Source organism: Capsicum annuum, chromosome 12, assembly GCF_002878395.1.
Source record: "Capsicum annuum cultivar UCD-10X-F1 chromosome 12, UCD10Xv1.1, whole genome shotgun sequence".
In the NCBI taxonomy this organism is placed as follows: Eukaryota; Viridiplantae; Streptophyta; class Magnoliopsida; order Solanales; family Solanaceae; genus Capsicum; species Capsicum annuum.
The window spans coordinates 195807049-195875706 of record NC_061122.1 but is presented as its reverse complement, the minus strand read 5'-3'; the positions used below and the strand labels follow the sequence as shown (position 1 = coordinate 195875706).

The window sequence follows — 68658 nt, the reverse complement described above, 5'->3', positions numbered from 1 at the left end:
GTAGAAAACTAAAAATATCAAGATATTTTAAGTGTATTTTTGATCCTTCACTTTATTCATAAGGCATTATAATAATTGCTATGTTGTTTGTCGATAGAGAAAAACGTAAAAATAATTTGTCATATGAGATTTTATGATTTATTTTAGACGATCATTTAGATGTATAAATCTCTTGTATTTGTATGAATACTTCTAGAGTATTTGTTCATTGATCTTACTTCTTGCCCTGTTATGCCTATAGAATGCAAATCCTGAGACACATGTTAGTGTCAATTTGGTTTCTGAAGCTTGTGTTGAGGTTATTGCCAATGTTGTTGTGAAGGCACTGATGTCTTTAGATGGACTGACATTCAGAGTGTCGAGCTTTCATAAGCATCAAATTTGAATGACAAATGACCTTCGTGGTCAAATAGGTAGAAATTAAAAAAATTGAGATATTTTAGGTGTATTTTTATCCTTCACTTAATTCATCAGTCATCATAAAATTTCAAGTTATATGTTGATAGAGAAAAATCATGAAAGAGTGAGTAGTAGTATGAATTTTTTGTTACATTACCATTTATATGTTTAGAGTGTCTGGTAAAATTCAAGTATAAAGCTAAAAAGGTCAAAATACTTTGGGTATTTTTTCGATCCTTCACTTTATTCATAAATCATCATAGAAAATTTTCAAACTGTTTGTCGATAGAAAAAAAAAAAGAGAAAATACTTTATTACCACCTTAAACTAGACGCGAAAAGGTGAGACACACCCGAACTTTAGGAGGTCCTATTGCCCCCTGGACTAATTAAAATTATATTTTTGACAACCTTAGTGCCTACGTGAAACATACGTGTTCTAATAGAGTATTTTCTAAAACAAATAATGATTTGTAGTATGAATCCCACAAACTTAGATTACAACTATTTAACTTTTTCTTATAAAATTAGTAATATTTTTAGGATACTAAATTTCACGAGTTTATGATTCTACTATAAAGTTCTTGACAATCAGAATAATAACAAATAAAAATAATAGAGTAGAAGAAAATATAATAATAGAAATCTGGAGAGAATGAATAAATTAGACAAAAAATAGAAATAGACTTTTAATCTTATCTAGGAACATAGTAGATTGTCTTTCTTTAAATTTAATTTTTTACAATGTTATTTCGTTTTAGATTTAGATTTTAGCATCGTAACATTTTATTTAATTTTAGTTTTTTGGTTTTAATATAGAGAGTCTTATACCTAGAGGAACTAAAGGTGGTTTCAAATAGAAAATCAAAAAAATCAAGATACTTTAGGTGTGTTTTTGATCCTTCACTTTTATTCATTAAGCATCATGTTCACGTCAATTCTTTGTTGTTGCTCTATATGAAATCATACCCTAATTTTAAAATGAATGTATAAATTCATTTTAAAAACACTATTTGCACCAAAAATTATTATGTTTATTTTTTAGTATATAGTCTTTTGTATTGACGTGAGATACACGTGCAATGCACGTACACTAAACTAATTATATTAAAAGTGTGAAGACCCTTATAATTTGTGTTTTCCCTTTTTACCCTTCATTAAAAGTCTTTCTTTAAACAAAATCATCTTTTTCCTTTTTATGATATTAAATATTAATTTAAATTGTAAAATCCTATATTACATAGTTATTTACATTACAAAGTTTTATTCTGTTTCAAGTGGGCAACTATGACGTCCAAAAATATCATAAATTATAAAGTTTTTTGCAAAGTCCTATGCTAAATATTATACATGGCGCAAAATCCTATCCCATCCAATCCTATTCATATCTATAATATATTATAGTGTGAAGAGTATTAGAAATATCATTTGAACTTTTGTCTGCTTGCCTTTGGTATTTCGGAGAAGCAAAAGTCTTTGCTTTAGACAAAAATGTCTTTTCAATATATTTTTTTTAATATTTAAGAGTTGAAAATTAATTAAATATATTTATGATAGAACATTTTTTTATTAGAAGTCATCAGAATTAATGACAACTAATATTTTTTTATTAGTTTAAAATTCTAATCAACTAAATTTAATTTTAAAAAGATTTAAAAAGTCTATAAATCTACATCTACATCTACAGTATATTACAATAAAATAGATATTTTAAATTTTTTACACTTCGTTAAAAAAATAGTTTAAATAATTAAAATATATACGTGCGAGGCACGTGCGGCTAAACTAGTAAGAATAAATGTACAAGTATTATATATTAATTTTTTATTTATTTTGAAAAGAAAAAAAAGGAGAGACTATAAGGTGGGAAATTAAATTTTACTGATACAGTGAAAGGTTGGGAGTATGCTTACCAAAAACAGAAAGTTTGGGAGTAGTCAATCAAGTGAGACACTAATGGCTCATTTCACCAAGCTTATTTTTATCCAAAAATGAATAAGTGCTCTTGGGGAGTAGACAGTAGCAAGAACCAGTTTTTTATAGGTTAAAAAAGTAACCTCTACCAACATGGGTTGTGATGCAACGGATAGGGCTGCTCCATTCTTAACTAGAGGTCGAGAGTTCGATCCTGGACATGGAGAAACTCTATTGGGAGCGCTACCTCCCGAGTGGGACCCTACCCAGCGCGAATCCGGATTAATCGGGCTCCAATGCGGGTACCAAACACTGGATGACAAAAAAAAGTAACTTCTCCCCAAATTCACTTTGAAGAAAAAAATACACTTAAAAGAACTTTTCAAAGCTTAGTCAAACTCTAATTGCTGCTCAAAAGTGCTTATTTAAATTTATTGGTCAAACACAAACTGTTTCTCACCATAATTACTTTTTTGATAAACCCTTATCAAAATAAATATTTTATAATCTTGATCAAACAGGCTATAAGATTCTCCTAGTATTATATAGAGTTAATACATAAAAATGACCCTAAACTTGACACCAAATTATAACTTTGACTTTAAACTTTGACAGTGCACAAATATGACCTTTAACTATTCAAAACTGCACAAATATGACCTCCAATCCTACATGGCAAAACGCGTGTTCAACACGCAAAACTGAGCGCATTTAGCTTAAAATCTAAGGGCATAATACATAAATATGACCTTAAACTTTGACAGTGCACAAATATGACCTTTAACTATTCAAAACTGCACAAATATGACCTTTAAATGACTTTTCACTATTATTTTTTAAATTATTTTTGGCTCAAAGATGAAAATGACATCTAATTTCTTTTGTCATTGCGGAAAAAGAGCAATATTGAAGATTTATTAATTAGGTGGGTTAGCCTCATACGAAAAAATCACGCGGGTATATATATATATTATAAAGCAGAGGGCGAATTTAAGTTATATAATATATCTAAATATAATTTATTTAAATATTAAATTAAAGATGAAACTATACAAATAATAAAAAAATTATAGTTTTAATAAAATGTTATTAAATTAACGTTATTAAGGATAGTAGTAGTAGTATATTAAATTAACGTTATTACAATGTTATTAAATTAACGTTATTAAAACATTATTAAATTAATGCAAGGGCGGACCTACGTGGTTTCCATGGGGTTCACCCGAACCCCTTCGATAAAAAAATTACGTTATATATAAGGTAGAAAATCTATATTTATGTACGTATATTAATGTTGAACCACATGAAACAAGGCACTTAGATAGCCCAGTGGTGTTATTTGCTCTTCTTGGGCGCTTTCTTAAGCCTACTGCGCGGGTTCGATTTTTTAATTAAAAAAAAAGCTAGGTGTTACAGCTATAGAAACAACAACAACAACAACAACAACAACAACAACAACAACAATAATAATAATTAAAAAAAAAAAAGGATGCCTTTTTAACACAAAAAGTAAAACTTTGACAGTGCACAAATATGACCTATAACTATTCAAAACTGCACAAATATGACCTTCCTCCAAGTCAGCCCTTTTAACAATGTGGCACCGTGTGATTGGATTACCTTTCTACGTAGGCGCGAGTGAAACTCACGCATGGGGTTGCAAAATCGGAGGTCATATTTGTTCAGGTTTTGAATAGTTAAAGGTCCTATTTGTGCACTATCAAAGTTTAAGGTCAAAGTTATAATTTGGTGTCAATTTAGGATCTGTTTTATGTATTAAATCTATTATATATTACTAGTTTAGCCGCACGTGTCTCGTACGTGTAACTTTTGATTACTTAAAATTAGATGACTTTGTCTATTACGAAGATTTTTTATGAAGCATAAAAGTTCTAAACATATATTTTATCGTAAGCACATATATATTTTACCACCAGAAGTTTCAAGTGATTAATCAATTTAATATATTGTAGATGTAGATTTATAGACTTTTTAAATCTTCTTAAAATCAAATTTAGTTGATATAGAATTCTTAAACTAATGCAAAAATATTAGTTGTCATTAATTCTGATCACTTCTAATAAGGAAATGTTTTATCATAAATATATTTAATTAATTTTCAACTCGTAAATATTAGGAAAAAATAGTGAAAAAATGATTTTTCTTTAAAACAAAGACTTCTAATGAATGGTAAAAAGTTCAAACGACATTTGTAAGCCTTTCACACTTTTAGTATATTATAGATATAGATATAAATATATATTATCCATAAATATATTTTGTAAAATTTTGATGACTTCTAATAAGGAAAGGTTTTATTATAAAGATATTTAATTAATTTTTCAACTCTTAAATATTTAAAAAAATAGTAAAAAGACGATTTTGTCTAAAACAAAGACTTTCAATGAAGGGCAAAAAGTTTAAACAACATTTCTTAAGTTCTTCACACTTTTAATATATTATATATTATAGATTATATATATATATATATATATATATATAGATTATAGATTATAGATTATAGATTATAGATTATGGATTATTGATTACAGATACTATTATAGATTATAGATATCGATATGTATTATAGATTATAGATAAACTAAAAATATGATACTCAAGCTAAGATATCGATATGTATTATAGATTATAGATAAACTAAAAATATGATACTCAAGCTAATTTCAAGAGATAAAATATCATTGTATTTCGATTTAAAAAATTTGTATCCTAAGAAAAACTTTTATGACTGTGTAAAGCACAACCAAGTACCTAGTGTAAAATAAGTGAGAAGTTTACAGAGCGATGAAAGGATAATTTAAATATACGTTCTTATGAGTTATGGCTGTTAAATTTCACAAAGAGCGTATAAAACGATAACTTTAAATTTGAGTCTCTCCTTTTCACTACAAGAACAACAGTATCCCTAATAGTAGAACTAGATTATTTTCCATTTTAGACTTTTACTCTCTTAAAAAGTAACTTGGCTTTGAAAAAGAGATCCATAGATACTTGACGGGAAGCTTTTTGAAAGGCGATGCGGTTTCCTGTTGCAGTAAGAAGAAAGAGTTCATATGCATAGATAAAACATGCAATCACTTTATAAAAAGTACCATCTAGCTAAGTGCAGAGAGAGGAGAGAGGACAGTAGCTGTGAACGGTATTTCAACGGTTTAAAAAAAAAAAAAAGGAGTCGTTTATCATGAGAGAACAAAGGTCGAATCTGAGAATAGCAACTAGCTCTTAGAGTGTGATCCGTATGGAAGAAAACGAGTGGTTTCTTACTATCTTGTGCTCGAATGCAAGAAAAAAATACTATCACAAAAGCATGTGCATAAACAACAACAACAACAAAGTCAGTGTGTTCCCACAAAGTGGGGTCTGGAAAGGGTAAGATGTACGCAGTTCATACCGCTACTTCCGAAGAAGTAGAGAGGCTGTTTCCGATAGATCCCGGCTCAAGATAAAGAATCGTAGACAAGGAGATGGATTACATAACAGAAAAAGGTGTAAGGAATAATAAAAAGTAAATCAGAGCAATACGCAAATACGAGAGATACTGCAACACGAAATAAGAAAATAGCAATTGAGAAATTATAAATGGGACACCACATATAAGTAACAAATACTTACAGCCATAGACACCTATGAACACAGTCCTAAAATTACTAATCCGGCTACACAAGATCTCTCCGATTGGCTAGCTACATAAAAGCTTGTGCATATATTATCTAAAATAAAACTACAGAGGATGAGATGAAGTTGGACGAAGAATAATGGGTGCTGTGGTGGGTGGGTACGGGGGAGGGAGGGAGTGGGCAGGGTGAAGTGGGGGTCGAGAAGGGGTTAGGGGTGGGGTTTGTAGTTGTGAGGTTACGGAAAAGACAATGCTACTTTGTTTTCCCTGCTTTCATTAGAGAAGTCACTTACCTTATTTTCAAGGAGCAAGAAAAATATTTTTCAAACTTTTTGACCAACCAAACACGAGAATGATGGGTACGAAACCTCTAATACATTTGTGAAGACGTGGTATCATTCCTTTAATTAGTGAATATTTACTTAAAATTGTTGTTACCGATGAATTATTGTTTTTTTAGGCAAAATAGTCTATTGAATCTTTGTACTTGTTTCCGTTGTAAAATAGACACTTTAACCCATCAAAATATAAAATTTTAAACCCTTCTGACCATGTGTGTGACTCACTCTCTTTAAAAAAATATCACGTCATATTCACGTCACATAAATCAATCATAATATCACGTCACACGATGAAGATTTGGGAGAGGGTGGTGGAGCGGAGGTTGAGAGAGATAGTGTCTATTTCGGATAATCAATTTGGATTTATGTATGACCGCTCGACGACTAAGGCAATTCACCTAGTGCGGAGATTGATTGAGCAGTATAGAGAGAGGAAGAGAGATCTGCACATGGTGTTTATTGACTTGGAAAAGGCGTATAACAAAGTCCCTAGGGAGGTTTTTTGGAGATGCTTGGAGGTGAGGGGGTCCTTGTGGTATACATTCGTTTGATTAGGGACATGTACGAGGGGGCGAAGACTCGGGTAAAGACGATGGGAGGAAATTCCGAGCATTTTTCGAGCTTGGAGGGGTTGCACCAGGGATCGACTCTTAGTCCATTTTTATTCGTCGTGGTAATGAATTGTTGACACGGAGTATTCAAGGTGAGGTGCCATGGTGTATGCTTTTTGCGGATGATGTAGTCTTGATTGATGAGTCACGTCGAGGTGTTAATGATAAGTTGGAGGTTTGGAGACAAACTCTAGAAGCTAAAGGTTTCAGGTTGAGTAGGACCAATACAGAGTACTTAGAGTGCAAGTTCAGTGAATCGAGGCAAGAGGACGAGGTGGTAGTAAAGTTGGAGTCTCAGGTGGTTTGTAAGAGGGATAGTTTTAAGTACCTTGGGTCCATGATTCAGGGGAATGGAGAGATTGATGAGGATGTCTCTCCCCGTATTGGGGCAGGTTGGTTAAAATGGCGGCTCGCCTCGAGAATTTTATGCGATAAAAAGGTGCTACCCAAGCTTAAAGGCAAATTCTATAGAGTTGCAGTTCGGCCGATTATGTTGTATGAAGCAGAGTGTTGGCCGGTTAAGAATTCTCACATCCAGAAGTTGAAGGTGGTGGAAATAAGGATGTTGCGCTGGATGTGTAGTTTCACGAGGGCTGACAGGGTTAAGAATGAGATTATTCGGGAGAAGATGGGAGTGGCGTCGGTGGAGGATAAGATTCGAGAAGTGAGGTTGAGATGGTTTGGGCATGTGATGAGAAGGGACACGGATGCTCCAGTCCATAGGTATGAGAGGTTGGCCTTGGATGGTTTCAAGCGGGGTAGGGGTAGACCGAAAAAATACTAGAGAAAAGTGATTAGATGTGACATGAAGCAATTACGACTCACTGAGGACATCACCCTCAATAGAAAGGTTTGGAGGAAGAGTATTAGGGTAGGGGGCAAAGGGGTATGGTCAAGTCATAGGATGTAGTTAGAAGAGTTTGGTGTAACTTGGTTGGTAGTGCTAGGTTTGGGGGAAGTGGGGTACCCTTTGTTGGTTAATGTACGTTTTTTGTTGTTGTTGTATCGCTATTTTTTTCATCATGTTGCATGCATGCGATGTTTGAATACAGTCCTTTGTCTCAATCCGGAGGTCTTTCGGAAACAGCCTCTCTACTTCTTCGAAGGTAGTGGTATGGACTGCGTACATTCTACCTTCCCAGACCCCACTATGTGAAAATATACTGGGTTTGTTGTTGTTGTAATAACATTAAATAAAAAACAAAATAATAAATTAAAAATTTATTTTTTAAAACAAAATTCATCTCCACCATTATTTAAAAATTAAAAATAACAATTTGTATCATATCGATATAACTTCAACAATTTATAACATAAATCAGAATTTATATATCATAAATTCCGATTCAAAATTATAAAATCTTGTAATTTATATTACAAAATCAAAAACTTCAACAACGAAGATGAAATTTTGACCCAAGATTTCACCATATATCATATAATCAAAAACTTCAACAACAAAAAGGTTCATCTCCACCATTATTTAAAAAAATTAATCTCTGCCATTAAATAAAAAAAATTAAAATTAAAAATTTATTTTTTAAAATAAAATTCATCTCCACAATTATTTAAAAATTTAAAATAACAATTTATTCATATTATATATCATAAAATTTGTGGTGTGTGTGTGTGGCGGTGGAGGAGGGGGGTGGGAGGTTGCCTAGTGTGATGGTGCTGCCTGGGGTTGGTCGTGGTGCTGCGTGGAGGTTGGGGACGAGGACGGGGGAGGGTGGGGGACGGGGTGGGGGGCGAAGGAGGGTGGTGGGTTTTTTTATTGTTAATTTTTGTACTTTTTAAAAAAATTATCATTTTTTAAAAATATTTTTAAATAAAAAATACTGATTCAATCGCGTAAAAAATGCGTTTGCACGCGGTTTTTCAACTCAGCAACTTAATGCCACATGTTTTTCCAACTCAGCAATTCAATGCCATATATGCATCAGAAGGGTCAAAAAATCTTGTATTTTAACAAAGTTAAAGGATACAAGTGACAAATGGCTAAGTACAAATAGAAATAAGTACAAGGATCCAATAGTCCATTTTGCCTTTTTTTATGCTAGATACTAAATAAACACAACCTTCACACAGAGGTAATAATTGAAATGGAAGCAGTACTGCGCAGATTTGACAGTCATAAGGCGTTCAGGTGAATTGAAATCTTGCAATTATTTGCTAACCAGCATATTCTGAAATTTGAGGAAAACCTTGATCCAGGTTGCATCGCATATGACAATGAGATCCAAACTAGATTTTGGAATCCTATTCCTAAATTCTTTTTCCCCAAGCATGGCGATTTGTAGTTTAGTAATGCAGATTTTGAAGACAGATCCGCGTAAAATCTTCAAAAATACAAAGTTCTAATGGAAAATTTTAACTCCAGTACAATGATGCAAGAACCAACAAAAGTTTCTGTTTTTAACTACCACCAAATGCTCCTTGGGGCCGACTTAAGATGATACTTAAGATGATACATAAGATGACTAGCCTGCAAGCATGTAGAGTCACCATATAGCTCAGTGTGTGCCAACATACACACCAAGCTGTACTTTGTTCAAACTAGATCTACCTACCGGAAAAAGAAAAACAAAACCAAGCTCTGCAGACTAGGACAGACCTCAACATGCGATAAAGACCTTTAGAGCTAGAGAGATGCATCAACTGCAGCCAATCAAGATAAAATTTTGGCAATCACACCTTCTTGATGATTTGGACGACGTCTTCATCTTCTAGTTCATGTTCCTGGTTCAGAACAAGAGTAAAGACCGGTATCCTGATTGCAGAAAACCAAGGGACAAGGGACAAAGAAACCAGATAAAATGTATAAAACAAGTAGCTCTGTAGAATTTACCTTGCCCACCCTCTGAGGTTTGTGTTTTGCACTTGAACCCCAAACCAGGGCACTGCAGCAACCAAGGCAAATGTTTGTTAAAGAAGATGGATAATGTTTAAACGATACCATACCTAAAAGTTATCATTCTATGACAAACTTTATGAAATCAATGATACGAAGCCAATGGAAAAAGGTTCTCAAGGACGAACCACATTACGCATGCAAGTTAGAATAAAACTAAAGCTAAAATGACGATTCCCAGCTCCCAGGTGCAGGCACTGATGATAAAAGATTCAACCAAATGGACAAGAACACACAGGCTATTTTAGAACTTGAATGTAATTCTTTTTTATTTAACCGTCATCCAATTATTTCTTTTTCTGAAAGCAAACTTCGAGGAAATATCAACTGCCCTCCGCTAATATTTGACAAATGTAGTCCTGTTCTCATCATTAAAGAAAACCAAACACAGAAGGAGAATGGAAATGAGAGTTACAGCCACAAGCTCAATAAGCATCTATCTGGTTAGCAATATCCTGTTCCTAGCTCAAGAAGCATTTTAGCTATTTTTTTTAAGAGAATGATAACAATACATTTTAGCAGTATTTTGAGTTCAATTTTTTAAAGGATGTTAGGCAAGGTGTCAAGAGTTGCAATGTCCTGTTCTCCATATCATTGCTATATTTGTGCCATGGGAGGGACGTCCTTTTCTTTCAAGATGGTGGTTCACAAACGAGAGCTCACGTACTTTTTCCTCAAATTTATGCATAACCGTCCCTTGACAAGCTTACTATGCCCTCCTCATGTCTCGTTTAGGATTCCCTTTCCCTTTCACTGTAAAGAAGGATGCCATTCTTAAACCATCCTATTGACAGAACATACAAAAGGTACTTTTCATTCCATTATGAGAAAACAGGAGGAGAATTTCAAAGGAAAAACATACTATTTGAATTGTTTAACCATATCCTTGTGAATTCTGTCGCAGAAGTCTTCCACTGTCCTCTTCTTTGATGATAAAATAACTGGATCCTCATAGTCTGGATTCATTCCCTTCGGCTTTGTGTATATACGGGTTAGACTAAGATATTCCCAAATCTTCTCCAGCAGGCCATCAAGATTCCATTCCAAATGAGCACTAGAAATCATACAAAAAGCATTTTACAATAATATCCTTATGTTCTAAGGGAAAAGAGAAGACATTAACTAAAATGATTCCAGCAAAGTACTACATTGTAAACAAAGTAATTTGAGTAGAATCTTAAATTCCGTGTCTTTAAGCCAGAAAGAAACAATGTTGTTGGAACAGTCAAGGCTAGAAAAGTAGCATAACGTCACTTGCCAGTAAGTGAAAGCAGATTAGATCTCTACTAAGGTCGTAGAAGCTCGGATACCATGTAAAAAGTTAGAAAACTCATTTGAATCTGAGTGTAACTTATAACAATATATATAATAGCAGCTTCTTATATGAGAGTATTAGCAATATATACAATATGGTAAGTAGTTGTTCTTTACTATCAGAGTAAGTCATCTTCTACTATATACTACAACGATGATAAAACTGCTGCTTTAGCATATGAAGATAATGTAACTTCGTTTCTTAGTTTCAGATAGGATAGAAGCAGTTATCTATTAGTAGTTGTCAATAGTTATCTATAGTAGTTATCTACAGCAGTAACTGCTTATTTCTTAGCTTAAATAGGAAAATCTGGTAGAATTCTGAAGATAGAAGAAAAATATTATCATCGTCTTTACATATGGAGATTTGTCCACTCCATATGGACTTGGTTATTGGTTAGTATAGTGTTTAAGATCATTGCATTTTTTTTAACCAGTAATATTTCCTTCTCTATCTCTTCTGCATCCTAGTTTCTATCATTGGTACCAGAGAAAGGTTGATCTGTCATGTTTAACACACGGGCTAACGCTTTCCATAGCGAACCTATCATGTCGACTCCTGATCAGATCAGCCAACAACTAACAACTGACTACTATAGAAGCAAAATTGGAAGCCATGGATGCTTTGGCTGCTGATGTGGCTGCATTAAAAACACAAAACAGTGTGAATCAACGAGGAAAATCTAAAGTTTTACCGGAAGAAGGTGAGATTGATAGCACTTGGAAGCATCAAGGAACTTATCGGTGTGCTCACACAAAGATGGAATTTCCGAAGTATGAGGGGGGAGATCCTAGAGGTTGGATTCTAAAAGCGGAGAAATATTTTAAAAATTATCAAACACCTGATGATTGTAAGTAGGGGTGGCAAAATGGATAAATTATAGGGTTATCCATCCGTTTTATCCATGTTAAATAAGTTGGTTATCCAACCCATTTAATAATGGATCAAATATGGGTCAACCCATATTATCCATTCTAAAATATGGATAACCCATGGGTATCTACCAATTACACTCTCCTTAAAGTATGACGTATGTGAAGATGTAGCAACCTCTAAAGTATATTTATTAAGGGTGTGTTTGGAATGAAGAAAAATATTTTCAATTTATTTTTTAAAATAGAAAATATTTTTCATTTTAAAAATTTTTATTTTCTTAATTTTTTTTACAAAATTGACCTTTTTCATTTAAATTATTTGAACCACCCTTTTCTTCTTTTTTCATTTTTTCTTTTTAGTTTCTCTCTCTCTATTCTATTTCTAACTTTTATTTCTCATTCTTCTTTGTTTCTCATTTTTGTACTTCCCCCCCTCTTTTACTAGTTTGATTTTTTTCTATACAAATACAAATGATAAATTTGACATTCAAATACTAACGATACATTTCTATAAATGATACAGGCATATTTGTATATTTTAGAATCAAGTAAATACAATTAATTAATATACTTGTTTGTGTATAATACAAATGATAAAATATACATATTCACGTCTAAACTATTCAAATACAAATAATAAATTTATTTGAAGTAAATAGTATGATACAAATAAAAATAAAACACAACAACAACAACAACAAACGAGAGGAAAAAATGTCAAAAAAATAAATAAAATGAAAAAAAGAATAAACGAAACAAAGAAAAAAAGAAAAAGAAAAAGAAAATACAACAAAAAATGACAAAAAGCAAATAATAAAACAAAAAAAAAAGATGAAAATGGAAAAGAAAAATGAGGAACGATGAAAAGAAAAAAAAAAGAAAAAAAGAAAAATGAAAAAGAAAAAAAGAAAAAAGAGCGGGAAAAGAAAAAAATGAAAGAGATAGAGAGAAAATCAATGGAGAAATAAAGGAGAGAGATTATGAATTGTATTTAATTAGCAAGAGAGGCTATGGATTGTAATTAATCAAAACTTAGTCTAAATTAAATAATTAGAATCATATCTTTGCTAAGCCATGTAGTTTTTCTTGTAATATAAGAGTACTTTTGTCTTTACATAATAAGAAGTAATGGATAATATGGATATCTGTATTATCCACTGGGTTTATTCATATCAAATATGGGTCGGATGGATATTTTATCCATTTTCGACCTGCCCATATCCGACTCGACTCGCCCGTTTGCCATCCCTAATTGTAAGGTTGATGTGACTTCAATGTCTTTGGAAGGAGATGCACTAGATCTTTTGCTTGGATCAAGAGTGTGAGAACCATCTATTACTGGGATGAATTGGTTAAAGTAATGCAAGAAAATTACGGACCCGCCGAGTTTCAAACTCCAGATGAACACCTGTGTGGAATCCAACAGACTGGATAAGTGTTCGAGTATAGGCAAGAATTTGCAAAACGGGCAGCCCGTGTGCAAAACTGGCTAGAACAATGTCAGCTTAGAGTTTCCTTAGAGGGCTCAAAGAAGACCTTCACGTGGAACTAGGATTCACAAGCCTCGATCTGTGTACAAGGCAACGAGTCTGGCTTTAGAATATGCAGAAAAACATGGACCAAATCGGTTCAGTAAGGTAACCGATTGGCCTTCTATATCACGGCCTTCATCAATTGGAACTTCCTCTCCAACGGCTCAAGAATCCTTTAATTACACCCTTTTCAACAATCATCTCTTTCAAACATTCACCCTCTAAATTCTGAACAACAAATTCGACGAGAAAAAGGCCTATGCTATCGTTATGGAGACAAGTTTGCCCCAGGTCATCGCTGCAAACCTGGAAAGTTTGCATATTTAGAGTTGATCTTATGGAGTTAATGTAAGAGGAGAACACACAGTCTCCTTCTTTTCGCCTTGAGGACAAGGCGATTTTTCAGGGGGAATGCACTGATAAGACTGCTACTTTAGCATGTGAAGATAATGTAACTTAGTTTCTTAGTTTCAGATAGGAGAAACAGTTATCTATTAGTAGTTGTCAGTAGTTATCTATAGTAGTTATCTACAGCAGTAACTGCTTATGTCTTAGTTTAAAAAAAGGAGAATCTGGTAGAATTCTGAGGATAGAAGAAAAATATTATCATTGTCTTAATATCTAGAGAATTGTCCACTCCATATAGACTTAGTTGTTGGTTAGTATAGTGTTTAAGATACTTGCATTTTTTTTAACCACTAATATTTCCTTCTCTATCTCTTATGCATCCTAGTTTCTATCATTCAATACCCAGTGTAATCAAGTAATCTTCTTCTAGAAAAATACAATCATCTACTATTCTCTTACTAAAGTTCAAAGAATCTAGATATGTTGTAAATCTAGAAATATAATGAAATATAATTCCATTAATCTGCCGGGATTGTAAGGTCATTCCGAGTGAGAACCTTTCGATCCAGCACAGGCTTCTGGTGATGGACCAGGGTTTAAAAAGGATAGGAAGAGAAGAGATGGGGAGGGCGAACCTAGGATAAAGTGGCGTGTCTTGACGCCGGTGAGTGCGATAGAGATAGGAGAGAAGGTGGCGGAGATTGGGATGTGGGAGTGTAGGGGGGACGTGGATGATATGTGGGATAGGGGGGCTAGGTGCATCAAGGAGACGGCTAGAGAGGTGTTAGGTGTATCGAGGGGCAGAGCTGGTCAGCGTTGGGGGGACTGGTGGTGAAATGAAGAAGTTAAGAAGAAAGTGGAAACTAAGAAGGGGGCGTATGCTAAGTTAGTAGAGAGTAAGGTTGAAGAGGATAAACGGGTAAATAGGGAGGAGTACAAGTTAGCTAGGAGAGAGGCCAAGTTAGCAGTTACGGCTGCAAAGACGACAGCGTTTAAGAGCTTGTATGAGAGGTTAGAAGAGAGGCGAGGAAAAAAAGTTGTTTAGGCTAGCTAAGGCTAGGGAGAGGAAGGGGCGGGACCTTGACCAAGTGAAGTGTATTAAGTGGGAGGATGGTAGTATGCTGGTGAAGGACGGGCATATTAAGAGAAGATGGCAATCGTATTTTCATTGTCTCTTGAACGATGAGGGGGACAGGGACATTGTGTTAGGGAGTTGGAGCACTTAGAAAGGTGTCGTGATTTCAGCTATTGTAGGCGTTTTAAGGTGGAGGAGGTCAGCGAGGCTATTCGCAAGATGCGGAGGGGTAGGGCGACGGGGCCGGACGAGATTCCTGTGGATTTTTGGAAGTTTGCAGGCGGGGCTGGTGTAAGGTGGTTGACCTTATTTAACGGCATCTTTAAGACTGCGAATATGCGAGAGGCTTGGAGATGGAGTACCATGATTCCTTTATATAAGAACAAGGGTGACATCCAAAGTTGCACCAACTATAGGGGTATTAAGTTATTGAGTAACACGATGAAGATTTGGGAGAGAGTGGTCGAGCAGGGTTGAGGAGGATAGTGTCTATTTCGGAGAATCAGTTTGGATTTATGTTCGAGCGCTCGACGATGGAGGCAATTCATCTGGTGTGGTGCGGAGACTGGTGGAGCAGTATAGAGAAAGGAAGAAGGACCTGCACATGGTGTTTATCGACTTGGAGAAGGCATACGAGAAAGTCTCTAGGGAGGTGCTTTGGAGATGCTTGGAGGTGAGTGGGGCCCCGATGGCGTACATTAGATCGATTAAGGACATGTATGAAGGAGCAAAGACAAGTAAGGACGGCGGGAGGAGATTTAGAGCATTTCTCAGTTTTAACGGGGTTGCATCACGGATCGACTCTTAACCCGTTTTTGTTCGCGGTAGTGATGGATGTGTTGACGCGACGTATTCAAGGTGAAGTGCCTTGGTGTATGCTTTTTGCAGATGATGTAGTTTTGATTGATGAGACGCTGGGAGGTGTTAATGATAAATTGGAGGTTTGGAGATAAACTTTTGGGTCTAAAGGGTTCAGGTTGAGTAGGAGCAAGACTGAGTATACGGAATGCAAGTTTAATGACTTGAGGCAGGAGGACGACGAGGTAGTGAGGTTGGGTTCCCAGGTTGTTTGTAGGAGGGATAGTTTTAAGTATCTCGAGTCGATGATTCAGGAGAATGGTAAGATTGATGAGGATATCTCCCATCGTATTGGGGCAAGATGGATGAAGTGGAGGCTCGCCTCGGGAGAGTTGTGTGATAAGAAGGTGCCGCCCAAACTAAAAAGCACATTCTACAGAATGGCAGTCCGGTCGGCCATGTTGTACGGAGTAGGGTGTTGGCCAGTCAAGAACTCTCATGTTCAAAAATTAAAGGTAGCGGAAATGCGGATGTTGCGTTGGATGTGTGGGCTTACTAGGGGTGATAGGGTTAGGAATAAGACTGTCCGTGAGAAGGTTGGAGTGGCTTCGGTGGAGGACAATGCGAGAAGTTCGGCTGAGATGGTTTGGGCATGTGATGAGGAGGGGCACGGATGCCCCAGTTCGTAGGTGTGAGATGCTAGCTTTGGGTGGTTTCAGGAGTAGTAAGCCGAAGAAGTATTGGAGAGAGGTGATTAGACGTGACATGAAGCAGTTACAGCTTACCGAAAACATGACCTTAGATAGGAAGGTGTGGAGGACACGTATTAGGATAGAAGGCTAGTGCATGTGGGAGGGCTGGGGTGGGGGGTGCATTTGGTACGTTGGTGTAGGGTATTATTGTGTGGGTGTCTTAGTTCTGTTGTGCCATCTTGTTTCGTGCTTTTATTATGAATTTGTTTATTATTTTTCGTCTTGAGCGGGGGGTCTATCGAAAACAACCTTGCTACTTCTCCGGAGGTAGTGGTATGGACTGCGTACATCTTACCCTCCCCAGACCCCACTGTGTGGGAATACATTGGGGTTTGTTGTTGTTGCTATGATTCCTTCTGAATTTTGACAGATGTGATGAGAGAAAGTCAGAGTAACCTCACAGAAATGTAAATGTAAAAAGAGTGAGATGGTTGTAAAACACAAGCATCTAATGTATAGAACACTCAGATCAATCCGTAACTTTTGTAAGCAATCCTTGACCCTAAATTCATGAAGTTCAATCGCCAAGCCTACGCTGTGATGGTACCAATCCAATCTCCTTAAAAGATCTAGCCAGTTAAACACCTACGTGTTGGTTTACTGTACGGTGCAGTTGAACCGATGTTTAGTAGAACAACTGGTTCAACTACACACGTTAGTTTTCTCGTATTGAATAACTGTAATTGCAATGTAATATTTGCCAGCAAAAAGAAACCTAAGTCTGACCATACTGGAAACTCGAAAAGAAAAAAAATTGACTTGAAATAGGGTCAACTAAAATGGGAAAAACCATGTGCAGCTCAAATGCTAATGGAGGGAATAAAGTGGCATATGCAGAGCTAACCAGGATTTTACCAATATAATGGATTATGATCACTGATTAATGTTAATCTTCAAGAATCTCTAAATTTTATTAAAGAAGTGCATATTTCCGATAGAATCCATCAAAAAATATTAAAGTGCACATTTCTATTAGGCAGTCATGAATTTCATTCAACTTTAGGCCTCTATATGTTGTTAGCCATGAAACTTCTGTAAATGATGGATGAAAGGTGAAAAAAGAAATTTAAAACAATGGATAACTACCTGATTGGACAATAATGCGGAAGTTTATCCAGAATCTCCAGCTCTTCCATTGTGATTTGATCAATTTTGTTCACAACATAGATGCAAGGCGTGTATACTCGACTGCCTTCAATGACATCAATAAGGTCATCAGCGGTTGCATCATACCTAAGATGAACATCAGCATTATGTATTCTGTATTCGCTGCATATGGCCTTCACAGTGTCGAGGTCCAAATGGGTATTCGTAACTGTTGACGTCAAATTAATCCCACCCTTCTCTTTCTTCCTGAATGTCATATTTGGTGGTTCCTTGTTCAACCTAAAAAGGGAGAAGCACCAAGAATCGAGAATCAACTGGGGGAAAGCAGACTACACAAGGCGAACACAAGCATAACAGTGTATTACCTAATGCCAAATCCCTCGAGCTCTTTCTCTATGAGACGTTTGTGAGTGATTGGTTTTATTGCATCGAGGACAATAAGTATACAATTGCATGTCCTGGCAGTACTGATAACCTGTATTTATCATCAATCACAAGGTAAACCATACTAAGCTCACCAACTAGCTTAATAACAAAAGAGATGAAAGTGGAGGACTCAAGATTTTATGTCATACAGCAATAGTCACGATCACACAGCATTATATTAGACCTACTTACAAGAGTAAAGAAGAACAGAGGGATTTCAGGGGAACTTTGCTGGCCATGATATGGTGTATTTAGTTGGTATGTAGAGCTAAATGTTTGGGTCCTTGTTTTTCCTTGTTAGAATATGAGTAGGAATAGGAATAGTATACAAAATCCTACTTGAAAAAGGATTGTATTGTAGTGTCTATAAATAGGGTGTCAATGTAATTATGTAGACAACAATTCAAATAATATTTTCTCTATTATTTCTCACATGGTATCAGGGCATTGGTGAGAAAATTCCGGGAAAAAGAAATATCAGTCACCGTGTGTCAATTTTCGGTGACTGTTTGAGTCATTATCTGTGTGGGTTGTGCGCAAAATACAACACCACCAAGGGGATCGGAAAGCTTAGGCGACAAAAACCCAATCGAAACCACCGGAAAGTCCCCGCAACGCGCTCCCACGCGCTTGCCGGAGTTCAGCAATATCTGTCACGTGCCGGCGCGTGAACCATTCTCCGGTCGAATTTTTCGGCTTTCTCTTTTCTGTTGGGGTTGCCCAGCTACTCCGACCTCCAACCAGTTTTTGTTTTTTAGTTTCAGCCAAGTTTCTCAGATTTCGATTGTCGGAACCCTAATTCCGGCGACTTTATTTTTTCCAAACGACTGGACACTATTTTTTTAGATTCCAGCAATATAATTTCTAATCTTTTACTTGGTGTCCTATGATTAAATCTGAGCCCTTAATGAGGAGATCAGAAAATCAAACGTCACAGTAAATGAAGAATCGATGAGGGGAAGGTCGATTTGGAAGATCTCGTCCTAGGTGTAGTTATTGAAAAGGCTTGAACATACTCGTGGCGTATGTTATTCTCGACCTAAGTGTAGTTATTGTAATAAGCTTGGACATACTCGTGGAATATGTTATTCTTTGCATGATCAACCACCTAAAAATGCTCATGTTGCTCAGTCTAACACCACATCGATGGGTGTATTTATCTGACAATGAATATAATGAATATCTTCAGTATCGAGCAAGTAAGCATATATCCCTACCAATAGCCTCAACGGCACAATCTCCTACCTTTGGATCATGGGTTGTGGACTCAGGTGCTTCTGATCATACTTCTGGTGACAAATCACTTCTGTCTAATATTGTTTGTTCACAATCTCTTCCTGCTATTACTTTAGCCAATGAAATCCGAACAAAGCCAAAAGGAGTTGGACAAGCCAAGCCCTATCTTCTGTCACTCTAGACTCTGTTCTTTATGTCCCCGGTTGTCCTTTTAATTTTGCATCTATTAGTCGTTTGACACATACCCTTCATTGTAGTATAACTTTTTTTATGATTCTTTTCTAATGCAGGACCGCAAAACGGGACAGAAGATTGACATAGGACATGAATCACAAGGCCTTTACCATCTTACCTTTTCAAATTTCTTCACAACATGCTCCGTTACAGACCCTCCCGACCTTATTCACAAACGTTTGGGACATCCGAGTCTATCCAAGCTACAAAAGATGGTGTCTAGTTTGTCTAGTTTATCCACATCAGATTGTGAGTCGTGTCGACTTGGGAAACACACTCGTGGTACACACTCAATTGTGAGTATTGAGAGTCGTTCAGAGTATTTTCTCATTAGTTTATTCTGATATTTAGGGTCCTAGTAAAGTCAGTTCACCCTTAGGATTTCGTTACTTTGTTACTTTCATTGATGATTTATTGAGATGTACTTGATGAAAGATTGTTCAAATCATTTTTTATATTCAGAAGTTTTTGTGCTGAAATACAAAACCAATTTGGTGTTTCTATTAATGCTTTTCGTAGTGATAAAGCCTTAGAATACTTATCCTCCCAGTTTCAGGAGTTTTTGACTCATCAAAAAATCATTCACCAAACATCATGCCCATATACCCCTCAGCAGAACGGTATAACAAAAAGGAAAAATAGGCATCTCATTGAGACTTCTCGCACTTTTCTCATTGAATCCCATGTTCCGCTGTGTTTTTGGGGCGATGCAATCTTCTCATCTTGCTATCTCATTAACAGAATGCCATTATCTTCGATCCAGAATCGGGGTCCCCATTCCATATTATTTCATCAATCACATCTCTACCCTATCCCCCCTCGTGTTTTTGGGAGCACATGTTTTGTTCATAACTTAGCCCCAGAAAAAGATAAATTAGCCCCCCATGCTCTCAAATGTATCTTCCTTGGTTACTCTCGAGTTCAACCTTACTATACATCTTCTGATCTTGATATCTCTGATGTTTTACCCATACATCCCGTCTTATCCACACCAATCTTTGAGGAATCTACGGTTACTTCTCCATCTCCAGCTGCAGTGCCACCATTTTTGACGTATCACCACCGCCCGTGTCCAGCATTAGTCCCAGTCCCAAATGATTTATGTCATGCGCCTGACGCTTCCCCTATTGTGGACCTGCCTCCTCCTAGCCAATCAGTTGCACTTAAAAAAGGTATAAGATCCACTCGTAATGCTAACCCACATCACACTTTCTTGAGTTATCATCGTCTGTCATCACCCCATTATGCTTTTGTATCATCTTTGTCCTCTATTTTCATCCCTAAGACTACAGGTGAAGCACTTTCCCATTTAGGATGGAAATAGGCTATGATTGATAAAATGTTTGCTTTACATTACCAAGGAAGCATGCATAGCACTGAATAGGGAGCCGCCTTTTACACCAGCTAGGCCTAAGATGTGAAATGGGTGCATAAGGATGTTGTGAATGGTACTTAGGGAGCTTGTTTCCTTTCCTACAAGTAAATCTATGGTTGGTTGTCGTTGGGTTTATACAATCAAAGTTGGTCCAGATGGTTAGGTTGATCGGCTGAAGGCTCGCCTTGTTGCCAAAGAATATACATAGATATTTGGTCTTGATTATAGTGACACTTTCTCTCCTGTGGCTAAAATAGCATCTGTCCGTCTTTTTCTCTCTATGGCTGTCATTTGTCATTGGCCTCTTAATCAGTTGGACATGAAGAATGCTTTATAGCATGGTGATCTTGAGGAAAAAGTCTATATGGAGCAACCACCTGGTTTTGTTGCTCAGGGAGAGTCTAGTAGCCTTGTATGTCGATTGCGCAAGTCACTCTATGGTTTGAAACAGTCCTCTCGAGCCTGGTTCAGAAAGTTTAGCACAGTGATTCAGGAGTTTGGCATGATTCGTAGTGGAGCTGATCATTCAGTAGAGCTGATCATTCAGTGTTTTATCGTCATTCTGAACCAAATTTGTGTATTTATCTAGTGGTTTATGTTGACGATATTGTTATCACCGGCAATGATCAAGAAGGTATCACTAACTTGAAGCAACATCTCTTTCAACATTTCCAAACTAAAGACCTCGGTGAACTAAAATCTTTCTACGTATTGAGATACCGGTGGAGTTTTGAAAGTTCGTTGGAGAGGCTGGTGTAAGGTGGTTGACTGGATTGTTTAATGAAATCTTCAGGACGGCAAAGATGCCCGAGGCGTGGAGGTGGAGTACCATGGTCCCCCTCTATAAGAATAAGGGGGACATTCAGAGTTGTAATAACTATAGGGGAATTAAGTTATTGAGTCACTCTATGAAGATCTGGGAGAGAGTGGTCGAGGTGAGGCTGAGACGGATAGTGTCTATTTCGAAAAACCAGTTCGAATTTATGCCCGGCCGCTCGACGACGGAGGCAATCCACCTGGTGCGGAGGTTGGTGGAGCAGTATAGGGAGAGGAAGAAGGATCTGCACATAGTGTTTATCGACCTGGAGAAGGCATACGACAAAGTCCCCAGGGAGGTGCTTTGGAGATGCTTGGAGGTGAGTGGAGTACCGCTGGCATATTCCAGAGTAATTAAGGATATGTATGATGGAGCGAAAACCCAGGTGAGGAGGGCGGGAGGAGACTCAGAGCATTTCACTGTCCTGACAGGATTGCATCAGGGATCTACTCTTAGTCCCTTTTTGTTTGCGTTGGTGATAGATGTGTTGACGCGGCGCATTCAAGGAGAGGTGCCGTGGTGTATGCTTTCTGCAGACGATGTAGTGCTGATAGATGAGACTCGAGGGGGTGTGAATGACAAATTAGAGGTGTGGAGGCAAACTCTTGAGTCTAAAGGGTTCAGGGTGAACAGAAGCAAGACAGAATATGTGGAATGCAAGTTTAATGACGTGAGGCGGGAGAATGAGGTAGTAGTGAAACTGGAAGCATAGGAGGTATGTAAGAGGGATAAGTTCAAGTATCTTGGGTCCGTGATCCAGAGTAACGATGAGATTGACGAGGATGTCTCGCACCGTATTGGGGCGGGATGGATGAAGTGGAAACTCGCGTCGGGGGTGCTGTGTGATAAGAAGGTGCCGCCCAAGCTTAAAGGCAAATTCTACAGGGTGATAGTCCGTCCGGCCTTGTTGTATGGAGCGGAGTGTTGGCCAGTTAAGAACTCCCACATCCAAAAAATGAAGGCAGAAATGCGGATGTTGTGCTGGATGTGTGGACTGACTAGAGGGGATAGAGTTCGGAATGAGACTATCCGGGAGAAGGTTGGTGTGACTTCAGTGGAGTGCAAGATGCGGAAAGCACGATTGAGATGGTTCGGACACGTGAAGAGGAGGGGCATGGGTGCCCCGGTCCGTAGGTGTGAGAGGCTAGCGTTGGATGGTTTTAGGCGGGGTAGGGGTAGGCCGAAGAAGTACTGGGGTGAGGTGATTAGGCGGGACATGGAACAGCTACAGCTCACCAAGGACATGACCCTAGATAGGAAGGTCTGGAGAGCGCGAATTACGGCAGAGGATTAGGGCCAGTTTGGGTCGCTAGTGTAGGGAATTACTTGGTGGGGGTTTTATTCCTGTTATGATTCCGTGTTCCGTGTTCCATGTTTTATTACGAATCTGTGTGTTTTCCTCTGCTTTCCTCTGTTTTATATTACTTATGGGTGCCGTATTTATGTTATGTAATCTGCTTATGTACTTTACTATGTGTTTGTGTGGTATCTCGTGCCTTGAGCCGGGGGTCTATCGGAAACAGCCTTTCTACTTCATCAGAGGTAGAGGTATGGACTGCGTACATCTTACCCCCCAGACCCCACTTGGTGGGAATACACTGGGTTTGTTGTTGTTGTTGAGATTGCACAGTCCAGATAAGTATTGTAATTTCTTAATGCAAGTATGCTTTAGACATTCTTGAGGAGGCAGGAATAATGAGATGTCGACTCATTGACACTCCTATGGATCCAAATGCTAAACTTCTGCCAGGACAAGGAGAGCCACTTAGTGATCCTGGAAGGTATAAGCAGTTGGTTGGAAAGTTGAATTATCTCACGGTGACTAGACCTGACATCTCTTTTCCCGTGAGTGTTGTAAGTCAGTATATGCCTTCCCCGTGATAGTCATTGGGATGCAGTTGTTCGTATTTTGCGATATATAAAGTCATCTACGGGTAAAGGACTACTCTTTGAGGATCGAGACCATGAGCATATCATTGGATATACCGATGCTAATTGGGCGGGATCACCCTCTGATAGACGTTCTACATCCGGATATTGTGTTTTAATAGGTGGTAATTGGGTGTCCCGGAAGAGAAACGGAGTGTGGTTGCTCGATCTAGCACCGAAGCAGAATATCGAGCAATGGCTACAGCAACTTGTGGGCTGGTTTGGATCAAACAATTACTGAGAGAACTAAAATTTAGAGAAACCAGTAAGATGAAGCTTGTATGTGATAATCAAGCAGCCCTTCATATTGCATCTACTCCAGTGTTCCATAAGAGAACCAAGCACATAGAGATTGATTGTCACTTTGTCATAGAAAAGATATTCTCGGGAGATATTGTTACAAAATTTGTGAAGTCAAGTGATCAACTTGCAGATATTTTCACCAAGTCCCTCACCAGTCCTCGAATTAATTACATTTGTAACAAGCTAGGTACATATGACTTGCATACACCAGCTTGAGGGGGAGTGTTAGAATATGAGTAAGAAGAGGAATAGTATACAAAATCCTACTTGGAAAAGGATTGTATTGTAGCGTCTATAAATAGGGTGTCAGTGTAATTATGTAGACAACAATTCAAATAATATTTTTCTCTATTATTTCTCACATCCCTAATATACTATGGGATAACTACATAACTTAGCAAACATTAAGTCCTCCATTATTAGTCATGTCTACTTCAGTTATTCCTATTATAGATCTTTTTGACTCTTAATTACCCTATTTAACTTAAATTTCAATTAATTACAATTCATAGCTCCCTTTTGCCTATAAATTATCCCTAATTATAATTCATAGTCTCTCTCCTTTATTTTCTCTTTTTCTCTATTTTCTATTACTCTCTTTTCTTTTTTCCTTTTTCAATTTTTTTCTTCATTTTTTCTTTTTTTTGTTTTCTTTTTTCACTTTTTTTCTTTTTCGTTTTCATTTTTCATTCTCCTTTTTATTTTTTCTCCTTTTCTTTCTCTTGTTTTTTCTCTATTTTCTATTACTCTTCTTTTTTTTTTTTTATATTTTTTCTCCTTTATCTCTCATTTTTTTCTCCTTTTTTCTTTTTTCCCCTTTCATTTTTCTCCTTCTTTTCATTTGTGTGAACTAGAAAACACAAATATAAGTGCAAACTATAAATACAAATGCGAATTATAACATACAAATACAAGGGTGAACTATAAAATACAAATACAAATACGAACTATAAAATACAGATACAAATGTGAACTATCATTTGTGTTTTTTAATTATTGAAAATGAACGATTGATTTTCTTTCTACAAATACTTGTTTGTATTTATTGATACAAATAAATACAATTCAAATTTTTATACAAATACAATATATATAAATACATATCGCATTTGTATTTGTAATATCATTTGTTTCATTTGTTTGTAACTGTATTTGTATCAAGTAATATTTGTTTATTTACAGATACGAATGATAATTTTGACATACAAATACAAAACGGTACGTTTGTATCAAATGATACATTACATATTTGTATATTTTAGAATCAAGAAAATACAATTAATGCATTTACTTGTTTGTATACAAATACAAATGATAAATTGTACATAATCACGGCTAAATATAATATGCAATAAATTTACAAATAAAAATACAAAATAATTCTTTAAAAATAAAAAGGCATCGACGAAAATAGAATACAAATACAAATATAATCTAAATATACAAACATAATAAAATCACAATACAAATATAATCTAATATACTATACAATCAATTATAAAATACAAATACAAAACAGTTCTTTAAAATATAAGTGCGGATTATATAAAATATAAATGATGGTGCGAACTAACAAATACAAATATAAGTGTGAACTATAAATACAAATATGAATGCGAACAACAAAATACAAATACAAGCGCGAACTTTAAAAGTACAAATACAGTTGTATCAATGAATACAAAAATATAAATGACGGTGTGACTACAAATAGAATAAACAATTATGGTATTTACGCTATCATCTATGACTTGTACTCGAGTAGTCATATTTTTCAAAAATACAAAAAATATAAAATGGAACCAAAAAAATGATAAAGAAAATAAGTACAAAAAAGAAAAGAAAAAAAAAAGAGAAATAGAAATTAGAGATAGAAGAGAGAAAAAATTTTTAAAAAAAGAAAAAATAGAAAAAAAAAATAAGAGAAAACGAGGAAAACACGAAAAAGAAAAAATATAAAAAAAAATGGTAGTGTTTTTGGCGAGACTAAATATGTAGTGTATTTATGTTTTTATCAATACAGACCACTGAGTAAAAGTGAATACAACGGTTGTGAATAGAATACAGCGGCTAAATGGTAGTGTATTTATATTTTATATGAATACAGAATATTGATAAAATTGAATACAGCGAGCATAAATTGAATACAACAGCTATAAATGGTAATTATGTAAAATATGGCTATGAAGGTGAGTTTTACATCAAAGTGTAGCTATTTTTGAAAGATCCCCATATACTATTGATTGATCTGTAGCATATAGCATAGTTATTCATTTGAAGTACAGTAAGAAACGGAAAATGACAGATGTAAACCTGGATGTGACTCTGGCTTTATCATCAGTGTGGTGTATTTGCTTTAAGAAGTGTGCTTTAATGGCTTCATATACTTCATTCCAACATTTTTATCAGTGCATCCCTCTACTCCTAACTTGTTGAACTATTTGATTGGACAAGAATATTAAGAAAGATTCCTGATAAATAAGCTTAATATGCATCAGTTACCAAACTAACTACTCATTGAAGTTCGTTTTTATATTCAGTGGAGTGTACAACTCCTGTCAATGAAAATTAGGAATGTACAGTTTAACTAGTTTTTCTAAATAAGTAAATATAGAAATGGCATACTCATTTTGGGTCAACAACCAAAAAAAAAGGAAAATGGAGTGTGTAATCAATGTGGAGAAGGTACAAAGGTACTTTATGGTATCTTCTAGACTGGTGTTAGTCATGACTGGAGAGCAATTCATTTTAAGTACTCATTGTCTTGGATACAGATTCCTTACGAAATAAATTTCCCTTTTCTTATGATAAAACATATGGTGATAAAGAAATCACGAGATAGCAAAGTTGCAAATGCAATACTTTACCTGCCTTCCTCTACCTTTGCCATCCTTGGCACCCTCAATAATTCCAGGGAGGTCCAACAACTGCCAAACAATTTGTCAAAAGGGATGAGCAAGAGAGTTTCATATTAAGCAAAACTCGAGAGTTAACATTAGGATGCATGTGAGATGGATAATGTTTTCTGATGTCAACCACACACATCAAAGAAAAAAGAACAAATAAAGGTATCTGAGTGTAAAAGCTATATAGTCTTTCCCACTATTCACCCTGTTCTAAGATCAGCTTATCTTGAAAAGTGCTTATTCCAAAAGTGCTTTTCGAAAAAGCACTTTATGTGAGAAACAGTTTATGTTTGGCCAATAAATTTAAAAAGCACTTTTGAGCAGCAATTAGCGTTTGCCAAGCTTTTTAAAAGTTCTTTTAAGTGTATTGTTTTCAAAAGTGCTTTTAGGAAGAAGCTACGAGCTTCTGCTACTCTCTAGAAGTACTTATTTTCTTTTAAAAGCTTGGTCAAACGCCTCACTTTTTAAAAACAAGCACTTTTTAGAAAAAATAAGCACTTTTGGAAAAAAGTAAGTTTGGCCAAACAGGCTATGAGTAGTTTAAACTATTTTCAGATTTTCCTTTTTTAGTATTACGAGATCCGTTTTCAAATATTTCTGGAAACAAGTGGCTGAAATTAGTATTCATATCCAAAGAGAGCAAGTCTTGTACTCCTCGAAAAAGCATCACTTTTTCAAGTTGACAGTTTTATTTGCACAGGTAGCAAACTTTATCTGAAGAGTACTCAAGTGCCAGGTTCGAAAAGATCATAAAGTTGTCGGATACCTGAATTTTAGCTCCTCGATACATGATGACACCAGGAATGCAAGTTAAGGTGGTAAATTCGTAAGAAGCAACCTGTCAACCACAGAAGAGGGACTGTTAGGGGGAAAATGTATGGAAATCTTACTGTAGCATGAAGTTTCATCATATTGTTCCTAGAAGTGTGAAGCAAAACCTAACAAAATCGATTATATTGAGAACGAATTGTAGTAGCATGAATGACTCATAATTATAGGCCATTCTTTCTTACATAGAAAAGAGTTTATTTCAGTTTAAAGATACGGATCCAATCATGATCATAACTACCCATTCCTTTTCTTGCCACTACTTGTAAAGTTCTTTTGGTGGTCCCCAAAAGTTACAGCAGAACAAACAGAAATTACTGATTTGTGCATTTTTTGACCGACAAGAATCAAAATCAAGTGAATATGTCTCTGATTGGAAGATCACCAGCAAAACCTTGTGATAAGAAATTCAATCTAACTTCCAAAACAGAAAGTACAGTGAAAAGTAAAACTCTTATCCCTTCCCATCCATAAAAGAGGAAAAAAAGAAATTAAAACACAAAACAATAGATTAGAAAAACATTATATAAGAACAAAGTTAAATTTCCAGAAACACAAACTTGAGCAACTTGTGCTACTATATTTCAAGGAGATTCCTAGCTAACAGCACATGCATTCAAATTGATCAAGTTAGGTACCCTGATTAGGAGTCTGTTACATAACTAACAGTGCCACTTCAACTTCCCTATTCTGTGATCTTTATCTTAAGAAACTCAAAAAGAATAAACTCATTAGCTACCAAAGTCAATAAGCAAGCTATAGAATCAGAACTTGACATTAAGGATGTGTTCGGTATCGAGTAAAATCTTTGAAAAATATTTTCTCTAGGAAAATAAGTTGCTTAAAAATGAGGAAAATGACTTCCTTAATGGAAGTAGGGAAAACAAGTTATACAAATGGCATCCCACATTGATTGTATCATCCCTCGCCCTCTAACATAGCCCGCTTACCACACCCCACACCCCACTCAACCCCCATCTGTCATAGTATTTGTCTAGATTATATATAAATGATTTACAAAAATATTTTTTTAATACATACCGAACGGAAGCAAATAAGTAAGAAACCCACTTATTTTCCTAGAGAACATTTTCCATGGAAAACATTTTCCTTCATATCAAACACACTCTAAAAAGGTAACTTCCATGTGTAAACTCGTCGAACATTATATTCAAACAAATTCTATGTTTCCTGCATAGATCTATCTATTTTCAGAATCTAGTCATGGCAATCCTACTGCAGTAAACTGTAAAGAAGATCCAGATCTGGCGATCATATATTTGCAGGCAGGAAATTTAACCCACCGAGAAGGACTTACACCAATTCTTTGCTGCCTTCATGCTTCTCCTATTCTAGATGATTTCACACTATTCCCTAATGCATTCATCATTAAAGTTTTCAGTTACAATCAGACTACATTTCCTGTACTTCATAAAAAACTGCATCTCCCAGAAGCATTATCTGTTTTCTCCTTTTCTTTTTTTTCCCCTCTTACTTCCATTTGCTGTCAGGTTAACCATCTTTGTAGAGTACAACTCCTTATCCGAAAGACAAACTTCATTTTGCATCATCTGGCTGCTTTCAATGTGAAGTCATTCCTCATAGATCATAGGAAATCAGTCTTCCTTCCAAAAGCATATGAACTTTCAATCAACAAGCATTTGAGATTGAGTCTGGCTATACTTGTCCTCTTACACAGCATATGAGCCAGGGAGATAAAACTCATTTCCTTCAAAAACGGGCTGACACGAAATACAACTCTAAAATTGCACATTCAACAAATCAACAGAGTTCATAAAACCTAAGCTTTTTCTAATATAGTACTTCCCACTGACCACTCCCACCCCAAACAAGGGGCCAACAGTGGCTTTGGCCAGCTTTTCCCCTTGGTCAGTTGGACATCCAGCCTCATGGTTCGATGTGGAAGTCTCGTTCCACCCTATCTTGTCACGTGAACCACCCTATCTCGTCAGAATCCAGTCAAATTTAATTAGAATGTAATTGAATATACTTTACACATGCTTCTCATAAAAAACTGCATCTATGCATGATAATTCTGAAATATATCCAGGGTGGGTTTTCATTCATGGTACTTCCTCTATCACAAAGGAGTTGTCATCATTTCCTTCAAATTATTATTAAGAAAAGCTGACTTTTGGCTGAAATGTTTTCCATATGCTATTTGATACTTAAATTCAAACTTCCGAAAAACTAATGCAAGATCCTTTTTCAAAGTAATCACAAAAGTGAAAAAACTTTATCTCTTATGGAACACCTGCGCTAGTAAAAATACAATGCCTCTAAGACAATTAAGGTATTAGATAACGAACGTAAATATGAATATGGTTACCCACCTCAGAAAAAGTTCCTGTCAGTTTGTTCAACAGTGTCGATTTTCCAACTGAAGGAAAACCCACTAAACCAACTCTTGCATCACCACTTTTTGTAACATCAAAACCTTCTCCAGCTCCGCCACCACCTTTTGACGTAGGTGTAAGAAGCTCCCTTCGAAGTTTTGCCAATTTTGCCTAGCCATGCATTACATCACAAGACTATTAGTTTGTAGTATGAAAAACTAAATGTACAATAAAATAACCATAGCAAGTGAAATCTCTTCAAATTGATTTTAGATTTACCTAGTAAATTTTATACATGTTAAGATTTCAGAGAAGAATGAGCATGGAAAACTAAATACGAAATCAGAGATGAATGAGTGTGAGAAACTAGATACTCGTTTTATCCCGTGTCACTGCATCAATGACTAACAAAATCTAATGCAGAAATTCTGATACAATACCAACTAGAGTTCTGGAATAGGATTAAAAACATCGGATTTTGGAGTTACAAATGTGTTATAATGATGTGAAACTACACCAACAGTTATACATAACAGTATTATGCTATGCTAATTTGAGAAGCTATTACAGCTCCTTTCGAAGTTTTGCCAGTTACGCCTAACCATGCATTGCATCACAAGACTATTACATTGTTCTTTTAATAACCACACAAGCCTATTACTTTGTAGTATGAACTGTGAAAACTAATTGTGCAATACAATAACCATAGAAACTGAATTACCTAGTTAGCTTTTTAGCATATTTTTTGGTGTGTTATCGTCTTTTTAAAGTGTGTTATTGTCAGTCGTATTACTTGGTGTTAGTCTGTTTATATTATTATTTGGTGTTTCAATACCTATTGTTTCTTGTTCCTTTACCATTTCTTTTCTAGAATGTTTTTGTCCTGAGCCAGGGCCTATAGGAAACAACCTCTCTGACTCACCTCTGAGGTCCTAGTGTGGACTGCGTACACTTCCCCTCCCCAGACCCCATTTGTGTGAGAATACATTGGGCATGTAGTTGTCGTTGTTGTTGTAGCTTTTTAGCATGTTAAAGTTTGAGAGACTATGCCTAACAAAAAACTAACAGCAGAAATTCTGATACTAAACAAAATGGAGTTCACAAAGAAAATCAAGTTTTGGAGTTAAAGAAGTGTTACAGTGATGTCAAAACACCATCAGTTCAATATAACACTATTACCCTATGCTAATTCAAGTAGCTCTAGATGGAAAAATGATGCGGCTAATGGAAGTGAAATGAACTGTTCAACCAATAAGAGCAAAAGCAGTAACGGATTAAAACATAATTCAATGAAAATAGTACATGGAAATTTTTCTGATAGATGGAAAAGAATAATAGAAGAGCTTTCGTTTTATGAAATAATGGGTATATTATTAATAATATCCAGACGAAACAATTTATCATAGGCTTGGGTTTGATACAAAACTAAAGAAGTAGAGGAAATCCAAAACTGACACATATCATTTGCATTTCAGTTTTTACACCAAGGAAAAAGAATTGAAATCTAGCCTTCAAGATTACGATAGTTGCTGAGGTCCCCTCAAAGCATCTCGCTTTGTAGTAAATGACTGAGGTATGAAGTACGCTGAACATAATCCAAGAAGTTAGATCTAAACTAGCATTAATTTTCACGCACCCAAATATCTCCATAAATGTTTTAAGAAGTCAAAATCACTTAGAACAGAGATATTCCCTTTTTCTCTGATAAACATATAAAACAGATATTTCTCAGATCAACCAATATATAAACTAGAGAAAACAACTCAAAGCATTGGAAGATTTCATAGAAAGCATGATAAATAAAAGAATAAATTAAAGTTTGTACTAAATTTTGGTAACAAAAGATTTTCCAGTCATTGGTTATGTCTTGTGTATGGTAAGAGTCTTAATTATAAACCTGATTGTGAGGAACGAAAAAAAAAAGCAACTGCCAATGGTTAAGATTCTTGATTATAAACCTGATTGTGATAAAAAAGCAACAACAACAACAACAACAAACCCAGTGTATTCCCACCTAGTGGGGTCTGGGGGGAGTAAGATGTACGCAGTCCATACCTCTACCTCTGATGAAGTAGAAAGGCTGTTTCCGATAGACCCCCGGCTCAAGGCACGAGATACCACACAAACACATAGTGCAGCACAGAAGCAGATTACATAACATAAATACGGCACCCATAAGTAATATAAAGCAGAGGAAAGCAGGGGAAAGCACACAGATTCGTAATACAACATGGAACACGGGACACGGAATCATGACAAGAATAAAACCCCCACCAAGTAATTCCCTACACTAGCGACCCGAACTGGCCCTAATCCTCTGTCGTAATTCGCGTCCTCCAGACCTTCCTATCTAGGGTCATGTCCTCGGTGAGCTGTAACTGTTCCATGTCCCGCCTAACCACCTCACCCCAGTACTTCTTCGGCCTACCCCTACCCCGCCTAAAACCATCCAACGCTAGCCTCTCACACCTACGAACCGGGGCATCCATGCTCCTCCTCTTCACGTGTCCGAACCATCTCAATCGTGCTTCCCGCATCTTGCACTCCACTGAAGTCACACCAACCTTCTCCCGGATAGTCTCATTCCGAACTCTATTCCCTCTAGTCAGTCCACACATCCAGCGCAACATCCGCATTTCTGCCTCCTTCATTTTTTGGATGTGGGAGTTCTTAACTGGCCAACACTCCGCTCCATACAACAAGGCCGGACGGACTACCACCCTGTAGAATTTGCCTTTAAGCTTGGGCGGCACCTTCTTATCACACAGCACCCCCGACGCGAGTTTCCACTTCATCCATCCCGCCCCAATACGGTGCGAGACATCCTCGTCAATCTCACCGTTACTCTGGATCACGGACCCAAGATACTTGAACTTGTCCCTCTTACATACCTCCTGAGCTTTCAGCTTCACTACTACCTCATTCTCCCGCCTCACGTCACCAAACTTGCATTCCACATATTCTGTCTTGCTTCTGCTCACCCTGAACCCTTTAGACTCAAGAGTTCGCCTCCACACCTCTAATTTGTCATTCACACCCCCTCGGGTCTCATCTATCAGAACTACATCGTCTGCAAAAAGCATACACCACGGCACCTCCCTTTGAATACGCCGCGTCAACACATCCATCACCAACGCAAACAAAAAGGGACTAAGAGTAGATCCCTGATGCAATCCTGTCAGGACAGTGAAATGCTTCGAGTCTCCTCCCGCCGTCCTCACCTGGGTTTTCGCTCCATCATACATATCCTTAATTACTCTGATATATGCCATCGGTACCCCACTCACTTCCAAGCATCTCCAAAGCACCTCCCTGGGGACTTTGTCGTAAGCCTTCTCCAGGTCGATAAACACCATATGCAGATCCTTCTTCCTCTCCCTATACTGCTCCACCAACCTCCGTACCAGGTGGATTGCCTCCGTCGTCGAGCGGCCGAGCATAAATCCGAACTGGTTCTCCGAAATAGACACTATCCGTCTCAGCCTCACCTCGACCACTCTCTCCCAGATCTTCATCGAGTGACTCAATAACTTAATCCCCCTATAGTTATCGCAACTCTGAATGTCCCCCTTATTCTTATAGAGAGGGATCATGGTACTCCACCTCCACGCCTCGGGCATCTTTGCCGTCCTGAAAATTTCATTAAACAATCCAGTCAACCACCTTACACCAGCCTCTCCAACGAACTTCCAAAACTCCACCGGTATCTCATCCGGCCCCGTCGCCCTACCCCTTCGCATCCTGCAGACAGCCTGTCTAACCTCTTCTACCTTAAAACGTCTACAATAGCTAAAATCCCGACACTTCTCTGAGTGCTCCAGTTCCCCTAACACAATAGCTCTATCCCCTTCGTCATTCAAGAGCCCATGAAAATACGACTGCCATCTCTTCTTGATGTGGCCGTCCTCCACCAACACTCTACCGTCCTCCCCCTTAATGCACCTCACCTGATCGAGGTCACGACCCTTCCTCTCCCTAGCCTTAGCGAGTCTAAACAACTTTTTCTCCCCTCCTTTCCCCTGTAACCCCTCTTAAAAGCGGCCGTCTTAGCAACCGTGACTGCTGACTTCACCTCCTTCCTCGCTAGCTTGTACTCTTTCCTGTACACCCGCTTCTCCTCTTCGTCCTTACTTTCCACCAACTTAGCATACGCCCCTTTCTTGGTCCCCACTTTCTTCTCCACTTCTTCATTCCACCATCAATCCCCCCGATGGTGCCCGGCCCGGCCCCTAGAAACACCCAACACCTCACTTGCATTCTCCCTGATGCACCTTGCCGCCCTGTCCCACATACTATCCACGTCCCCCCTACACTCCCACACCCCCATTCCCGCCAACCTCTCCCCTATCTCCCACGCATTCACTGGCGTCAGGCCGCCCCACTTAATTCTCGGTCTACCCTCCTTACTCCTCCTCTTTCTATTCTTCTTTATACCCAAATCCATAACCAAGAGCCTATGCTGGGTCGAAAGATTCTCACTCGAGATGACTTTACAGTCCTTACACAACGCCCTATCCCCTTTCCTAAGCAACAAAAAGTCAATCTGAGTCCTGGCTACCGCGCTTCGAAAGGTGATCAGGTGCTCGTCCTTCTTCGGGAAGCCCGAGTTCACCACCACCAGCCCAAAGGCCCTCGCAAACTCCAATAGGGTCGCCCCCTCTTCATTTCTCTCCCCAAAACCAAAACCACCATGCACATCCCCAAAGCCTCCCGGTAGCGCCCCGATATGCCCGTTGAAATCCCCTGCTACAACAATCTTCTCCGAACTAGGCACGCCTCTCACCACCTCCTCCAAAGCCTCCCAAAACCGCGTTTTCTCTTCCCCCTCGGATCCCACTTGCAGCGCATAAGCACTACACACGTTCAGGGTAAACCCCCGAATGACCAGCTTAATAGTCATCAACCTATCGTTGATCCTCTTCACCTCCACTACCTGACCTCTAAGCTCTTCATCTACTAAGATGCCAACTCCATTCCTACGCCTGTCGCTCCCAGAGTACCACAGCTTGTAACCATCCACATCCCTAGCCTTAGATCCTACCCACTTAGTCTCTTGGACACACGCAATGTTGATCCTCCTCTTCCTAAAAATCTTCACGAGCTCTATGGACTTACCCTGAAGGGTCCCTATATTCCAAGACCCAACCCTTAGCCTACCGTCCCGCCCTCCACTGCCCCCCCCGCCGCCCCGCGGCCAAACCTTGGCCTCCCTCTCACTCCCGCCCTCTCCTCATCCCCTGCCCCCACCACGGCCCCACGCCCCAACCCCCTCGGACATGACCCTATCCACCCATTACCACCCACAGCCACAACTACACAAAAGTATAAAAAAATATACAGATATACACGGTGGTAGTATCAAAGCAGCAGCAACAAAGAAATACAAGGCTCACACAAATTCAAAGAAATACTCCCGAAACAAAACTATACTCAATACTGGAATATGCAATACTGAAATAATACTAAGAATGGAATATGCAATAATGAAATACAATGAAATATGAAATAACGAAAATAACAAAGGTTAGAGATCACCGGATTCCGCTTGGGGCTGCGGCTGCTGGAGATGGAGCGGCGGCTGGGGACCGGGTGGCGGCTGGGGGGAGGGCTGGTGTACCCTGCCGGGGGGTACGGGCAGGGTAGGTAAGGGTGGGTGGGGGTCTGCGCAGGAGAGCGGCGACGGGGTCGGCACCGCGGACCGGAGGTCGGTGCCGGCGGTGGAGTCGGATCGGCGCCGGGGACTAGGGACCGGTGCGGGAGAGAGGGTCGGCGCCGGAGGTCGGTGCTGGAGGTCGGCGCCAGAGCCGGAGGTCGGGCCCGGAGGTTGGGTCGGGTCGGCGCCGACGGTCGGCTACGGCGACGGGGGCCGGTGACCGGAGCTAGCGAGAGAGGGGGTAGGGAGGAAGGGAGAGAGCCGTTAGAGAGAGTGATGCAACAACATTGGTCTCGATTGTGATAAAAAAGCAACTTCCAAAATTCAAATATAACATTCTACAATATACGACTGTAGAACATAAGCAACCCAGTTGCATATCAATGAAATGGCAAAAAGAAGTACGTGAAACCTCATAAATTAACCAAGAAAATGCTTGTGAATGTGCTACCTTTAACAAACCAAGATGATGAGCAGTCGCTTTGTTCTTTTGGGTCTTAGCCATCTGCAATCAAAGAGAAAATTCATATCTAGTCAACAGGAATACCTATTCAGTGCACAGAAATAAAGGGTGTCAACTTCCAAAGGCCCACGCACAAGGATCGGAACTTTGTGGTTTCTTCTTTGACTTTAGATGCATTAACATTGAAACTATCAAGTCTACACAGCATGTTCAAAGTTTCAATTCTTGATAATAAGGAAAAATTAGGCAAAGCTAATATTTGGTCAAGAAAGCTAATTAATTACAACAGCTGAATTTGTCTTCAGGTTAGTTAGGAGATCAAAGTGTGGAAAAATGGATTTAGACACACAAGATATGAAAGGCTAGCTCCATCTACAGATGGACTAAAAAGATGCAACCTATTTCTAAGGTTTCAAACTTATTGGGTTTCACCAAGAAACCTGAAACTTTTTATCCATCATTTGAAGTTATCCACTATGCTTTACTCAACATAACAAATTACCAATTTGAAAAATCATCTTGAATGTGGAACTAAATGAGACAAAAACTACACTAAGCCATACAAGTTTAATCAAAACCTTGCTATTCAGTACTAATAGTTGTCAAATTAGGGAATCAAACTGAGATCTTTTCCATACTATTTCCTTTATTTCTGAAATTCCATTATAGAAAAGTATATACTTGTCCGAGTTAAAGGTCAAAATACACCTAATATCCTGGACTTTCGAGTTTCATAGCTAAACTATCAGGTATGCGAGTGTGAGAGTTTCCTATCTGAACTATCATCAATTACCTGAACTCGCACATTCACACCTGATAGTTCAGCTATGAAACTTGAAAAACTGGGATACTTAGGTGTGGCTTTGTCCCTGCACTCTACTTGTCCTCCGCGTTCAATTTTCTCATTCTGCCATTTCCATTTCTCAATTCACAATCAAGTAACACTCTATCTGATATCATTCGGTCAATCTATTTTTTCTAAATAATAAAATCTTTTTTTGGTATATTGATGAAAAAAAGCAATAAATGGTGTGTACCTCGTCTTCGATATCTTTGATTTTCTGCATGACGGTAGCCATTGTTGCTGATTTCAATGCCGGAGGAGAGTTTCGTCGGAAGAAAGGGGCAAAGAGAGGACTGTAAAAACAGCGCTGAGGATTGGAAATTAGGAGTTTTTCTGGAATGTGCTTTTGAGGTTTTGGGACCCCCTCCTTGTTACTTTTTCTTTTTAAAAAGAAACTACTAAATTTATTTTTACTTTTGTTATCGAGTTCAAAGAAAATGACAAAGCGTAAATTTTTAGCTAGTTTTTTTTGCCCATTGATTTCCAAAAAAAAAAAAAACATTTTAGGTAAAGTTATTACGTTGAAACTTTATATAATATTTGATCATGGTTTTTCAAAATACATTTTTCTTTTTTAAAAAGAATAATTTTAAATATCTTCTCAGATTTTATTTTACTATACTCATCTTCCTTATGATTTATGATATTTTATCTCCAGTATTATAATTTATTTGTTGTAAACATAAAGCAACTTTTTTCACTGTTCATTTTTATGTTTTACTTTTTATAATATAAAAAAATATTATAATTTAATTAGTTGGTCCTTACTAATATACTATTTACTTTAGTTATTTTTGTAAACATCTTTTTTAGATTTAGTATGTAAGTCACTGGAAATATATATCATATCAAATAGCTGGTTACATAAAATGAGATTTTTTATCGTTGCTTAATGATAAATTAATGATATTGTATAGTAAAATTTAAGTAGCAAGTAAATCAAATATTATACATAAATTAATAATATGTTTGACCAAGTTTATTTTTTTAAAAAAGGGTTAAGCTTTCTCAAAACTCAAAAGTGCTTATTAAAAAAAAAGGTCTTTAATCAGGCTTTTGAACAAAAATAAGTACTTTTATGGACTAGAAAAAAATAGTTTTTTATAAGCAAAAAAGATGGTTTTTTTTTTTTTCGTAAAAGTGCTTTGTTGAAAACTATTTTTGAGAACAATATATTTAAAGCATTTTAAAAAAGTTTGGTCAAGCACTAATGTCATTTAAAAATATTTTTAAAATTTATTGGTCAAATACGAATTACTTCTCACCAAAAATATTTTTTTTTTTAAATCTCACTTCTAAAAAATAAATTTAAAAATAAGTTGATATTATAAGATTGGTCAAGCTGGGCTATAACAATACACAAAGTTAGTTATTAATAATAGGAGTATATGAGTACAATAATTCATCTTGTTATAAAAATAAAGACAAAATATCAATATCAAACTTAGAAAAGAGGAGACAACTTTAAAAAAAAAATTAGTACCACTTTTTTTTACTACTTGAATCTGTATAAAAATTATAAAAGGGTGCCTATTTTAAACTGTCAAACTTGCTCCCTAAACTTGTTAAGCTTGACATCAAGTAGGCAATTTGGTCAACTAGCTTTGATGTTCAAATCTAATAAAAACAAGTAACTTTGGTATTCAAATTCAATTTGAATAAGTAACTTTTGATGTTCAAGTTAACTTTGATTACTAACTATTATCTCTCATTAATGACATTCACACGCACACACACAGAGACATACACACGTATATATATATATATGTCACAGGACATTCGTATTATATAACACTTTCTCTTGGATATCCATTAATAAATTAATATGTCTCGTTAAAATCATCATTAGAAAAATTTAGTGGAAAAAAACTTAGTGAAGGAAAAAGACTACACACATCTTGTAATATGTCTTTAGTGTTGCCCCATCCACTAAAAACCTTATCAGAAAAATTTGATTGGGACAAAATCTTAATTAAGAAAAAAAAGAGTACAACGCGTACTTTGCTATCCCTGATAGAAAATTTATTTGAAATTCGTAGACGATGCATTCGATCTTATATCTCAGTTTCTCAAATATTGATATTAAAAATGCCTTAGTGATCGAATTCGTTAATTTGTCAGCTTATCAAATTTGTTGAACATTTGTTTCACCTTTATTCTCAAGATCATGAATGAAGAAGAACTTTGGTGAAACATGCATTAATGTGCCTTCGTTAATGTATCATCCCTTCAGCTAAGCTATATTTACAATATTGTATTCACGCATTATAGTTGAAATGTCTTTTTTTAAAGGAACCACATATTTCTTAAATATGTTGAGTTATTGATCTCAATCAAACACACTCCCATTTTGCTTCATGAATAACTATTGTTTCTACAAGATTTGAAGTAGTGGCAGCAATTGTTTGCTTCATCGGACACTTTGATGTAGCTGTATCTCCATATTTAATTAAATAACCCATCTGAGATTGAACTTTATGTGGATCAGATAAATATTTTTTCTATGTATGTATATTAATGGACAAATATTTTATTTTGTCAAATACTTTGAGTACACATCCCGTAATACTCATTGTTAAGTGCCTCAATAAAAATTTTGCCAAAAAAATCCTGTGAGATGATAAAACCTTGAATAAGGAAAAAAGTGTACAACGCGTATTATATTCGCATTGATTAAAATGTCGCTTTACTAAATGATGCTCCGCAATTTATAAGTGTACTAACTGTACTAAAACATGGTACTTACTAACCATTTTATGAGATTAAAATTAATTGATTTTCAAGTTAAGCGATCTTATAATCATTGGGGGTAATCAATGGAATCACTTTATAACCTTTTAAATCCTTCAAGGATTTTTATAAAACTTTTTTCATCTTGCTAGACATGACAATAAATCATTATACATATTCAAACTTTTCAAGTTCATTTCATACATCACATGAGAAGATTTCAACTACAATAATGTCAAAAAAATTGTGAAATTTTTATGCTCCAAGTCACAAGTCATACTTTATATCTTACAAATTTTACTTTTGCATAACCACTCATTTGTTCTCCACTGACATTATACCTTTGATCTTTGAATTATAAGTTCAAATGTTCACTTTTCAAATTAAACAAACTACTTGAATTATGTATTTTATTTGATCAATAATTTATCTGTCCATACTCTTTGACAGATTTATTTTCAAGATTATCGATACTATTTATAATAATATTGAGCATTATATTATATCGAAGATATCATCGACGGTTGTTTGATATTGGTTTCAATAAAATATAGCCCATAAAGATCTCTTCATATTCATTACTATTCAGGTATCTAAACTTTTGTCAAGATTTTATGAAGTGTTATGTCGGTGCTCTTTCAGATCACTTAACTCAGTATCATGACCATATTGATCATTTATTCTTTTTCTTCTTCAAAAAATATTACCTTTGGAATCGATTATGATCTATCATGCTTCCGGCATGTCATAGACTCTGTCCTTTTATGAAATTTTCATTAAAGAATTTACAGTTGAATTATCATATAGAGTCAACAAACACATTTGACAATGAGTTTGCTATATTTTGATATATATATATATATATTTTCTTGGTTTTAATAGGACTCCTTACAAGCATTGTTTCTATCTAGTATTATCTAAGAATAATCAAGTTATTAATGACTAGACGAAACCAAGAAATAACCCGTCACGTGCGAAATTATAGAAGATCCCCTTTAAGATCAAACAATTCTATCGAAGTGAGAATGATTGTATGTGTGATAGTATCTACTATACTAGGAATATCAATGAATCCGATTATTGCCATTGCGCAGGATAACCTTTTTTAGCTTCTAGGGTTTACTTCTTAGTTTAAGATCCCTCTTACTCAAAAGGTAGGAAGCAAGGAAGCCAACTACCTTATCTCATTAGCGAAGCTAGAGTACATGAGTAGACTGCTTTTCTTAGTTAGAGAATGGAATTGATAAAAAAAATTTCTGTGGGCTTTTGAATATTCTACTAGAAATATTGCTTTTAGCTTTGGGCACCTCTAACATAAACAGAAATAGCGTATATACAAGGCTAGCCTTTTCTCTCAAGCGTCTTGGTATTAAATCCGCTCTTCTGTTAACAAGAACATGAATTAGATTCTATTCGAATTCTTTATTCTAAAGAGAATCCCCCACCTGAACCATTCTTAAGACCACCAAGCCCAAGTGAAAGTTTAATTAGGCAAAGAGCCAACACACACCTATTCATCCAAAATAATAGTTGGAACTCCTTATTAATTACCTCTCCCACCGCAACACAAGAAAGAGTAAACGATGAATGGCAAGTCAGAGTAAAAGGAAGAGACTTCAGTTGCAGTTGGAATTCCAATTTTAAAGAAAACACATGCGAAAGGCAAGACATTGAGAAGGGCTTGTTCTTAAAAATCAGGGCTAGGTAATAGATTGACTGTCAAGGAGTGAAAACCACTTGACTGGTTGGTCGATCGAAGGAGGCCTTAACTCTTAGATGACCCAAGCAAGTCATTAAGATAACCACCCACTTTAGAAGTCTAGAAGGCGACGCCTAAACTAGTCAGACTTGCTTGAATCGATAGGCTTGCTGGACTTCTCTGTCTATTCAATTTATTTTGTTGTAGAATGCTTCCCCACGCCTATTTCTTCCCCCAGCTCGGTAGTGGAGCTTGCCTCCCTCCCTTAGGCCTATTGAGATCTTTCCCTGTGCAGGTAAATTTGGGCTCGGCAAGGGAATACCCAGTTTATCGGAACTTAATAGATGATTACCCTTTTAATTCTCTCGAACTTAAAGAATATGTTAATGTGTTCAATTTATTTCTCAAGTGGGTTGATCCCGTTAAGGCATCTTCCCTTAACCTAAAAGTTAAAGCTTTCGGGATCCTTGTAAATTTCCTCTTTTCCCAACACACATATTTCTACTCAAATAAGTGGTGTTCTTGGGCTCACCCTCCAAGTTTGCAACCAAGAAGGATCATGATAATAAAGAGAAGTTTATGCAATTATAATTAATTATAGAATTCATTGCAATCCCATAACCCTAAACAACTAATCACATCAAGGCTCCCATAACCCTGGTTATGGGAGGTTTAGGCACACATCACAGAAAGAGAAGAAGATTTCATTGTATTTCTCATAAACAATTCTGGAAAATTACTTACAAAAAAAGTCCAAAGATTTCTCCTTGATCTTCAAAGAATAATGGTGGAAAAATGTTCAGATCCAATATTTCATCTATTTCTCAGAGAATAATGAGTTACAAGTTGTTGAAAAGTTGAAAAAATGAATAATAGATGAATGATAGATACCTAATCTAAACCTAGACTGGGTATTTATATGTTCCTGGGTACTGGAATTTAAAATTTGAACTCAATAATACCGCGTCATAGTCGACGGTTAAGTTGATGGCCCCGTCAGTGATCTGACGGTCCATCACTTGGACCATTGTTGATTGTCTCAAGCTGCTACATTCTGGTTAAGGAGTGACGATCATGTTGAAAGGCCGTCACTGGCCTAATGGTCCGTCGCTTGATCACTTGAGGAGCCACTCACTGTCTCAGCCTAATGGCCAGGTTGACGCTCCATCACTTGGACCATCACTTGGGTCATCTACTCTGTCTATTCTTTTAGCTTTGACGGACACTCTGATGGTCCGTCAGATAGTTGACGGCCCATCAGGTTGCCCGTCATTCCCCTTTTTGCTCCTATTTCTTTTATTTTTTCAAGTTGTATCATCAGCCAAGCCCTTGACCTGAAAACACTAAAATCCAGCATTAAATACAATAATAGTTTCTTGAAAACGCACAATTATCCCTTGTAAAAGATGTAAAATACTTCGTCCACAGCCAGAACATCAACATCCTCAACTTAAGACGATTGCTTATCCTCAAGCAACTCAACACCAAACGCATGCATGAATAAACACAATGATGGGCATTCAACTATTAAACTAGATTTCATACAACCATTCAACTGTCATCACACTCATGTGGTTTCAACACATTAGGATCTATAATTGGCATTATTTACAATTCAGCACATACACAACCATAGGCATAACATCCCATAGAAGTCAATAAAACTAAGTATAACTCAAATTGCTCTCACAGTCTAAGAAGTCCACCACATTTGATTCATTTAATCTATGGACAGAACTAAGACTCTCACTCTCACAAACGAAGTTGAAAACACAGCATACACACCCATAAGCTTGCCCTTATCATCTAATGTTCCCCTATGATTGATTCGCCAAGATCAAATAGGTCTTTCTATGGCTTGTAATGAGGTTTTTGGTGTTAGGTGAGGACTAATTTTGGGAAAAGTGACTTCAAGTTCAAAATTCACTCTCTTTTCCCTTGATTACTACTCACCAAGACTGATGCTTTTCTAGTTTACTTACAATCCATACTATTCATCCACGATTTCACCTAAAATTTTTTTTTACAGAGTCTGCATCAGCTACCCTCAACTTATGCTGATGCTGGCAGTTGAGGTGTACAATATCTAACTAGATCAAGGCCAGATGCGACACTTTATTTCAACTCCAACCCACCTATATCAAACTGTTAACTTCCTGACAATAGCCACCCCAACTTAGGCATTTTGCCTAAGTTAAGATGCACGATATCCAAAATTGGACCAGGGCTAAAATTAGGTGCTAATATCCTAAAAAGAGTGAATCATAGTTATTGAGAATGAATAAACACAAGCACAAGCTCAAAAAAAGGTTCAAAAAGGAAAAAATCTTTTTGGTGGGTCATTCTTTATGGCTAAGTGGACTAATAATTGAAGGGCCCCTGCTATCATATCTTATTGAATCAATCACAAAGTATTATAAATGAACCGAGAAAGTTCTAGTTGTACACACTATGCAAGAACTATAACAAACCCTCACATACACAAGCAATGAGTTAACACTTATTCTACCAACTCTTTCAGATTTACATCACATGATCATGCTCACTTTATTATTATTATTTTTTGCATCCCAATGCCAATCATAGAATAAAAAATGGCTGTCCAATATATATTAAGTGACAAGAAGGAATAGTCATACAAATATGTTCAAAGTACTTTACCACATTCATTTGTCATCCATACCTACAAAAGGGTGCCAAAAGGAAAGAAAACAACAATTATAAACACGAAACAATATGTACATCACTAGAAAAATAAATATCTAGCCTAAACATGCCGGTTCTACTAGATAACACATGGGAGAAAAAGAACACAAGCAACAAAAACCCCCTGGTGATCGAATCATAACAAGCACCCCACAAACACCCTACCCCCATTAAACAAAATACTTTGTCTTTAGATGCATTAATATAAATTATAAATGAGTAGAATACGTGTAAAGCCTCTCAGGATGATGAGTCAGTCAAATATGGTGAGTCTTCTTAGACCACAGGTGTAGTAAGGGTGGTAGGGGTGCTCAAATCAACATCCTTCTGACTCAGAGGTATCTCAATAGGAACTGAATTTGAATTGGCTCCCTAACTGGGGCAAACCTGGTCGATACTCCTGCAGCTTCATCTATAACTTTCTTCTTCCTCAACTCTTTATCTTTCTTTGACCTCTTCATAGCTTTTCTAAAATCTCTCTCATACCTTTTCTCAAGTGTTATCTCTTCTCTCATTTTTCTTCTCACAGCCTTTCTATCAGCACTTTTGTCCACCTGCTTACCTTTATCTTTGAGTGGTCTACCATCAGATCAAAAAGGCCCTCATTCTCATCAGTAATGACTAAAACAGGATCAAAAGTAGGTTGCAGTAGTTGTCTCTTAAGCTCTGCTATATCAGCCTGTCCCTGCTTGAACTCTGCCATAAACTTTGCAAAATCTGGCAACGATAGCTTGTCCAACCGCTTGTTTATACGCTCTTCTATGTCATTCATTCTGGCTTAAATGTGCTGATATGACTTTAAGGCTTCATCTACGATGTGATCAACAAATGTCTTGAATTGTTTTGCTCAGGTGCTCAATTGTTTCTCAAACTTTTTCTATGCTTTGACAGACTTGGCAAAGTTCTCCTGTGTTAGCCTGTGCTTAGAATACTAAGGTGGGACTGATGCAGTGTCTGAAATCCCACCCATTAGTGGCATAGATTCTGATCCTGCAGAAGTACTAGGCAGTACATAATCGGGTGGCACATACGTAGTAATAGACAATAACATACTTGTGGGAATCTCAGAAGTCCTAGAGAATGGAGCTGACTGTCTGATAAGTAGGAGGCTCATTGACTCGCATTTCATATTTTGAGTTATCCTTTATTTTTTCAATATCATACCTGTGAGTTTCTCGAACCTCATTGTTGACCCTTTGAATCATAGGCACATTGTCTTGTCTGCATAATTTCATGATCAAACATAGAAACGGTAAAGCACTTGCCACTTTGTGTGCCCGAACAAATAACTTATCAGCAATAATTTGGCCAAAATCAATATTCAGCCCTGCAATTAGACTAGCCACCAACACTGCTCTGTGACTATCCAAGTTAGCATCACCCCTTGTCGACATCAACCACAGTCTAACAATAGCCCACCAAACTTAGCTCGAAAATTGAGGGACAACTTAGCAATGTGCTCTTTGGGATTAAGCGCCCATGCTGGTTACCATCATTAGTGGTGAGCCTAGATAGCCAAGGTTGTTATGTGGAGGCCGTAGTTAGACGATGCTCAAGTTCTGGCACATCAGTCGGTGTTTCATAATCAGGACCAAATAACATCCTGTTCAGCATGCGGGCAGATATATCAATAGTGACCCCTCTTACCGAAACTGGCTCCTTATTGAGCAAGTCTAAATTTTTTGAGCCCCTGGGACAATCTTTCTTTGCCAGTGCCAAATAATTAGCAAAAAACTCCCTTACAAGATTTGGTTGGTATGCCTCGAGAGGCTTGCTCATCCAAGCTAACTCATATTCATTAAATGGCCGCTCTAGCTTGGGGTACTCATGTAACTCGGTCATTATAATTTGGTGCTCCTCGAAGATTGGCCTGGTTGTTGTTGGTTCAAGCCTGTCAAGATATTTATCCTGAGCTTCTCCAATCTGCCACCTAATTTCTTCCCATGTTTGAGGGTTTTTGCTTTTAACCACATTGGCATCCTCAGTTTTTGATGCCTCAACTTGTGGGGGTTTGATATGTTAACCCCTTCCTCATTGGGGATAGAACTTATACTACTGCTGCTGCTCTCACTCTTCTCTTCAGATTGAGAGAGTGCCTGATTCATCCCATCCCTTTGCCGAGTATTGAAAGTTGGAGCCTCCTCACTTAATGCTAGCTTATTTCTACCCCTTTGAGTTCTACCACTGCCTCTGCTTATGGGTAGTTTGCGTACCATTTTCCTGAACATGGAATAAACCATCAATGTTGAATTTAAAAAAGGAAGAAATCAAATTCAGATTTGTGTTGATGGGTAGTCTGACGGTCTATCAGGGATCTGACGGTCCGTCAAGGTGTCCGTCACAGCTTAACCAGTAAAGCATTTTCTCAAGAATCTTTTGACGGTCAAGTTGACAATCCGTCAAGAAGTACATCACAGCTTAAGTAGTGAGACATTCTGTCTAAAGCTAGTTGACGGGCGGTCTGATGGTCCATTGGTGTGCCCATCAACTCGAATTTCCAGTTTCTTCTTTGTCTTTGGCAATTTTATAAACATCTGGTATGATTCAATCATCAAGCACACAATCACTATATTAATTTCAACTTTTGACAACTAATTTCACCAATTTTTAGCCATGGGTTATTCAGACTTCACCCAGTATAATATTTACCAGAGTTTAATTAGAAACACAAAATCAACAACAAGAAAAGAAAGAGTTCTTTCATCCATTATCACACTTACATTATGCATGTTCTTCATTCTGAAAAACAAAGAAGAGTTTTGGTCGTACCTTGATCTTGAAGTATGCCTCAATGCTCTGACTTATGAAATTTAGAACAGATGACCAATCAATTTCTTAGTGAGTGATTTAACCTTGATTTTGATGAGAATAATTAGAAGAAAGATGGTTTAAATAGAGAAGAATGGGGAAGAAAGAGAGTCTTAAGAGGGTATGAATTTGAATTGTACAATGAATGTATAGGAGTTTAAACGATTATGGGAGTTTCAAAGATGAGAAGTGTGTGTAACTGACTCCCATTATCTATTACATAGCATTTAGATTGGATAAAAATGATTAAATATCCCTTTGGTGACCCGACCCGCTCGTTTAAAATTAGGGTTCGATTGACGGGCAGCCTGATAGTCCGTTAGGTTTCTGACGGTCCGTCAGTTCTACCTTCGAGCCTTACCAGAACTTAAATTTTCATGCTTTTCTATGGTGGTCAATGTGATGGTTTGTCGGATGTTGATGGCCCATCGTCGTACCCGTCAGATCCTATCCAGAACTTTTATTTTTCAGCTCCATATTAACAGTGACCTTGACGATCCGTCGGGCATGTGTCGGTCTATCAACTTAGCCGTCAAGCCTTATCCAGAATATTCAACATTTCACAATGGCTTTGACAGCTTCAGTGACGGTCTATCAGGATATTGGCAGTCCATCAACCTTTCCGTCAACCTTTCTCAACATGATCAAATCCTGTCTTTCTACATTCTAGTCCTGCATACTTCACAAACACATCAAATTACACCAAAAGAAATAAGTACTCTAACTACACTTACAATAACACATTGTGGGTTGCCTCCCACTAGCGCCTGATTTAATGTCACAACACGACTTAAAAATCTCGATTACTCAGACTTCATTGAGATAGATAGTACCTAAGCATTTAATCGAGTCCATTGAACCGATATACAGCTGACTCGTTGCTTGTTGACTTTGAAGACGCTCCCATCTTTATTCTCAAGTTCAACTACTCCAGAAGAGTAGACTTGGTTAACTTTGAATAGGCCAGACCACTTTGACTTAAGTTTACCTAAAAAAAGTTTCAGTCTGGAGTTGAAAAGAAGTACCTAATCACCTTTCTAAAAGTCCTTTTTTTCGATTCTTCGATCATGGTATCTTTTCATCTTTTCTTTGTATAGGTTTGCTCTTTCATTAGCCCCGAGATGGAACTCTTCTATCTTATTCAGCTGCCCCAGTCATAACTTTACTGCCTCATTCTAATTCAAATTCATCCTCTTGAGTGCCAATAATGCCTCGTGTTCCAACTCAATCGTCAAGTGGCATACCTTTCCATAGACTAACTGGTATGGTGACATGCCAATGGGTGTCTTAAAAGCTGTCCAATATGCTTACAAGGCATCATCGAGCTTTCGAGACCTATCTTGACTATTTAAATTCACCGGTTTATCCAGGATAGCCTTAATCTCCCAATTCGAATCTCCACTTGCCCACTGGTCTGTAGGTGGTATGGAGTTGCTACTTTATGCTGTTTCACCCTATATTTTTCCAAGGCAGCCCAAAACACTTTATTACAAAAGTGAGACCCTCCGTCGCTTATGATAGTATGTGGTACTCTAAAGCGAGAGAAGATATTTTTTTGGGAAAAACAACCACTCTTTTACCTTCATTGTCAGCTAGAGCCACAACCTCTATCTATTTGGATACATAATCTACAGCAACCAAGATGTATTTCAACCCATAAGAACTGATAGAGGGTACCATGGAATCAATACCCCAGACGTCGAACAATTCAACCTCTAGCATTTTCGTCATGTGCATTTCATGGTACTTCGAAATTGAGCCTTACCTTTGACACTGGTTACATCTCTTCACAAATTCGTATGCATCCCTGAACAAGGTTTACCAATAATAGCCACTCTGTATCACTTTCCTTATGATAAGATCACCTGCATTGTGACCCCCGACCGGTAAAGCATGACAAACTTCGAAAATGTTCAACATATCAACTTTTAGGACACATGTTCTCATAATATTATCAGAACACCACCTGAATAAATATGGCTTATCCTAGAAGTAACTTTTGCCATTATAGAGGAATTTTCTTTTCTGATGAAAGAAAAAATCTTCAAGAATAAGATTGCTTACCACATAGTTGACAAAATCTGCATACCAAGGTACTCTTTCAAGCACAATAGCAATGATATGCTTATCAGGGAATGCATCATCAATTTTACATTTATCAGTGGTTTCCTGATCTCCCTCAAGTCTGGATAAATGGTCTGCTACCTGATTTTCATATCATTTCCTGTCGAAGTCAAACTCTTGTAGAAGCAGCACCCATATGATTAATCTTGGTTTAACATCCTTCTTTGCCATCAAATATCTCAAAGCAACATGGTCTGTATAAACCACCACCTTGGTTCCTAACAAGTAAGCACAAAACTTCTCAAAAGCATAGACAACCGCAAGAAGTTCCTACTCAGTAATAGTGTAATTTTTCTGCGGCCTATTCAATGCCTTTCTCATATAGTAAATGGGGTAGAACAACTTTTCTTTCTTTTGGCCAAGCACAGTTGCAAGTGCTACTCCACTAGCATCGCACATGATTTCAAAAGGCATAGACTAATCTGGAGCAACAATAACAGGGGCAACCACAAGCTTCTCCTTAAGGAATTCAAATGCCTTATTGCAATCATTATCAAATACAAACTTAGCCTCTTTCTCCAATAATTTACACAGTGGATTTGCAATTTTGGAGAAGTCCTAAATAAATCGGCGGTAGAATCCAGCATATCCCAAGAAACTATGAACTTCCTTCATAGAGATAAGAGGGGGTAGTTTCTCTATCACATCTACTTTTGCCCGATCAACCTTATCCTCTTGGCTAAAATTCGGTGTCTAAGAATAATGGCCCATTCACCATGAAGTGGCATTTCTTCCAATTCAGTACTAAATTGAATTCCTCACATCTCTGCAGTGCTCTACTCAAGTTTACCAGACATAACTCAAAAGAATCACCTACCACAGAGAAATCATCCATGAACACCCCTAATATGTCCTTAAAAATATTGGAGAAGATAGACATCATGCACAATTGTAAAGTGGCGGGTGCATTACACAGACTAAACGACATCCGCTTGAATGCAAATGTACCATACGAGCATGTGAATGCTGTTTTCTCCTGGTTTTTGGGAGCAATTGAAATCTGGTTGTATCCCAAATACCCATCTAGAAAGCAGTACTAACCCCTTCCTGCCAGGCGATAAAGTATTTGATCTATAAAGGGCATTAAAAAATTATCCTTCAGAGTCCACGAGTTTAACTTATGATAATCCATACAAACTCTTCACCCAGTGACTAGCCTAAGTGGAATTAAATCATTCTTCTTGTTAGCAACCATAGTCATGCCCCCTTTCTTGGGCACACATTGTATACGACTCACTCACTTTCTATCAGAGATGGGGCACACTACCCCTATGTCAAGCCATTTAATAATCTTTGTTTTAACTACTTCTTGCATCGGTGGGTTCAATCTATGTTGATGCTTAATTATTGGTGTGCAATCTTCCTCAAGCTGAATTTTGTGAGTGCATATACCCAGAGAAATACTACTAATATCGATAATAGTCCATCCTATAGCCCTTTTGTATCTCCTAAGCGCAGAGATAAGGGCTTCAACTTATTGCTCACCCAATTCTGCTGTAATAATCACAGGTAAAGTGTTTTCACTGCCTAGAAACATATACCATAGATGGCCCAGTAACTCCTTCAGCTTCAACACCGGTGGCTCTTTAATAGATGGCTTAGCCGATGGTGTTGGATGATTTTTGAGGTCCAAATCTATCTTCTTGGGAGTATATGAATACGATACCATTCCCATCAGGGCACATGCTATCTTTTCATATTCTTCGATACCTTCGCTATCAAAGTTAATCAACATCGTAACCAAAGTTTCAACAATAAATTTCTTCTCAATCGGAACCTCTCGCTCGTCTTCATAATAAACATCAATAATGGATAATACACTCATCTCCTTGTATTGCTTTATTGACTGGCAAACATCAAATCGAACTACCTCATCATTAAGCCTATATTGTAGCTCATTTACCCGCAAGTTAATCAACACACTTTCGATTGCAAAAAAAGGTCTACCCAAGATTACGGGTACCTCAAAGTCCACCTCATAATCTAGGATCACAAAATCAGCAGGGAAAATAAAATTGACCACTTTCACAAGCACATCATATAATATACCAATTGTCCGCTTCACTGATCTATCTTTCATCATAAGTCTTATGTTAGTGGGCGTGGGATATCCTAAACTCATCTTCCTATAAACTGCTAGTGGCATCAGATTAATACTAGGCCCAAGATCATAGAGGGCCTTCGCAAAATCCAGCAATCCAATAGTACACGGAATAGTAAATGCTCCAGGATCTGCTTTCTTTTGCACTAAGGATCTTGTAGAGATAACACTATAATGGTAAAGATTGTCCACCAGTTCATAGCTCACCGTCCTCTTCTTTGTGACAAGATCCTTCATAAATTTAGCGTAGCTAGGAATTTGTTCCAATGCCTCCACCAAAGGCGCATTCACAGTCAACCTTTTTAGCATTGCCATGAACTTACTAAATTTCGTATCATCTACCTTTTTTTTCAATCGATGAGGAAATGGAGGAAGTGGTTTTGGCATGACTTTAACCACTACTTCTTCCTCTTTTCCCTTTTCTTTTTCTAACTTGTTAGTGTTCTGATGGTTAGGTGGAGTGTCTTTAATATCCAACTTCTTAGACTCCACTAGATGGTTTTTTTTTGCTTCTTCTTTCCAACTCCTCCACATCATTGATTATAGACTCACCCATAGAAGGGCCAGGTAATACTTTACAACTGCGGGTGGTAATCGCTATACAAGACCCATTATTCTGAGGGTTTTGCACTGTGTCACTCGATATTGTACCACTCTTTCGCTGATTAAATACTGTGAAAAGTTGGTTCATTTATTACTCCTGCTATTTTATAGAGGTTGAATGTGAATCCACTAACTGAGTCATAGAAGATAAATCACTCTTCATCGTTGTTACACTGGTATTGGTCGCCTCTACCCCTTTCAACAGCTTTTTTATTATATCTTCCATGAACATTTTACCCGAACTAGTAGCAATATTATCATAATTTCTAGGAGGCACATATAATCCACTCCTGTTGTTCTTATTTTTCCAGTTCCCTTGGTCATGATCTCTGTAACTAGCTTTATCATAGTACGTATGACCTTGATTCCCTTGGTTATTGCCATGGAAACCCCCTAGTTGTTCAGATAGTTAGCCTCTTACTCAGAATTGGATTCATCTCTACTTTGAGATCCCATAAATTTTACCTTCACAGTCTTCCCAGATAGTAAATGTTTAGTGAGAAAATCCATTCGGGTCTTTATATATGACATATCTTGGTCACGCTCTTCCTCCTTCCGGTATTGCTCCATAGATATACCACTAGACATAGTAGAACTTGCTACATCAGAATCCCTGGTATGCCAAGATCTACTCTGTTTAGTCATTCTATCAAGTATTTTTGAAGATTCTGGAAAAGTATGATCTATAAATGCTCCACTTGCAGCATTATCCACAACCGACTTCGTGATAAAATTCAAGGCTCTGTATAGAGTCTCCATAAAATATACGTCAGTCATTTTATGGTTGGGACACTACATTAACTTCTTCTTGAACCTCTCCCATGTCTCGTAAAGAGCCTTAGTCAAAAGCTGCCTAAAGTTACTGATATCATCCCTTAACTGTAACATCCTAGATGGCGGAAAGAACCTTTATAGGAAAGCTCCTTTCAACTGCCTCCAGTTTGTTATAGAATCAGGAGTCAACCCATTAAGCCATAGTGTTGCCTCCCCAGATAGAGACAATGGGAATAGGCGCAGACGAATAGAATTATGCCCTACTCCCGGGTTATCAAAAGACTTGCAAATAGTGACAAAGTTTACTAAGTGCATATTGAAAGCATCACCCAAAAGTCCACCGAACAACCCTTTCAGATGAAGTAGTTGAATCATGGTGCTTGTGATATTGAACTTATCTTCGGGTGCCAATGGTGGAGGAATAATAGATCTAGTTTCACCTGCTCCATCCATATTATCCTCATCTTCATCAAGATCAAATTGGATAACATAAAGATCTGGTCTCACTCTTAAAGAACAATTTCTGTTCATATTTCGATTCACAGGTGCAACCATATCCTCTATACATCTTTGGTTAGCAGGGTTCAATAAATCATCATCTCCCAAATCCTCATCTTCTGGATTAGGATAACAAGCTAGTTGACCATCATTTTGTTGATTCAATTAAGATCTAGCCAGAACGGCTTGTTTATCTACTTCTTGTTGATCTTCCATTCTACCAATTAATTGAGGTTCTATATAAAATAGTAATAAGGGTTCTCCTGACCTCCTTCTACTTGGCATGCAAAGTAAAGATCCTATAACAAACAAAAACAACAAATAAAAGTAAAATTAGGAACTTGACTAAATGTCAATCAACACTTATAAACTTAATTGACAACCATATTCCCTGACAACGGCGCCAAAATTTAATACACCCAAATTATAACTCTTGTTAGAAAGCATAAGCGGTCGTTATCAAGTATAGAACCCAACTAGATTGGGGTCGAATCCCACTGGGAATACTGTGTAAATTAAGTTTTATGATTATTAATGGATGATTGATTGAAGGTTCTAAGGTAACAAAAGAGTTTGTTTGTTAACAGTGAAGTAGGATTGTAGTAAACCATGTTTCAACTAATAAGTATGCTTGTAAAGTTTAATTAAATGAGAATAACAAAACTAGGATTATGTTCACCAAGATGTTGTAGTAGTCAGGGATGTGGGTTATCTTGAATTCATATGTAATAAATTCCAATTGCAAGAATTATTGAACTCTAAAGTTCATCTATTTGTTTCTCAACCTTAATAGATGATTACTCTTTTAATTCTCTCGAACTTAAAGAATATGTTAATGTGTTTAATTTATTTCTCAAGTGGGTTGATCCCGTTAAGGCATCTACCCTTAACCCCAAAGTTAAAGCCTTCAGGATCCTTGTAAATCTCCTTTTTTCCCAACACACACATTTCTACTCAAACAAGTGGTGTTCTTTGGCTCACCCTTCAAGTTCGCAACCAAAAAGGATTATGATAATGAACAGAAGTTTATGCAATTGTAATTAATTACAGAATTTATTGCAGTCCCACAACCCTAAACAACTAATCACATTAAGGCTCCCATAACCTTAGTTATAAGAGGTTTAGCCATGTATCACAGAAAGAGAAGAAGATTTCATTATATCTCATAAATAATTCTGGAAAATTACTTAAAAAAAGTCCAAAGATTTCTCCTTGATATTCAAAGAATAATAGTAGAAAAATGTTTAGATCCATTATTTCACCTATTTCTCAAAGAATAATGAGTTATAAGTTGTTCAAAAGTTGTAAAAATGAATAATAGATGAATGAAAGATACCTAATCTAAATGTAGACTGGTATTTGTATGTTCCCAGGTATTGGGAATTTGAAATTTGAACTCAGTAATGCCGCATCACAGTCGACGGTTAAGTTGATAGCTCGTCAGTAGTCTAACGGTCCATTACTTGGACCGTTGTTGATTGTCTCAAGCTGCTATATTCTGGTTAAGGAGTGAGGGTCATGTTGATGGGCCGTCACTGGCCTGATGGTCCATTGCTTGAACCGTCGCTTGATTACTTGAGGAGCCACTCACTATCTCAGCCCGACGGCTAGGTTGAAGGTTCATCACTTGGACTGTCACTTGGGCCATCTACTCTTTCTATTCTGCTTAGCTTTGACGGATACTCTAACGATTTGTCAAATGGTTGACAACCCATCAATTTGGTCATCATTCCCTTTTTTGCTCCTATTTCTTCCATTTTCCCTACTTATATCATCAGCCAAGTCCTTGACCTGAAAACACTAAAATCCAGCATTAAATACAACAATAGTTGGTTAAATATGCACAATTATCCCTTATAAAAGATGTTAAATATTCTGTCCAAAGCCAAAACATCACCCATAACTTGAATTGATTATCCATGCTTTAAATTAGTATTTTTAGGACTGAATTGGTACTTTAATTATATGGTTGGAATGAGGAACATGAGTTTTATTAAATTGGATGAATTTTGACTTGAAATTTCATAAACCTCAACCCACTTTATGAATTTGATTTAAATTATGGAAAATTGCATAGTTTAACTTATTTTTGAACTCAATGCATTTTATTAATGGATAAATGGTTATTTGAATTGGTCTTGAAATGCCTTGACAAGGAATGGATTTTAATGGAGCTTGAGGAGTCAATGTGGTTGTGTGAATTGATTTGGCATGGGTGCCCTTAGTATGGTTAGAGCTACACCGTCCATGTTAATGATTTTAAAATCTTATGCTTAAACCTTGTTTCCTATCCCAAAATCTTATATATATGTATATAAATGTGTCCATTATGGTTTTGACTGATTTTTGGACATGACAGTATGTTATTATTTCCCCTGAGTTACATGCTTGTGCTAACCCAGCTAACTGTCCTAGGATGCTACATTATTTCATAATGTGGGGGTCTGAAAATACTTTTTTACCCTTGTGCAGTGTTAAGTGGATTAGCTCATTCGTCGAGTAACTGTGAAGTGGTAAGCCTCCATCCTTTGAAAGGCCTAATTATTTTTATATTCTTTTATTTTGACTCAATACTTTTGTATTCTTTTGGTCATGGCCAGAGGTATGTCCCGACCTGCCTAGTATTCTGATTTTAGAGGCTATTATGGACAGATGTGGGTTTGTTGGTTATTGTTTTGACACTTAGTTTAATTGAGTCATTTATTTATTTTTTATTACTGTTTAGTTGGCTTCAACATTATTATTATGATTATTCTTATACTATTAAGGTTGGGTTAATGAGGTGGTCTCTGGTCCTTGGTTGACTTGAGATACCCATCACGGCCAGGTCCTGGTTTGGTTCGTGACAAGCTTGGTATTAGAGCATGACTTAGAGTCATTGGGTATCCATAAATCCGTATCAAGTAAAGTTCTTTTTATGGGTGTATAGCGTATCACACTTATAAAGAGGAGACTACAAGGTATTTAAGAAAGTTTTTCTTTTCTTGTGTTCTATTTTTGGGCTATAGAGTCTAGTGTTATGAAATTTCTCTAACTCCTAGATTCCTTACAGTTCATATCATGCCTCCTGCAAGATCTAATTTCTTAGAAACTCTACTTCGAACTCTGTCCCATCTGAATATAATAGGGAGGAGACTCGCCCTATGTATGAAGTGTAGACTCGGTCTAGGGTTCCTGCTCCTGTTTGTGTTGCTCCATATGAAGTTCCACCTGTCCCCATTAGTCCTCCTTGATCTTCTTAGGGTGGTGATGCTTGTGATCAACCGCCTCAAGGGGACTTCTCTAATGCGGAGTTCCACCGATTAATTTATTTGCTCACTCAGTTAGTGAAGTCTCAGTCTCATCAGTTGAATCGTGTTGGTTTTGTTGCTTCTTCATCTGAGGTCACTCAGTTTGGCCAGTTCATCAGGTTGAATCCATCAAGCTTTATAGGCTCTAAAATTGAAGAGGATCCTCAGGGTTTGTGGATGAGATGAATAAGATTTTTAGAGTGATACATGCTATTGATTCTGAAGGTATAGAGTTTGCTGCATATCAGCTGAAAGATATAACTTATTAGTGGCATGAGGAGTGAGAGCAGTTGAAGGGTGATGATGGGGAGTCGATATTATGAGATGAGTTTTTAGGTACTCTTCTTGATCACTTCTTTCCTCAGGAGTTGAGGAAAGCTAAGATGGAGGAGTTTGTTAATTTGAATCAGGGTAAGATTAGTGTGAAAGAATATACATTGAAATTTCAGCAGCTATCTCGTTATGCTCTAGAGTTGACGTCTAGCCAGAGATCCAAGATGAGAAAGTTTGCTTTTAGGTTATGCTGTGACTTGGTATTGGAGTGCAAGGATGCAATGTTGAACAATGATATGGATGTCTCTAAACTCATGGTTTATATGTAGCAGGTTGAGGATTAAAAAAAACAAGCAGAGATTGGAGAGAGACAGAATAAAAAGTTCAGGTATTCAGAGTAGGGCGGGGGTCAGCAAAATAGCGGGAGAGATAGCAAATAGTGGACCAAAAAAAAAACTAGGGCAATTCTTATTCGTCTGCTAGTACTCCCTACCCTAAGCCTTCGGGCAATTTCTGTATCAGGCTAGCGGTGGTTCTAAGGCACATGGTACCCAATCTCAAGCTAATAGAGCTCAGTTAGCCTCACCTTATCCTTTTTATCATTTTTGTGGGCAAATTCATCGTGATTATTATAAGGATGAGAGGAATCGATGTTATATTTATGGTCAGCTGGGTCACATGAAGTGGAATTATTTTCAGCCAAGGTTGCCACTAGAGCTAATAAAGTTATAGTTGCTGTGTCTTCAGCTGCTGCGCCAAAGGGTGCTACATCAGGTAGCGACACTAGTCGAAATCATCTTTATGCTCTTGCTACTCGCTAGAAATCTGAGGCATCTCTAGATGTTGTTACTTGTATGTTACTACGCTTCTCCTATGATGTGTATTATTTGGTTGACCCAGGGTCTACCCTTTCTTATATGACCCATTTTGTGGTTGTGCATTTTGGTTTTGGTCCCAAGAGTATTTCTGACCCCTTTTCTGTATCTACCCTGGTGGGTGATTCTATTGTGGCTATAAAAATCTATAGAGGTTGTGTGGTGTCTATCTTTTAGAGAGAGATATTGGTGGCTTTGATAGAGTTGGATATGGTAGATTTTGATGTGATCTTTGGGATGAATTGACTTCATTCGTATTATGCATCTTTGGATTGTAGGGCCTGAAAGGTCAATTTTTAATTTCCTATTGAGCCTATACTTGAATGGGAGTGAAGTTCTTCAATGCCCAAAAGAGAGGTTCATCTCTTATCATAGAGCTTCAAGATTGATTTCAAAAGGGTGTTTATATCATCTAGTTTGGGTTAAGAATTCTAACTCTGAATGTCTTCATTGCAATCTGTCCCCATGTTTAGTGGTTTCCTGAAGCATTTCCTGATGATCTTCCTAGAATTTCACCCTATAGGGAAATAGAATTTGGAATTGATCTGCTACTGGATACCTATCCTATTTCCATTCCTCCTTATAGAATGGCTCCGACTAAGTTGAAGGACCTTAAGGAGCAATTAAAAGGTCTTTTTGATAAAGGGTTCATTCGTCCTAGTATTTCTCTATAGGGTGCTCATGTACTTTTTGTGCTGAAGAAAACTAGGTCTCTTTGGATATGTATAGTTTACCATTAGTTGAATAAGGTGACAATGAAGAATAAGTATCCTCTTTCAAGAATTGATGATCTTTTCAATTAGCTTCAGGGTTCTAGATACTTCTTTAAGATTGATCTTCATTTGGGCTATCATTAGCTGAAAATTTGGGAGGTTGATATTCCCAAGATTGTTTTCCGAATTCGGTATGGTCACTATCAATTTTGGTTATGTCATTTGGGTTGACTAATGCTCCAGTTGCATTCATGTATCTTATAAATCGGGTTTTCAGGCATATTTTTTGGACATATTTGTGATAATGTTTATTGATGATATCTTGGTGTTTTCTAAGTGTGAGGAAGATTATTCCAATCACCTACAAATTATGTTACAGACCCTTAAGGACCAGAAGTTGTATGCAAAATATTCTAAATATGAGTTTTGGTTGAATGCTGTAACTTTTCTTAGTCATGTTATTTCTAGTGAGGGATCAAGGTGGATCCACAGAAGGTTGAGGCAGTTAAAAAATTGCCTAGACCCATGACTCTGACTGACATTAGAAGCTTTTTAGGCTTGTCCAGGTATTATAGGAGGTTTGTGGAGAGTTTCTTTTCTATTGTTGCTCTGTTGAAAAGATTGACTCAAAAGAAGGTTAAGTTTTTGTGGTTCGATGCTTGTGAGGGTAGCTTTAAGAAGTTGAAGAATAAGTTGACTTTTGGGCCTATTTTGAGCCTATCTCAGGGCGTTGATGGTTTTGTTGTATTTTGTGATGCATCCCGTATGGGACTGGGTTGTGGTTTAATGCATCATGGTATGGTTGTGGCCTATGCGTCTAAGCACCTTATGGTTCATGAAAGAAACTATCTGACTCATGATCTAGAGTTAGCCCCTATGGTTTTGAATTGAAGATTTAGCACCACTATCTGTATGAGGTGCATATGGATATTTATTTGCATTATAAAAGCTTGCAGTATATGTCACTCAGAAGGAGTTGAATCTTAGACAGAGGAGGTGGCTTGAATTGCTTACGGATTACAGCATGAGCTTGCACTATCATCCAGGTAAAGCTAATATCGTTGATAATGCTCTTAGAAAGTTATATATGGGGAGCTTATCCTATGTTGATGAGGATAAAATAGGATTTGTGAAGGGAAATCATAGGTTTTCTAACTTGGGAGTTCGTCTTTTGGACTCTGAAGATGGAGAAGTTACTGTTCAGGAAGTGGTTGAATCATCTCCTGGTGCTGAGGTTAAGGAGAAGTAGGCTTCAGATCCCATACTTATGGAGATTAAGAAAGATGTGGGTCAACAAAAGGGTTATGGCATTTGATATTAGGGGAGATGGTATCTTGAGGTACCAAGGTAGGTTGTGCATTCTTGATGTTGATAGGCAGCGAGAAAGGATTTTGACTGAGGCTTATGAGTTTCGATATACATTTCATCCAAGTTCTACTAAGATGTACTGTGACTTAAAGGAGATCTATTGGTGGAACAATATGAAGAGGGATGTGGCAAATTTTGTATCTAAGTGTATGGTTTGTCAGCAAGTTAAGGTTGAGCACTTGAAGCCTGGTGACATGTCTCAAGAGATAGAGTTTCCTATGTAGAAGTAGGAGATGATCAATATGGACTTTATTACGGGTTTTCTGTGGTCTCAAAATCAGTATTATTTGATTTGGATCATTATGGATAGAATGCCTAAGTCCGCTCACCTTTTGCCTATGAGGATTAACTACTCAGGAGAGGATTACGCTAAGTTGTTCATTTAAGAGATTGTGAAGCTTCATGGTGTACTAGTGTCCATTATTTCAAATCGAGGAACACAATCTTCATCTTACTTTTGGCGTTTATTTCAGAAAGGCTTGGGTACACAGGTGAACCTTAGCACTGCTTTCCACCCTTAAATGGATGGACAAACGGAGCATACTATTTAGACCTTGAATAATATGCTAAGGGTCTGTGTGATTGATTTCAAGGGAAGTTGGGTTGGCCATTTACCTCTTATTGAGTTTGCATATAATAATAGTTATTATTCGAGCATTTAGATGGCTCCTTTTGAGGCTCTTTATAGTAGGAGGTGTAGGTCTCCCATCAGATGGTTTGAGGTTGGTGAGACTAGGTTGTTTGGTCCTAACTTAGTTCAACAATCCATGAAGAAGGTAAAAGTGATTAGATAAATATTTAAGACTGCTTAAAGTAACCAAAAGTCTTATGCAGATGTTAGGCAAAAATAATTGAAGTTCGAAGTGAATGATTGGGTCTTCGTGAAGGTGTCTCCTATGAAATGAGTCATGAGATTTGGGAAGAAGGGAAAACACATTTCATGTACATTGGTCCATACCAGATTTTGAGGAGAATTAGGAACATTACTTATGAGTTGGACTTGCCTTTGAGTTTGGGTTCTATTCATCCCGTGTTCCATGTGTTCTTCCTGAAAAAGTATGTGGGTGATCCTTCCTTGATAGTACATGTTGAGGATGCTGGTGTTACGGATTCCTTGTCTTATGAGGAAGTCCCGATTGAGATATTGGATAGGCATGTATGTAGATTGAGGACCAAGGATGTAGCTTTGGTGAGGTCCTTTGGAGAAACCAAAAGGTAGAAGAGGCTACATGGGAAACAGAGGAAGATATGAAGGCTAAATACCCATTCTTGTTTCCCGGGTTGGATGGAAGTGCTTAAGGTATCAGTTTCGTTTTCCTGTTGTCATTTTTGATTTTGTCATTTAACTCTGGTGCATTCTTGCTACTCTTATACTAAAAATGTCCTAACTCATCATTAGGGGATGAATGATCTTAAGGGGGATAATGTAAGACCCTTAAAATTTTGATCAACTTAGTTTTGACTTTTCTGTGTTCGTAATATCAATTTTTGACTTAAATTATGTTTAGGGATGCTAAAAGGGTAATTTGGGAAGATGCCAAAATTTTTGGAAAGGGCTCGGGGCAATTTTAGAACATCAAGGCAATAAGCCTACGCGTTATCACCATGTGTCACAACCCGAACCAGGGCCTGACTGTGATGGGTATCTCAAGTCCCACGTGGATCGGAGATCACCCCATTTAGATAACCAAACCAAACATAACATACCCCCAATGTCGGATGAATTCCAAACATATAACAAGATAACATTTAACAAGGTTAAGGAAATTCAAATCATGTCTATAACCGACGACCGATGATCGACCAAACAACCGACCAACATCACCCAATATCTACAATATTCCAAACAATGCCTCTAACAAAACTGAGTATCAATAAAGCATCGGAACATGCCTCCGACTATGGCAAAAAATAAGTCTAAACAGTTTGAGACATAAGAGACTAAAACATGAAATATAGACTTCTGAAGTGTAGAAGATCACCATTTCAATGTCAACTTACGAATTGAATCTGAATCCTAATCACCAAGAAGGAGGAGTAGAAGTATGGCCAGTTCTTACATCGTGTGGGATGCACATCCGAAGAAGGTTAGCAGGATGAACGCTAGCATGTAACTCAGGGATAAGGATAACATAATGCCATGATCAACAGTTTCAATTCATTCAAATCTAGTGCATATAATCAATGCATATATATATATATATATCATATGTTGAGATAGGGAAAAAGGCTTAACATGCACTTTAAAACTTTATCCTGGATTATGAAGCTCAACAGTCATAACATACAAAGGCACCCACGGGGTTTAGCCCAGGTCTCCCCAGCTGGTAGGGGCCCAGTGCGTGTGGCCATATGAACCAGAGGGTATACATATACACTATGGGGGACTCAAACCTCCCTATATACCAAGGTGACACAAACACCAAATCATGTAATAAAATATGGTGGACTCGAACCTCCCAATCATATGATAACAATATTAAGGGGGACTCAAACCTCCTGGTCATATAGACCCCCGTGCAACAATTATAGTTTTTAGTATTGGTCTCTCTAACCTCAAATTTTATGACTCAGCTACACAAACCTCATTAAAGCCCAATTAAAATAGTTAGCACAAACATTATCATTTGTTGAACCATGATACATATTTAGGCATTCATTGTTGGTATCTTCATACCAACTACACTTCCAGGATAACATCAACATGCCACACTAATTATCTTCACTCGGGGGAATTCACGACCCCTTTTAGTTTAATTTTACATTAGCTAGAGAAATTACACAACCCCATAAGGTTCAATTAAAAATCATATTGCAATAGTTTAAGGATAATTCAATTCCCATATTTCTCATAATTGAAAAACCAATTTCACAATATAGAGTTAGGGTCATAACTACTTCAAAAGTAACAAGTTTATGGAAAATCACAATTCCCTAGTTCATTCACTATACCCATGCACCTACAAGTTCAAAACTATAATTAAAGCATGAATAATCACATGCAAATTATGGGAAACATTGTTTAATTGATAAGCATTCAAAACCCTCAACCCATGTTTCAAAACTAACAACAATAATATGTGAACAATATTTGAAAACATATGATTTTAACAAATTAACAATGAGGGAAGAGTGACATGCCTGAAATACCAAGTTTCACGAAAGAATTTCAACCCTTGAGCCCTTGGATGACCTACTTCTTAGAAACTCTAAGTATGGTTTCTTGAGATAATTTAAGAGAGATTTGGAAATATTTGAGTACATTAAGGATGAAATATAACCACCTTAAGTTCTTTATGTACGTGGTGTTTTAATTGAGCAAGGAGGGAATCGTTCAAAGTGCCCTAAAAACAAAAGCTAAATTTTAGTCGTCAATGACTACGAGTCACTATACAACTTGTATAGTCTCATTACAACTTATCACCATGAGTCGTAGCTAAGGCAGTCTCCAAGGAACTCACAATATATTGGCCCTACAACTCAACTAATAGGACTCATAATGAGACCCTACGACTCGTAGGGTCCAGTCGTAGTCAACACAGAACCCAATTGGGTAAACATTGGACATCCTACAATTTGCATCCAATGACTCGTAATAAGTCCTTAAGACTCTTAGTGAGCCACTTGTACTCAGAGCAGATCTTTGCCACTTACTTTATGATTTGGTTACAATTAGGTCCCTAAGACCCGTCAAGACTCCCTGCGACTCTGTCATGACCCGAGGCTACTCCCTAGTCACGACAACAGTGCTTATGATCACAAGTGACCACAAGCTAACCCATGGGCTGGTACCTTCTAAGATCACTACTGAATAAAGCCATAAGGTTCAATACTGAAAATACGATTTAAATCATAAGTTTGAATGTCTGATGACATACTGAAAAGAATGATCAAATAACTAATAAAATGACTAACTATATGAGTAACTGAAAATATCTAAAAGCCTCTAAACTGACAGAAGAGTTAATGGGACTGGCCCCAACTAACTCTAAACTAAACTAACTAAAAAAAAATGTAGAAATACTAAAATAACATAACAGGTCCTCGACATATGAGGACTCTCCACAACTGCACCTGCTGATAAGCTGAACTATCTATGTACGGTCAGGAAACTAAGCATCTGAACCTATTATATAAGACTTCATAGCATTAAGAAAAGTATGCGATCAGTACTTTGAATATACTGGTATATGAGATGAGGTTAGACTAAAATACATAGGTTCACGTGCATGAAATAATGACTAGCTGAATATCATGAGATAATTGATGCATAAATGCATGAAAGCTGTAAATCTAAGAATGCATGACCAAACATATAACATGATACTGAAATAATCTGTAAACTAAAACACTGAAATTTGGTAACTGAATAACTGATGAAATGTATGCTATGGTCAAGCAAACCTGAACTAAATTCTATACTGAATACTGAACTGAGATTGTGGGAGGTATCATCCATATTTCCCAATTTGAGCTAATCGGGTCCAATATGTAACCCTAGTTGGAAGGGTGTCAGTACCGTACTGTGCCACGGGTACTAAAAATGGCTGTGAGGATCCACTAAACTAATGTCCTGAAGGACTAATGAGTTACCCTCAACTGGCAGGTGCTCTAATGAGATATGTGTTTCCCTCAACTGGCAGGTAAACATTTTATTAACCCTCAACTAGCAGGTTTATATCTTTAACCTACGCTAGCTATGTGGTTCTGGAACTAAGGGACTTCTACTAAATGTCACACCTCTAATGGAAGGTGAACCCCCATCCCTGGGTTCGCTCGGTGCTAAATCCTACTCCCAAATGAATGACAATGATTATTGGATTGAGTTAAGCTTAACTGAGCAAACGAATGATCATGATACTAACTGAATGACAACAGTCATGGTTTATCTGAAATCATTCTGAAGATACTAAAATTATGTAAACAGCTAAGTATCGGGTGTTCATAACCCTCCAGCACTGAATGAAAATAAAAATAAGGACATATGAATCTTTAAATACCATAATAAAGGATCATTGCTCAAAACCCAACATTTAGACATTTCATCAAACACATGAGAGTCATGAATTTAAGTATGGGAATGGTAAAACATGTGATTGAAAACTTAGTTACACTACTAAAGCCATAAATTAGGGATTTAACATGAGGATTTCAATACTCAAATCATATAAGGGCCCATTCCATCGAAAAACACTTGTAACATAACTTATAATAAAAGTCGTTAACAATTTCATGGAGACAATTCATCATAAATATGTAAAAATTCATAATTTGATATCAAAAAGGGATTCTTGGAAACCATGGGTGAAAAGGGCCTATGGATGAACATCACACATACTTTCAATCCTTAAGCTTGAAAGAGAAACACAATCTTGATGATTTTTTGAAAGTTTTTGGATTTGGGAACTTGAATTCTTGGTTTCCTTGGAGAGAAAGGAATGAAATTAATGAACTTGGGGGATGATTAGGATTTTTTTTGAGAGGAGAATTGGGGAACAATAGGCATATAATTCCCTAACCAGCATTTTAATTCATGTTTTTACGAATTGGATTAAGGGGAAAAGACTTAATTGCCCCTCAGAGAATTAAATTCACAACTGGAACGCAGATTAGAGGGACACTGCGATACGATGAGGCTTCCACCGCTATATCCACCGTGATGCATCACTATCGCGGTGAGCTGGTGGAATCGAAATCTAAACACGACCTAATACTCATCTGAAACATGATACACGACTGAGCTGATTCGTGAATGCATACAATGACATGATAATAATTATATAGCTGGAACTGAGAATGGAAAAGAGATAATCTAAGAAGAACTATTGCCTTAAGCTGAGTCTGAGTTAGCGAATAAAAGATGAGGGTACTTGGTATGCGTATCTGCTTTGCCTTCCTAAGTATCTCCCTCAATGATTCCACTAAAGAACTTTGATCAAGGGAACTTCTTTGTTCCTTAGTCTACGAATTTGACGATCAAGGATCTCGACTGGGATTTCTTCGTAAGAAAGCTTATCCTAAACATCTATGCGTTCTAAAAGAACTACAATAGCTAGATCACCAATACACTTCTTTAAAAAAATACATAGAACACTGGATGCACTGATGCCAAGTCCATAGGCAACTCAAGCTCATAAGCTACCTTCCCAAAATGTCTCAAAATTTTGTAACAACATATCGGGGACTGAGTTTCCCCTTCTTGCCAAATCTTTTCACCCACTTCATAGGAGAGATTTTCAAATAGACTGAATCGCCAACATCAAACTCAAGGTCTCTTCTCCTCACATTTGTATAAGATTTCTGACAGCTTTGGGCTATCGTAAGCCTCTCCCTAATTAACAGACCCTTCCCTATCACATCATATACTAAATCTGAACCTACCAAAGCGGCCTCACCTACCTCAAACCAACCAATAGGAGATTTACATCTTCTCCCATAGAGAGCCTCAAATAGAGCCATCTAAATACTGGAATGATAACTATTATTGTAGGCAAACTTGATTAATAGTAAGTGATCATCCCGACTACCTTGAAATCTAGAACTCACACACTCAACATATCCTCTAGGATTGGAATGGTCTTCTCTTCCTGACCATCTGCCTAAGGATGAAAAGTTATACTGAGATGAACTTAGGTACCAAGACCCTTTTGAAAAGCCTTCCAAAAGTCAGAGGTAAACTGATTACCTCTATTTGAAATAATAGACATCGAGATTCCATGCAACTTAACTAACTCTCTAATATAGAGCTTAATATAATCCTTGGCTGAATAAGAAGTATAAACTGGCAAAAAATGGGCTGATTTGATCATTTTGTCTACAATAACCTATATCGAATTATGCTGACGATACGAACGAGGCAAATCCATCATAAAATCTATGTTCACCTCTTACCACTTCCAAGTAAAAATGTTGAACTCCTGCATTGTACCATTGGCCTCTGGTGTTCAACCTTAACCTGCTGATAGTTAGAACACTTAGCTACAAACTATGTAATATCCTTCTTCATACCACTCCACCAATAGATTTCCCACAAATCACAGTATATCTTAGTGGCTCCTGGGTGAATAGAATAATGCGTATCTGCACTTCTATAAGGATTCATAATCTCAAACCATATACACACGACACAAAAGTCTACCTTAACATCGCAACATGCCATCTTCCCCTTGGGAGAAAACCTCTACCTTCTGATCTCTAACTGATTCCTTCAACTTAACCAAACTGGAATCCCTATCTTGATTCTCCTTTACTTAGGCAACCAAAGAATATTCCAAACTATTCTAAACCCAAACACTACCTTCAGCTGAATAAACAAACCAAACACTTAATCTAGCAAGCTGATAAACCTCCTAAACTAACCTCTTCTTATCATTCTCAACACGAGCAATACTATCCATAGACAATATGCTAAGGGCATTAACCCGATCTGACCCTGGGCCTTATTGTAATGGGTATCCCACATCTAACAAAGATTAGAGACCACTCCCTGCTACCCAACCCAACAACCTATGTCTAGCCTTAGATGGGATAAATTTCGAACATATAACAAGATAGCATAATTGTTCTCATTAAGACTAGGATAGGGTCACAACCATGATCGACCCAACTGAGTTCAACCGTACATCACCAACCGCCCAACTGTACCAAACCAAACCATATACCATAAACCAAAAGGAATACCAAAACATAATATGAAAATCAATCCCAAAATGTAATATGATAGAATAGTAAGAAATAATATCCGATGATGTTTGCCAAGGCTGAGACACACTCCGAATCTGGTACCCAGAATGTTACACGGTGCTCATGACCCTGAAGGACCACAAGCTAACCCATAACTGATATCTGTACCTGTACTCTGCATATATTATGTAAATTATAGAAATAGTAGGCTAAAATATGCCATAAGGTTCAAAAACACAATAAAACATCTGCTAAAATCATCTTAGAATAATTAGGTCTCACAATACCAAAATTAATATAAATATCTGAAAATACTGAAGTCTGAATCTAGTCTGAAAGCCTCAAACTAATTGAACAATCTGAATAAGGAGTTGATGGTACATGTCCCCAACTAACTCCATCTACTGAAAACTAAGCTAAACTAATAAAATAAATAGTTTCATATTATCCTCAAATGATGAGGACTCCCTGCTAAATCTGGCTGCTGAAATTTAGAATGCTATTGATGCTCTGGAGCTCGTGCTTCTGAACCTATAGTATAAACCACTATAGCACAAATGCATCACTATGATTGAATATACTGGTATGCAAGTGAGGTAGACTGAATGCAGAGGGTTCAAATATATGAACAATGCTAACTGACTGTAACTGAGTTCGTGAGATTACTGATTACTAATTCTGAATACTGATAACTAATATAACTGATATTGAGCGACTATGTGTGACAATCTAGGGTCTGATGAAACTAGCTGAGTTTCGTACTGTTTTGAGTTGACTGTATCTGATAGTCCTAAAGGCTGTAGAACTATCTGAGTTCTATTTCTAAGAGTGAGACTGAAACTGTGGGAAGTAGTCATCTACCCAACATGCCCAAAATAAAGCAATATAGCTGAGTTGTGGTCCAATCTGCAACCCAATTGGAAGGGTGTCAATACCACACCACTGGTAAGGACAAGCTGTGAGTGATCCCTCATATAGTAGATACTCAAAGAAGAATGGTAGGACCCTTATATAACAGGTTAATCCACCTCATTTACCCTCAAAATAACACGTTTGATGTCTTAACCTACACTGGATACGTAGTTCTGGGGTGCAAGGACTGCATCTAAGAGTCACATCCTCTAACAACAGGTGAGTTCCCATCCTTGGGATCACTCGATGCTGAATCCTACTTCCTTCTGAATAGACACTGAACATGATTAACTGAACTGAACTGGACTGAGTTCCTTGGGTTCCGTGGCTGACAGAATACTACTGAGATTTACTGAATTATTGAGCTTTCTGAGATTACTGGGGTTACTGAGTTTTCCTGAGTCACATAACTGACTGAGTTCTATGGTTCATGGCTTGATTAAGAGTATCTTGAAAACATGACACTGGCTCTAGACATACAACTATATTTTTTGGGTATAACTACCCCCAAGATTC

The 68658-nt window shown here is 37.2% G+C and overlaps 1 protein-coding gene across 1 annotated transcript; it reads right to left on the bottom strand.

Annotated features, from left to right (window-relative positions):
- Positions 1–9234: 9234 nt before the first annotated feature.
- LOC107850762 (developmentally-regulated G-protein 3) lies at positions 9235–37436 on the bottom strand. The gene is made up of 10 exons (XM_016695504.2): positions 37179–37436; positions 36130–36183; positions 30023–30196; positions 27607–27678; positions 26802–26861; positions 17980–18089; positions 17594–17893; positions 10675–10866; positions 9750–9801; positions 9235–9640 (listed from the first exon to the last, which is right to left on the bottom strand). The coding sequence occupies exons 1-10, from the start codon at positions 37218–37220 to the stop codon at positions 9590–9592; spliced, it is 1107 nt and encodes a 368-aa protein (XP_016550990.1). The 5' UTR covers positions 37221–37436; the 3' UTR covers positions 9235–9589.
- Between the last annotated feature and the right edge of the window lie 31222 nt (positions 37437–68658).

Bases quoted from the DNA above. Each gene is read 5' to 3' on its own strand.
- LOC107850762 (XM_016695504.2), bottom strand. From the start codon at position 37,220: ATGGCTACCGTCATGCAGAAAATCAAAGATATCGAAGACGAG. The intron at 26,862-27,606 runs GTATCCGACAAC...ATTGTTTGGCAG, and splicing joins ATCGAGGAGCTAAAATTCAG to TTGTTGGACCTCCCTGGAAT. The intron at 9,641-9,749 runs GTAAATTCTACA...GTTCTGAACCAG, and splicing joins AACCTCAGAGGGTGGGCAAG to GAACATGAACTAGAAGATGA.